We start from the raw sequence: 53,207 nt of genomic DNA, 5'->3' as shown, positions 1-53,207 counted from the left end.
TGCGTACTCATATGAATGTAAAAATGGATGAGTCTAGAATAAGAGATACTGGCCTGTTACATACACAAACTCTGCAGCTGCAGTCCCTGCTTCTTCCACAACCCCGACCTCTAAGAAACCTCTAGCTCTGAATCCTGTCAGCACCTGGGCTGTGCTGCTTGGGACAACATTGTCTTCACAAGTCCTCTCCACATTTTTAGAGGTGGGGGTATTGCCATTGATGGGGGATGCTGCCTGAGTCCCGTCACCAGGGGACAAAGCTACAGTGGAGACCACCATCTGCCAACAAAAAGAGAGATCATCTCCCACCCCTGGTTCTGCTGACCCAATCACTGGAAGCATCGAGGCACCGCTATGTCCTCACCTGCCTCGGATTCAATTTCCTCCTAGCCAGGTCTGTTCTAAGCTTTCCAGAAGTTGAGAAATTAACTGAAAGATAACACTTTCCTCCCTGTGTTAAGGTTCATCACATAATGTATCCAAATACTGGATCAGTCTCTCCTTTGGTCTCATTTCTCTGAGCTAATTTGAAAATGCCTTTTCTGTTTTCCTTAGAATTTTTCTAAATGTTTCTGGGCACTTGTGTTCCTGAGGCTTTCCACAGTGCACCCTCTTGTGCATCTGATGTCTTTGGCACATACAGGCCCTCGACAAGTATTTGTTAAATGAACAGATAACCATGCTGTCCTTTGTGTGAACCAGCACACACAAGTGTACATTGTATCTGTACATGTGTCCAACAGCGTCCATCTGAAGCCACTTTGCTCACTTATTTTCTCAGGATGACTGACAGCTGCATCACGACATTTGCACACAGAATCTTTCCTTCTCCAGTCACTTTTTCTTTTTCCAGATTCCGGCCATAGAATTCCAGGGACAGAGCCAACCGTGCCTGGCACCCCCTCCTGTCTTGGGACAATGATAACTTTCTCCCGTGACTCCCATCTTCCTTCCAACATTCTTCTGCCAGAATTCAGTAAGGAAGACAATGACTTACCACTTTTAATTTTTTTCCCCTTTTTTGCTTTTCTACCAAATACTGCTTTTAACACAGGCTTTTCACTGAGTAGTGGACAATCTATCAACTAGGTGCTATTCAGTGTAAGGGGGCATTTGCAAAGGTCTGCATCAGTGCTGGCTGATGGAACTTTCTAGTGATAGCATCGTTCTGTAGCTGCACTGTCCAGTGCAGAGGCTACTTGCCACTGTCTACTGCTCAGGATGGTGCAGGTCTGAATATCTTAGACACAGCAGCCACCGTGTCTACTGCACGGGACAGCGCGGGTCTGAATATCTTAGACACAGAGGCCACCGTGTCTACTGCATGGGACGGCGCGGGTCTGAATATCTTACACGCAGCGGCCACCGTGTCTACTTCACGGGACGGCGTGGGTCTGAATATCTTACACGCAGCGGCCACCGTGTCTACTGCACGGGATGGCGCAGGTCTGAATATCTTAGATGCAGCGGCCACTGTGTCTACTGCACGGGATGGTGCAGGTCTGACTGTCTTAGACACAGCTCACTTTTGGTGCCTTTGATCCATGTTAGGAATTATCCACATCTTCTCTCTGGGCAATATTCTACTTTCTTTTTATATTGACCCAATTATTTTACTTCTTTGGTGTGTCCTTTCTCTTAACACACATGGGTTCACTTTAAAACCTTGAAACCCACATTTACAAAACATTTTCAATATGAAACATCGTTCCATGACTCATTAGTGGAGTACTATAAACATTTACATTTCCAGACCACCCACTGCCCAGTGGTTTTCTTGGTCTCAGTACTCATGAAAATGGTCTGAAGGTTTGTTTTGGGTTCCTAAGTAGTAGACACACACACAACCCTGTCAGTTATTTCTTGGAAACTAAATCAGCCCTTATGTTGCCATCCTATCATGCTTCAGGGGTGCCTGTGCTAGTTTTTAATTCTTTGTCCTAACACTTAAATGTTTGCTCAAACACCCATATTAATACTTCCTCTTAGTTTACAAAAGAATTTACTTTCTTACTGGTTGGGATGAAGCTGCCTGAGGTTGCCACCTGTTACTTTTCCTTCATTTATTGGACCATGTCATCCCATTACATGTCAGCCATGGAGGTTTTCAAACCGTGGTCCCTGGACATGTTAGAAATGCAAATTCTCAGGCCGAACCAGGACTGAATTGGAAGATCTGGGATAGGGTCCCTCCAAGACTGAACTGGAAGCTCTGGGGTGGGGTCCCCCCAGGACTGAATCAGAAGATCTGGGGTAGGGTCCCTCCAGGACTGAACCGGAAGGTCTGGGGTGGGGTCCCCCCAGGACTCAATCGGAAGATCTGGGGTAGGGTCCCTCCAGGACTGAACCGGAAGGTCTGGGGTGGGGTCCCCCCAGGACTCAATCGGAAGATCTGGGGTAGGGTCCCCCCAGGACTGAATCGGAAGATTTGGGGTAGGGTCCCCCCAGGACTGAATCGGAAGATCTGGGGTAGGGTCCCTCCAGGTGATCCTGTTACACAGGTTAGAGAACCACGGCATTAGGGGTGGCAATTTGACAATTTTTTTTTTTTTTTTTGAGACAGAATCTTGCTCTTGTTGCCCAGGCTGGAATGCAATGGCGCACTCTCGGCTCACTGCTACCTCTGCCTCCCGGGTTCAAGCAACATTCCTGCCTCAGCCTCCCGAGTAACTGGGATTACATGCACCCACCATCATGCCTGGCTAATTTTTTGTATTTTTAGAGATAGGGTTTCACTATGTTGGCTAGGCTGGGACAATTCTTAAACTGTCATTCTTTACTCACTTATTTGCAGGAATTCTTCTGTAAAGAACTTTTCCTAATCAACAAGGTTTCCCTGAATCGCAATTTGTAGAAACAAGGCAGGATAATCGCTGATCTTCCCCCAAGTGTCCACTCCCAGTGTTAGGAGTTAGTGCCCTGGGTACCTCCAAGAGTGACCAATTACATGTGTTTGTTTGGTTGGTTTTGGCTTTGAAGCCATCACTATGAATTCATGGTTTTCATGTATTAGAGACCAAGTCTGGGTGCTTGATGTGTCTACTGCTCCTGGGGCAGAGTTAGGAAATGTGTCTATGTGAAAGGAACAACAGAGTTCATGCTTATATTTCTATTTCAAATTTAGTATATGGTTTTACATCTTTTTCTCAGGAAAATCTTTTTTTAATTTTTGAGATGGAGTTTTGTTCCTGTTGCCCAGGCTGGAGTGCAGTGGCACAGTCTAGGCTCACTGCAACCTCCGCCTCCTGGTTCAAGCGATTCTCCTGCCTCAGCCTCCTGAATAGCTGGGATTACAGGCACCTGCCACCATGCCAGCTAATTTTTGAATTTTAGTAGAGATGGGGTTTCACCATGTTGGCCAGGCTGGTCTTGAACTCCTGGCCTCGGTGATCTGCCCGCCTCGGCCTCCCAAAGTGCTGGGATTACAGGCGTGAGCCACCGCACCTGGCCAGAAAAATCTTAGTTTTAGCATTAACATAATTAGTTATTAGTTTTAACTCCCACCCCAGATAATTTCAAAGACTTAATACCAATAAGACAAGTAACGAGATGACTGATTGAAATTTAGGATTTCAGTGGCTCTATTTGTCTTTAAACTATGGCTCACTAAATCTGCATACTTGAAGTGCTGCGTTCTGGCGATGCTCTGATGACACATGAAGTAATAGGCTGTGTGACTGTCACCAGCCTGATGTGCAGTTGGGCTGCAGAACCCTGTGATGCTGCCTAGCCCAGCCAGCCACAGGTCACTCCTCAGACTCAAACTTGATTCTGACACCACCAGCACCCGGGACGCTGCCTAGGGGCTTTCTCTGGTGGCAGGAGCACGTCCTGGATTAGACCGGGGATGCCCAGAATTGACCATCCTGAGCCTATGGAGCGTGGGCTGGTGAAGGAATGCACCAGCTCTCACAGTGAGCACGGGCCCAGCTGCCCACGTGGGACCTGGCTCCCGGACGCCCCGTGCTGCCGCCTCTTTCCTGTCTCACCTCCCACTTCCCTTCAGCTGCTGCTCAGGGCCACCTTCCAAATTGTGGTCTCAGGATTGGTGCCTGCAGAATGCAATCCAAGGAATTTAGATTCATTCATTTCAGATACTATTCTTTCAATTTTAGGGACTATCTTAAAACTTAGTTTGGTAATATGTAAAACACTTACAATTTCAAAGTCCAGATATTACTTCAGAGTCTATTTCGGTCTCACTTCCACCACTGACCCCTGTCCTCCACAGCAACCACTTTAGATTTTTATCTTTGTACTGTTTTAAGAAAAAGCAAATATATATTTGCATTATATGATATGTACTCTGCCCCTTATCCATAGGCCTTCCTCATTCCTCCTTCTGGTACTGAGTTCCCCACTGCAGGAATTAATGTTCCTAATCCCCTACTGAAGGACATTTTGATTGTTTCCAGTTTTACAAATGCCACAGTGAAGAACTTGGTTGCAAACACATTCAGGCTGTGAAAAGAACTCTGTGCCTAAAGTCCTTTCATTTCTTTGCCAGAGTTTTTTTGAGGCAGGTTCTAGAATTGCTGAGTCAAAGGGCAAATGCCACGTAGTTTTGTTAGATGCTGCCAAATCCTCTTCCATGAGGCTGCAACGTTCTGCATTCCACAGTGACGTATGAGAGTCCCTGTATCCCACAGCTTCACAAACAAAGCATGACGGCAAACCTGCACATTTACCAATCACACAGGTGAGAAATTTTATCCTAGTTTCACCTTTGTTTTTGGTTCACATTTTTATTACCAGCTTTTTTATGGTGTAATGCGCAGAAGGTAATGAACACACTCTACCCACAAGCTTCTTCCTGTGCCTTTGGAATCTGCTCCTGCCAGTCTGCAGGGAACCACGGATCTGCTGTCATGTAGGAGGCATTCTCGACACCCTCTTACACAGCATGCACTTTTTAAATTTGGCTTCTCTTATGCAGTGTAGTGACTTTCAGATTTATACAAGCTGCTGTGTGTGCCAATAGTCCACTCCTTCCTAGTGCTGAGGCCCCCATCACATGAGCACAACTGTTTCCTGTGTGTGATGTGTTGTTCTCTGGCTGTGCACTGCCAAAAAAGACATCATTAAAAAGAAAATCTAAATATAATGTAAAACCTGCCTTGCCTTAGGAAAAGTTTTTCTGGCAGTGGCTCACACCTATAATCCCAATACTCTGGAAGGGTGAGGCACGAGGACTGCTTGAGCCCTGGAGTTTGAGACCAGCATGGGCAAGATGGTGAAACTCCGTCTCTGTAAAAAATATAAAAATTAGCCAGGCATGGTGGCTCACGTCTGTAGTCTCAGCTCCTTGGGAGGCTGAGGTGGGAGGATTGCTGGAGCCTGGGAGGTGGAGGTTGCAGTGAGCTGAGATCACAGCACTGCACTCCAGCCTGGGCAGCACAGCAAGACTCTGTCTCTACCAAGAAAAAAACAAAAAATTAATAGAAGGAAAAACAAAAGGTTTTTCTTACCAAAAATACACTTTAAGGAACAAATTTATCATATTAAGTTGGAGCAAAAGTAATCGTGGCTTTTACCATTGAAAGTAATGGCAAAAGCCGCAATTACTTTTGCACCAACCTAATATTATTTTCTAATGACAAACTTGGAAATAATTGTCATTGTTCTCTAAAAAGAACAGTCTAAAAATAAAGAAGCAGCCCATTTACTTTTATGCCAGTTCTTTTGGTATTTGGTTATTTAAATTGGTGGTCCCTAACCTTGTTGGCACCAGGGACTGGTTTCATGGAAGACACTTTTTCCACGGACAAGTGTGGGGATGGTGGGGATGGTTTGGAGATGAAACGGTTCCACCTCAGATCATCAGCATTAGATTTTCATAAGCGGCGCATAACCGAGATCCTTCGCTTGCGCAGTTCACAACAGGGTTCCACTCCTATGAGAATCTAATGCCACCACTGATCTGACAGGAGGCGGAGCTCACACAGTAATGCTCTGACAGGAGGCGGAGCTCACACTGTACTGCTGTGACAGGAGGCGGAGCTCACACAGTAATGCTCTGACAGGAGGCAGAGCTCACACAGTAATGCTCTGGCAGGGGGCGGAGCTCTCACAGTAATGCTCTGACAGGGGGCGGAGCTCACACAGTAATGCTCTGGCAGGGGGCGGAGCTCACACTGTAATGCTCTGACGGGGCAGAGCTCACACAGTAATGCTCTGGCAGGGGGCGGAGCTCACACTGTAATGCTCTGGCAGGGGGTGGAGCTCACACTGTAATGCTCTGACAGGAGGCGGAGCTCACACTGTAATGCTCTGACAGGAGGCGGAGCTCACACAGTAATGCTCTGACAGGAGGCGGAGCTCACACAGTAATGCTCTGGCAGGGGGCGGAGCTCACACAGTAATGCTCTGACAGGAGGCGGAGCTCACAGTAATGCTCTGACGGGGGCGGAGCACACACAGTAATGCTCTGACAGGAGGCAGAGCTCACAGAGTAATGCTCTGACAGGAGGCGGAGCTCACAGAGTAATGCTCTGACAGGAGGCAGAGCTCATAGAGTAATGCTCTGGCAGGGGGCGGAGCTCACACAGTAATGCTCTGACAGGAGGCGGAGCTCACACAGTAATGCTCTGACAGGAGGCGGAGCTCACACGGTAATGCTCTGGCAGGGGGCAGGGCACACATGGTAATGCTCTGGCAGGGGGCAGAGCTCACACGGTAATGCTGGCAGGGGGCGGAGCTCACACGGTAATGCTGACAGGGGGCGGAGCTCACAGAGTAATGCTCTGACAGGAGGCGGAGCTCACACAGTAATGCTCTGACAGGAGGCGGAGCTCACACAGTAATGCTCTGACAGGAGGCGGAGCTCACACAGTAATGCTCTGACAGGAGGCGGAGCTCACAGAGTAATGCTCTGGCAGGGGGCGGAGCTCACACAGTAATGCTCTGATAGGAGGCGGAGCTCACACAGTAACGCTCTGACAGGAGGCGGAGTTCACACAGTAATGCTCTGGCAGGGGGCGGAGCTCACACGGTAATGCTCTGGCAGGGGGCGGAGTTCACACGGTAATGCTCTGGCAGGGGGCGGAGCTCACACGGTAATGCTCTGGCAGGGGGCGGAGTTCACACGGTAATGCTCTGGCAGGGGGCGGAGTTCACATGGTAATGCTCTGGCAGGGGGCGGAGTTCACATGGTAATGCTCTGGCAGGGGGCGGAGTTCACATGGTAATGCTCTGGCAGGGGGCGGAGCTCACACAGTAATGCTCTGGCAGGAGGCGGAGCTCACACAGTAGCTCACTGGCCCACTGCTCACCTCCTACTGTGCGGCCGGGTTCTTAACAGGCCATGGACTGGTAACAATCTGTGGCCTGGGGATTGGGGACCCCTGATTTGAATAATCGAGGACACACTCACCTAGTAAACCATCTGCCAAGAAAAAAGAGGAACTGTTAGTTTTCTCCATTTGTTCTCAGGCACCAACATTAATTTGAACTTAGAAATAAACTACAAGGCCAGGCATGGTGGTTCACACCTATAATTCCAGCACTTCGGGAGGCCAAGGAGGGAGGATCACTTGAGCCCAGGAGTTTGAGACCAGCCTAGGCAAGACAGTGAGACCCTGTCCCTACAATTACAAAATAAATGAGCTGGGCGTGGTGGTGCACACCTGTAGCCCCAACTACTCAGAAGGCTGAGTCAGGAAGATCACCTGAGCTGCCCAGGAGTTTGAGGCTGCAGTGAGCTGAGATTGTACCACTGCACCGATCCTGTCTCAAAAAAAAAAAAAAGAAAAAGAAAAAAGAAACTGCAACAAAACATCTGGATTTTGATGTAACAGAATACAAAGATTATTACATTTGATTTTTAGGTCAACAAATATGACTAAAGTCACAACAGTAAAATATTTTAAATGGATTTGGAAATAAAAGAAAGTTTGTTCATTTATATTTTATTTAAGAGCTGCGCCCAATTTTATCATCTCACAAGAATGAAGCAAGGGACAAAGGTAAGTGCCACACTCCCTGGCCACTGGGTTCCTGGCAAGCTCCCAGCCTGGGTGCCAATCTCCCTTCAATGTACTCCTCCTTCCCCGGAGTGCAGAAGCGTATGAAGACAGTTATGACACGGACACATGCATGAGCTATTATACATAATTACAAAAGCTGATTCTGTCATCACCGCATCTTGTCTCATCAGTAGGAGCGAATGGCTGGGGGGACGGTGGCACAGTCAGCCTCGTTCAAAGTTTTGTCGATTACGGGTCTATATTCCAGGGTGACCTTGAAAAGAAGTCAGTGGTAAGTTAAGCACAAAAATGTACAAAAAGCCATCTCTTGTGTTCCTTTTGAAAAATTTTAACTATAAAAGTAGATTTACGGCATGGGAACTTAAAGGTATTTGCTGCAGTATTTTCCAATAACAAATTCAAAAATGATCTACATGCGCAACAGGGGACTGTAAATGACGGCAGATCCACAGAGTGGAACAGAGCAAAGAAAATGACACTGTACCAGATTCTCAGTGCTTTATAAAAATTCTCCCGTCATGAGAAGTGGTAGAACCCTTGTCTATACCAAGACACTTAATGTTTAAACTATCTACTTCCAGTTTTTCTACTTCAAAGTAAATATTTATATAGGTTGAACACCCCTAATCCAAAAATCTGAAATTCTCCAAAATCTGAAACTTTCTGAGCACCAGCAAGACATTCAAAAGAAATGTGCTATGGAGTCAGATCTTCTGATTAGGGATGCTCAGACAGTAAGTATAATGCAAATATTCCAAAGTCTGAACAAGCCTGAAATCCAAAACACTTCTGGTCCCAAGGATTTCAGAGAAGGAATACTCAAGCTGTGTATTAAATATGCACACACAGGAAAAGGTAGGCACATATACAAAGAAATTTCAACCATAATGGGTCGTCTCTGGTTAGTGAGCTCTTATTTCAATCTCTTTGTACTTTCTAAAATGAGTATGTATTTCTTGAAAAATCACTAAAACTGGCTGGGGGTATTGGTTCATGCCTGTTGGGGAGGCCAAGACAGGTGGATCACTTGAGCTCAGGAGTTCAAGACTAGCCTGGGCAATGTGGAGAAACCCCATCTCTACAAAACACATAAAAATTAGCCAGGCATGGTGGCATGTGCCCGGGAGGCTGAGGTGGGAGGATCACCTGAGCCCAGGGGAGGTTGAGGCTGCAGTGAGACGAGATCGAGCCACCACATTTCAGCCTGGGCAGCAGAGATGAGACTCTATCTCAGAAAAACAAAAACAAAACAAAAAACCCGAACCCGGAAACATTAAAAACAGACTAGTGCTAAGCAAGTGAAGTGTGATTTCTATACACTCTCAGGAAATGGCCTTCATGATAAATCCTAAAAATGATGTACTGCCTGAATCACAGACACACTAGATGATAGTGAGAGTCCAAAGGTAACTTCCACAGACACAGCTAAGTGATTATACGACTCTTACAAGCTATGAAAAGTTTAAGGGTAAAAGCTTTCTATCTTCATTATTTCTGAATCTTAATGCCCAGCGGAAATGCCACACGGGTGAATTGTGCTTGTGTGGAACAACCTGCAACCCTCCTACCATACCCTCGGCTGGCTGTTCCCAGGATGCTGTGCTTGTGTGGAACAAGGTTGTGACCCCCCTACCACACCCTCGGCTGGCTGTTCCCAGGACGCTGCTCACCATGTGTGGAACACGGCTGCGACCCCCTACCACACCCTCAGCTGGCTGTTCCCAGGACGCTGCTCACCATGTGTGGAACACGGCTGCGACCCCCTACCACACCCTCAGCTGGCTGTTCCCAGGACGCTGTGCTTGTGTGGAACAAGGCTACAACCCCCTACCACACCCTCGGCTAGCTGTTCCCAGGACGCTGTGCTTGTGTGGAACAAGGCTACAACCCCCTACCACACCCTCAGCTGGCTGTTCCCAGGACGCTGTGCTTGTGTGGAACAAGGCTGTGACCCCCTACCACACTCTCGGCTGGCTGTTCCCAGGATGTGGCTCACCCCCAACCCCACCTCCATATCTGCCCTTCTCTGCTTGCTCAGTGCCCAGGGGATGCTAAGGGCTGCACCACATCCCCTCAGCTCCCCTGCAGATGCTTCCAGTTGGCCCAGCCCATGGGAGGAGAGGGGAGGGGTCTCTTCTGGGCTCCCTTGGCTTGGGACTGGTTTCTGGTAATGGCTGTGTGTCCCCACCCCACAGATGCTGACTTTATCGCTAGGTCCACAATCATCTCCTCCCCTGCCACCAGGCCTTGGACACTTGCTCCTGCCCAGTGACTTCCATCTGGCCCACACCATGGAGCAACCCTTCCTTAAGGCTCCTCTGAACCACCTGCAGGCACTGGATTCTGTTTCCAGTCCAAAGCCTGACTGCTGTCAGAGTGCCTTTTTCAGTGGTGCCTCAAATCTGTCAGGAGCTGATTTAAATCTGGCCTGCTCCTCCCGGTTCACCATCAGCAAGGCCAACCCGCAGACCTGGGCGGGGCCGTGTGGGTGCTGGGCTGTGGTGAGAACAAGCTCCACACTGACCTTCCCAGTGCTGACGTCCACATAGGACAGGGTGTGCTTCCTCCAGTGCTCCTCAAAGGGCTTCTTCTGTTGCCCCTGGATGGGCTTGGAGTAATCGTACTCATCAATCCGCACCTGAGGCCGGAAACACCATCACATTTCTTATTACTCAAACAGAGCAATACAGAAAAAACACAGCAAACATTAAAATGATCCAAGAGACAGATGCCCTAGAACTCATTCCATTTCCACTTCAGCCCAGGAGGTTGGCACCATTAACACGTTCAGAACCCACGGAGGCCACATGGCTGGCCAGGGGTGTGCAGCCAGCAGTGAGTCCAGAGTAATCCATGTCCGCATGTTCCCTTAGACATCCTTTATGTACCTAAGAGTTTATCATATACTTTGTCTTTTTGCTCCATGTGCTGGGAGACCACCTCAATCTTTTCTTTCAGCCTGTTTTTATTAAAAAAAAATCTTTTTTTTGAGACAGGGTCTCGCTATGTCACCTGAGCTGGAGTGCAGTGATGTGATCACAGCTCGCCGGAGCCTTGACTTCCCAGGCTCAATCAATCCTCCTGCCTCAGCCTCCTGCGCATACCACCACGCTTGGCTCATTTTTTATGTTTTTGTAGAGACACGTTTCGCCATGTTGCCCAGGCTGGTCTAGAACTCTGGGGCTCAAGTGATCTGCCTGCCTCAGCCTCCCAAATGCTGGGATTACAGGTGTAAGGCACTGCACCTGGCTTCTATTCTAATTAAAACTCACTGTGACCAACTAAATTTATGCACTGGCCAGACACAGTGGCTCATGCCTGTAATCCTAGCACTTTGGGAGGCCGAAGTGGGTGGTTCACTTGAGGTCAGGAGTTCGACACCAGCCTGGCCAACATGGTGAAACCCCGTCTCTACTGAAAATACAAAATTAGGCATGGTGGCATGTGTCTGTAATCCCAGCTGCTTGGGAGGCTGAGGCAGGAGAATCACTTGAACCCGGCAGGCAGAGGTTGCAGTGAGCTGAGATCGCGCCACTGCACTCCAGCCTGGGGGACAGTGAGACTCCATCTCAAAAAAATAAAAATAAAAATAATAAATTTACTATTATTCTGTATTCTGGCAAACGGATTCACATGCTTTGCAGGAAACTCTTAATATGTACAAGGAGACAAGAGCAAGTTCTGAGCAGTGATCACAGCCATCAGCATATTCTAGTGGAGGGTAAATCAGTAAAATTTCATGGTGAATAAAAATGATTTTCCCATTCACCATGTTCAGCTGACTGGAAAGGCTGCCACCAGCCGCCTACACACGGTCCTGAACCAGCCTGTGTGCCTGCCTTGTGAAGCCTTTGTCCTTTTGCTGATGTGGTTTATCTTGAACTTGCATTTGCACCCCAAGCTTCCCTTTCTGTCGTTTTTTGCTATCATATGTGAAAAACTCTTACCTGGCAGAATCCAACACGTGTGCTCTGCACAAAAATCAGTTCATCTGAAGAACAAGTGACCACAGGGCAGGCTCTATAATACCTTTTCCAAACCACAGGACAGGTCTGAAACGGTGGCTTACTCATTATTTAATAAACTCGCATTTCCTCCATAGGGCAGGTCTGAAACGGTGACTTACTCGTTAATAAACTGGCATTTCCTCCACAGGGCAGGTTTGAAACGGTGGCTTACTCGTTATTTAATAAACTGGCATTTATTTCCTGGTCATGCCACTCTGGCTGCACTTCTAACCGTGGCCTTCTAACAGCAAAGCACGTTGGCTTGGAGATGCCACTGCTGGCATCAGTGGACGCTGACCCAAAGCAAGGAAAAGGTCACAGTGATCCAGAAGATGGCGAGAACCCAGGGATCGAAGTTACCAGGGGGAAAAGGGCATTTTTTGGATTTACTTTTGGGGAAACGAAATAAAATGCAGAGAAAATGCATGGGTGTGGTTGAGTCCCACCAGGTGGCAGGAAAAGGCAGGTGCAGGTGGGCGTGGTGAGAAGGCCCACCTTGTAGTCTTCCCTGGCGTGCGCACCCCGTGACTCCTTCCGCGCCTCTGCTCCATAGATGGTCTGCAGTGCACACAGCATCAGGTTCTGCAGCTCCAGGGTCTCCACCAGGTCCGTGTTCCAGACCATTCCTGGGGACACAAAAAGTTCCATCAGGGGCAGGCGGGACCCAGTCACATGGGCCCTCCGAGCTGCCAGCCTGGGCCTGCTAGTCCATGGAATCACTGGTTGTGGCTTAATAGCTGTGGGCCAGGACCCATCCAGACAGCAAGCACGGAACTAAGTCAGCACTGACGGTACAGACACCAGCCCACCCTGCAGAAGGCAGGCGCAACAGTGTGCACAGAGCCCACTGTCTGCTCACCCCGGTCGAACGTCTTCAGGTGCTTTAGGTCTCCATAGAGCTTGCTGATTTTCCCACAACCTTCCTGCAACACGCTTCCCACACGGAACACGGCAGCATGATTTTGCATTGACTGTGGCACAAAATATTATTTGTAAACTTTTAATCCATAGAAGCCGCCATACCAAGAACTGCTTAACTTTTAGACCTGTTGTTTTGCATTTCATTTAAAAGTTACATAAATTAAACAGAAAAATTAGGAAATTCAGACTGTGAGTTTATTACTCCAAACTTAAAAATGAAGTTTTGACTAAAGCTTCTGAATAAATAAATGTTTCTATTACATACACATCTTAGACTCACACACATCCTTTCCAGCAGGATACAGCCTGGGTCCAGGACTCTGAGCAGACTGCCTGTGAGGCACCATGTTCCATACGGCTCCACGGCCAACCAGGCAGCGCTGCCTCCCCACACCCCTGGCGGGACTCCTGACACGGGGTCTGGTGGTGAACGTGACACAAGCCAGCAGCCCTGTGGTGATACACACTAGGAGGAGCTGAGCAGAGCCCTGGTGATGGTGGTGTTGGAGCGGAAGGTCTTCAAGGAGAGGGAGGGGCATGGGTGGCTGCGGCCCTTGGCCCATCTAGCTACTGTCTTCTGCCTATCTTGTAGAAGCTCCTTGTACACTGAGTTCCTTCATAGTTTTACTGTGGTGAGAAACGTGCTATGCAGTGGACCTGAAGTTTACTGTAGGTATGCTGGGAACTGGGCGTCAGCTTTTGCTTCCTGTGGGACAGACAGGCACCACCTCCGTGATCCCTCCTCCTCCTTGCTTCTCCCTCTAACTGTGCCTTGCTCCACTGACCCTAATTGTCTCTTCCTCTACCTATGCACCTTCGTGGTTTAATTTGGACATTTCATCTGATTTTCCTTAGACTCATACATAATCGTAACACTGTAATGCACATCAACCTAATGGTTTCTCAGGAAGAACAAATGAAAAACATTGCATCTCAGAATCTAGTATTACATTCTTTCATGTCCATTAGCAGCCACATGTTTTCATATTCTTTTTTTCGTATTTCTGGTTACATTATTTCAGGGCATTTTCAATTTTTTTTTGAAATGTGAATGAGATATTTACTGATGTCTGAGCAGATTACTGCTGGCACATTGTAAAGCTACTGATTTTTAGATACAAATCTCTTGTCCAGACACCTTACTACATTCTTGTTTTGTTTCTGTTAGTTTTTCAGTTTATTCCCTGGGAATTTTTTGGAAATTCTATCTGTAAGTAACGGCAATTGTATCTATTCCTTTTCAGTATTTACTGCTGAGACCAGCTCAGGTGTGAAGACCCTAAGACAGCAGTGCTAGAGGAATTAAAGACACACACACAGAAATATAGCGTGTGGAGGGGGAAATCAGGGATCTCACGGCCTTCAGAGCTGAGAGCCTCGAACAGAGATTTACCCATGTATTTATTGAGAGCAAGCCAGTCAAAAGATTTACTAAAAGTATTCCTTAGGGGAAACAGGATGGACTCTGGCCAGTTATCTGCAGAAGGAGCATGTCCTTAAGGCACAGATTGCTCACGCTACTGTTTGTGGTTTAAGAACGCCTTAAGCGGTTTTCCGCCCTGGGTGGGCCAGGTGTTCCTTACCCTCATTCCCGTAAACCGACAACCTTCCAGTGCGGGCCTCATGGCCATCACGAGCATGTCACAGTGCTGCAGAGATTCTGTTTATGGCCAGCTTTGGGCCACATTTGGGGGCCTGTTCCCAAAAATTTACCTCATTTCTTTTTTGCTTCTTACTATTAATAGCCAGAGTCAGCAGAAAAATCCCTTCCCCAACGAAACCCATTTCCACGAGCACAGGAAGCTCTGTTTGTTCAGTGCCGACTCCAGCATCTCACGGAGCCCGGGATACGGCAGGCACCACGACGCACCTTGTTTGGTGGTTAATGCTTCTAGTATTCTCACTTCAAGCTATCTCATGGATTTGCCATTTCTGTATCTGAAGGCGCGTTCCCATTCTCTAATGCACTGGTTCCTTCTTTCCCAGCTGCCCTCCAACCCTACAAAAGCACTGCAGGGCATCACTCAGCCTTCCGTGCCTTAGTCACGCTGTTCTTCTCACGGATCCACAAAGCACTGCAGGGCATCACTCAGCCTTCCGTGCCTTAGTCACGCTGTTCTTCTCACCGATCCACAAAGCACCCCAGGGCATCACTCAGCCTTCCGTGCCTTAGTCACGCTGTTCTTCTCACCGTTCCACAAAGCACTGCAGGGCATCACTCAGCCTTCCGTGCCTTAGTCACGCTGTTCTTCTCACCGATCCACAAAGCACTGCAGGGCATCACTCAGCCTTCCGTGCCTTAGTCACGCTGTTCTTCTCACCATTCCACAAAGCACTGCAGGGCATCACTCAGCCTTCCGTGCCTTAGTCACGCTGTTCTTCTCACCGTTCCACAAAGCACTGCAGGGCATCACTCAGCCTTCCGTGCCTTAGTCACGCTGTTCTTCTCACCGTTCCACAAAGCACTGCAGGGCATCACTCAGCCTTCTGTGCCTTAGTCACGCTGTTCTTCTCACCGTTCCACAAAGCCTCCCTCAAGCCCAGCCTCACCTGAAGACTGAAGGGCACAGGCCTCTGAAGATGTCAGCAGGCAACCTGTTCTCCTATGAGTAACACCAAATAGGTGTTAGACACCTATTTCAGAATGGGACTAAAGCAATGGATTTCATTTTAGAAAATACACAGAAATTCTTGCAAATAGTAGGCAAGAGATCTCATTCATGGACAAGAATCCTTGTTATTAGAGGAATTCAGTTTCTTAGACTGACTATGTATCAGGTTCTCCACAGCCCCCTGTGGCTAATGGCTGCCATACTGGACGGCACTCAACATTTCCATCATCACAGACGGTCCTACTGGACCAACTCCCAGCAGCACAGGCCGCACAGATCAGTTTCCACCTGCCACCCACTCTCCCTCTCTTCCGAGTATATTTAGGGCCAGCAACAGGCCCAGCTTAAAGACATTTCCAAGCTGCTGGAAGCCAGGCATGATGACATGATCAGTATCTGGGCCTGAGATGTAAGCACCAGTGTTGTGTTGAACTCCAGGAAACCCGCTAAGAGAAAGCGGCCCTGCTGGGGACTGAGCTTCTCCGGTGGTCCTGCAGCTCCCTCTCCTCCACGCTGTGACTCATCCATGACAGGCAGCGACGGTCAGGGCACGGAGGTCACGCCCAAGCACACACGAGTGAACCACGGAAGGCTGTCCTGGATGCTAAGCAGTCACGAATTCTGCCCTAGCCTGCTGACCTTCTACGTGGAAAATGAGTGCACTTCTGTGTAGTTCAGGCCTCCTGGTCTCTTTCACATTCTTGATATGGTGAGGAGTACGTCCTACCGCTGTTTAGCTCCAGATACTGGTGCAGCCTCGTGTATTTATCGCAGCACTAGTCACAACAGCAAAGTCATGGAATCAACCTAAGAGCCCATCAACGGACGACCAGATGAAGAAAATGTGGTACATATATACCATGAAACACTACTCAGCCATAAAAAAAGAATACAACCATGTCTTCTGCAGCTACACAGATGGAACAGGAGGTCACTATCCTAAGTGAAGTGACTCAGAAGGTCAAGTGTCACACGTTCTCACTTGGAAGTGGGAGCTGAACGGTGAGTACACATGGACACACGGAGCGCACTAACAGAGACTGGGGGCTCCAAAAAGCGGGAGGGGTGGGGATGAGCAATTACCTGCTGGGTACAACATACACGACTTGGGTGATGGGTACATGAAAAGCCGAGACTCCACCACCTCACAGTACATCCACACAAAACTGCACCTGCATCCCCCTAGATCTATTTTTAAAAAAACAAAACCAGTGCAGGACCAGGTATGCAGCCAGCCTGCTCACTCCAGAGCAAGTCCAGGCTCTCACCTTCTGCATGCTGAGTCGCAGTTCCGATGTTCTTATGCTTCCATCAGCAAATCTCAATTTGTCAAGATTCATGACAGATTCTTCCCCAGCGTTTGGTTTAATTGGAGGGACTTTATCTCCTAAAACAAAAAAAAGCTAGAATTTAACTTTTGAAAACCGTCTTAAAAAACCAAATGGATTTAGAATGACACATAAATATGTAGCACAGCCGCTCAAGGAGCTTGGAAACTGGGTAAGTCTCCTGAGCTAACACACTGCCAGCCCACCCTACATCTGAGGCCATCTGTTGAGTTGGGGCCAATTTTAAAGAACATAAAGGCAAAATTGTTGGCACACAGTAGATATCCATTAAGTGATCTTAGAGTGAATAAACTAGAAATCATCTCTAAAATTAAAAAATTAAATGCAGGCCGGGTGCGGTGGCTCACGCCTGTAATCCCAGCACTTTACGAGGCCAAGGTAGGTGGATCACTTGAGGTCAGGAATTCAAGAGCAGCCTGGCCAACGTGGCAAAACCTCGTTTCTACTAAAAACACAAAAATTATCTGGGTATGGTGGCACGCGCCTATAATCCCAGCTACTTGGGAGGCTGAGGCACGAGAACTGCTTGAACCCGAAAGGTGGAGGTTGCAGTGAGCCGAGATTGCACCACTGCACTCCGGCCTGGGCAACAGAGCGAGACCCTGTCTTAAAAAAAAAAAAATTAAATTATACAAATTTATATACATTAAGTGTATATAAATGTCACTCCACTAAGGGAAAAAAGAGACATCTTCCCGATGGTGGTCCCAAGGGGCCGGCCACCCTACTGTCCTTCACATCAGCGGGGGGAAGGTGGCTGCTGTGTGCTTGAAAGTCACCTGTTGATTTGGACTCTTATGTGCTCTCACCTATACTTCAAAATTAGCAATTTTTTTTTTTTGAGATGTAATTTTGCTCTGTAGCCCAGGCTGGAGTGCAGTCAGTGGCACCATCTCAGCTCACTGCAACCTCCACCTCCTGGTTCAAGCAATCCTCCTGCCTCAGCCTCCAGAGTAGCTGGGACTACAGGAATATGCCACCATACCTGGCTAATTTTTGTATTTTCAGTAGAGATGGGTTTCACCATGTTGGCCAGGCTGGTCTCGAACTCCTGACCTCAGGTGAGCCACCTGCCTTGGCTTCCCAAAGTGCTGGGATCACATGTGTGAGCCACTGCACACAGCCAAGATTTGCAACTCTTGTATTTCCAAGATGTCTTGAAAAAAGTTTTTAAGTTTTTTTTTTTATAATATTATATATATTTTCTTCAACAGGTAATACATGCAGGAGGTATGAAATGTAGGAGTCAAACAGGCCCCGCCCCGCCCACCACCTCTCCACGGGACCAGGCTATGGGTCTCTTGAGGGTCTGCTCAAATGCTTCTAGGCTTGCTGGTGTTTCTTTTCCTTTGGATAATAATGCTTTAAAAATTGATCATTCAGTAAAATTGACTTTTTTCTTTCGGTGGACAGTTCTACAATTTATTTTTTCTTTTTTTTGAGACAGTGTCTCCTCCCTCTCTTGCCCAGGCTGGAGTACAGTGGTGTGATCTCGGCTCACTGCAACCTCCGCCTTCCAGGCTCCAACAATCCTCCCACCTTAGCCTCCCAAGTAGCTGGGACTACACAGGTGTGAGCCACCATGCCCAGCTAATTTTTGTATTTTTGGTAGAGACGCGGTTTCACCACGTTGCCCAAGCTGGTCTCGAACTGCTGAGCTCAAGCAATCTGCCTACCTCAGCCTCCCAAAGTGGTGGGATTATAGGCGTGAGCCACCGCACCCAACCTCAGTTCTACCAATTTTAACACATGTATAGGTGCATGTAACCACTTCGGGAGGCTGAGACAGGAGGATCACTTGAGGTCAGGAGTTCAAGCCCATCCTGGGCAACACAGGGAGACCCTGTCCCTACAAAACATTTTTAAAAATTAGCCAGGTGTGGTGGCGTGCACCTGATCATACCACTGCACTCCAGCTTGGGCGACAGAGGGAGACTATCTCTTAAAAAAAAAAAAACATATATATATAGATATATATATATCTATATAAAAATATATATATATATAAATACATATATATATATGTATTTTTTTTGTCGGGGGGGTTGGGGGAGAAGTAGTGATGCTACAAGCATTTTTTCTTTCCTTTTCATTTTTGAAAATTAAAGCATAAAGATACAGTAAAATAAACTCATCATGTTTAGTGTAGGGTTTTTCAAATTTTGACACACACAGAGTTGTGTCTGTAAGTATCACCACATTCAGGAAACAGCCTCTGGCAACCACCAATCCCTTTTCTTCCCTAGATGTGCCTTTTCCAAAATGTCGTATCAACAGAACCACAGGTGTGCAGCCTTTTGAGTCTGACTCCACAGCATTCTGCCTGAGATGCTGCATGCGTGAGCAGTTTCTCAGATGTAAAGTATAGGGTATTCTTACAAAATGTTCTTTTTTGCATTTTCAAAGAAAGAGCAGCTCAAAATTTCTACATTGCTCTGAGAGAAATGGTATCAGTCCTTACTGCTACAAACTGCAGGGCTATGCAGTGAGACAAGCACTACCTGTGGCATCAGGAATGATGGACCTGAACTCCACCTTCGCCGATGATCAGCAATGGCTTGGGCTAAGACGCCAGGTTTGCGTGTGCTGGCCTCCGGAGCTGTGGTCAGATCCACAGAGACAGAGTGTCTGAAGTAAGCTACCCTTTGAATACTATCTGTACCTTTCTAACTACAGATATAAAAGGGCACATGTTTATAAGTTACGGCAGTGCTTGTTTTTATTTCATTTGAGTCCATACAAAAAGCAAAAAGCACCTGTTGTATAAAAACAGCAGAAATGATGCTAAACAGTTAACACCAGAGAAAGGTAATGGGAAGAACACGGGCCTGGGGTCCCACCATCCTTGCCACACAAACACCCACCAGTGCCTCATCCACCTCACACTGTTCTGAGCACACGAGGCTGGATAACCACTGTGAAGATCTCTGGAGGTGGGAGTGATGCTAACTGTCCTGTTCTTAGTGCACATAAGACTCACACTCCCACACACGGCATTTCTTTTCCTGCACATTATTTGATGCTACCATGAAAAGAAAACCAGCAAGTGAAATCCAATCTGTCCGTAGAGGGTGGGAATCCTGTTCATTGTAAGTCATCCCTTCTCCTCTAATAGAGGTTAGTTGTACTTTGTTTCTAGAATGGCCTAAATTATTTTTCTAAGTACCAAGAAGTTACATATTCATTCATGCCAACTATTTAAAATATTTCATTGCAAATAAGTGATTTCTATCAGGCAAGTAATACGTAATGATTCTCCTAAAAATAACAACTTCCTAATAGTGCTTTTTCTAAGCAGAACATAATGACTGCAAAATAATTTTTTAAAAAAACATAACCCCAAAAATGTCACCTTAACTGTTAAGATCCCCAACCAGCCTCTATCTAGTCCCAACATTACCACTATATAATTTCTGGATTTCTCAGTTTAATCACTTCTAGGGGGAAAAACCCAGACTACCTCTATATGATCACTAAGCAGATTTCCAGTAACAAGTCAAGGCTTTGTAACCCAGCTGGGTGCAGTGGCTCATGCCTTTAATCCCAATACTTTGGGAAGCTGAGGCAGAAGGACTGTTTGAGTCTAGGAGTTCAAGACCAGCCTGGGCAATATTGTGAGACCCTGTCTCTACAAAATAAATTTTTTAAAAATTAGCCAGGTGTGGTGGTGCACATCTGTAGTCCCAGCTACTTGGGACTCTGAAGGTTGAGGTGTTGAGGACTGCTTGAGCCTGGGAGGTTGCAGCTGCTATGACTGTGCCACTGCACTCCAGCCTGGGCTGATCCTTTCTCCAAAAAAAAGAAAAAAAACTTTGTAACTTCCTGCGCCTTCTCAAATAGTGTGGCTCCTGAAGAAAACACTTACCAGGTCTGCATGACTCTTCAATGCTCAGGGCACATGCCCGACCAAAGACAACCAGGTCCAAGAGCGAGTTTGCCCCGAGGCGGTTGGCACCATGTACCGAGGCACAGGCGGCCTCCCCACAGGCGTACAGGCCGGGCACAATCTGATCCTGGCCATTCACGTGCCTCAGGACCTGTGGAAAGGAAGATTTCAGGTGAAATGTCAAGGTGCCCATGCCTCCATAAGTCCACCTCCCTCAACAGGGTGTCTGTGCTGCAGGTCAGAGAAAGAGAGGGAAGTAGGCCAGGCGTGGTGGCTCACACCTGTAATCCTAGCACTTTGGGAGGCTGAGGTGGGTGGATCACCTGAGTTCAGGGATTCAAGACCTGTCTGGCTAACACAGTGAAAGCCCATCTCTATTAAAAATACAAAAATTAGCGGGGCATGATAGCGGGTGCCTGTAATCCCAGCTACTAGGGAGGCTGAGGTGGAAAAATCACTTGAACCTGGGAGGCGGAGGTTGCAGTGAGCCGAGATTGTGCCACTGCTCTCCAGCCGAAGCAACACAGTGAGACTGCAACTCCAAGAAAAAAAAGAGAGGGAAGTAAATACCGTATCTAAGAGGGAAGTAAGGACCATAGCTACTCTTCTTCAGAGGGAAGCTTCCGAAGGTATCCCCTAGTTTCCCCTCTGCCCCTGAGCACCTGCTGTTATAAGCAGGTCAGAGGACCTCCAATGTCAGCATCTGCGACTGTCCCCCGTGTCCCATGTTCCCGGGGCCCTCACCACCTGTGCTCTGGCTCAGACCCAGGAGCACGGCAGGTGGAGGAAGATCAGCAGGGGAGACTGATGTTCCAGACTCTTCTACCCCGTTCACCTCTTCGTCTACGCAGGGAAAGCAACAGCTTCCACCCACCTCGCCCAACAAGGAGCCTAAGTGACTGACAAGCTCTGTGTGAACCGCAAACCACTCAAAGGAATGAATTATAAAGATCCCTCGATGTACAAGATCATTAGAAATAACACAGGATCATATAGGAAAGTAACTACAAAATGGAAAAAGCTGCAAATGATGTATCTCTGACAATTTACTAAGGAGGAATAAATTATCAAGCCCCCTCCATCCTCCAGTAATAGAAATTTAAAGTGCGATCTAGAAAACAACACAGTACTTTCTTGAAGGAAACATGTCTTTTCCTGTAAGATCTAAAGAGACAACTGCGAGGTGGGCCCCGTCGTCCCAGCCTTCTTTCCAGCTGTGGGAGAGGAGTCAGCACCATCACCTGCCCCTTGTAGTTGGTGGGAATACCGCCCATGTTATAATGCACGGTGGGGAGGACAGGGATCGGCTCCTTCGTGACATCCACGCCAGCGAAGATCATGGCTGTCTCTGAAATGCCAGGCAGGCGTGTGGCCAGCTGCTCTGGAGGTAGGTGGTGCAGCTGCAGGTAGACATGATCTTTCTCAGGGCCACAGCCTCTGGTAAGACAGAACACCATCACATAAGGCAGAGAACGGCAATGGCAGGAGACCTGAGAATACATCATCTTGGAAGTGTGTGAGTTTCAACATGTTTTGAAACTGAAGAAAATTTCCCCTCATGTATGGTCACCCTCTCATCAAATCTTTTCTAAGCATCTACTGTGTGCCAGGGACAATCCTAGGTGCTGGGACACAGCTGAGAACCAGAACAAAAACTCTACCCTCACTAAACTCACACTTGTCTCAGGGATCACAGCCTGCTGCGGCTGTCCTTGGTAAGTGCATTAGAAAGGCCTCTATGCCAAATACAGTCGTCCCTGCGTATCCGTGGCAGGTTGGGTCCAGGAACCCCACGGATACCAAAATCCGTGGATGCTCAAGTCCCTAATATAAAATGGGAGAGTATTTGCATATAACCTATGCACATCCTCCTCTATACTTTAAATCATCCTCATTTACAGTTTTACATTTAAGTTTTACAGCAACTCCAGGATTACTCATAGTACCTAATACAATGTAAATGTTACGTAAATAGCTGTTACACTGTATTGTTAAGGGAACAATGACAAGGAAAATAAGTCTGCATATTTGTAAGGATGCAATTTTATTTTCAATACATAGTTGGTTGAAACCACACATGTGGAACCGATGGGTACGGAGGGCTACCATATTCCAAAAAACCATTTGACTTCTCTGTTTTTTTTTTTTTTTTTTTTTTTTTTGAGACGAAGTCTTGCTCTGTCGCCCAGGCTGGAGTGCAGTGGTGTGATCTCAGCTCACTGCAAGCTCCGCCTCCCAGGTTCACACTACTCTCCTGCCTCAGCCTCCCGAGTAGCTGGGACTACAGGCGCCCGCCACCATGCCCGGCTAATTTTTTGTATTTTTAGTAGAGACAGGGTTTCACCGTGTTAGCCAGGATGGTCTCAATCTCCTGACCTCCTGATCCGCCTGCTTCAGCCTTCCAAAGTGCTGGGATTACAGGTGTGAGCCACTGCGCCCTGCCTGACTTCTGTTTTTTTAAATATAAAAATGTAAAACCTCTAAAGGCCATACCAGCAGATATTTAGCAAGTGTCATTACATTAAAGAATAGGGTGAGGCAATGAAAGAGCTGTAAATTGTTTTGCTGAAAGCCAAATAACCCACACACTTTGAAAGCTGCTGAAAAACATCTGTGGGTATCAGACACAACACCCAAGGCTCACGTGCCGACTTCAGGTTGGGTGTGTGTCTCTCTCTCCCATACTCCGTCACATACTCACACACACTAAGAGAAACTCTGTTCCACAGATTTGAGAAAGAAACTGGCTAAAATTTTCAAAATGTAGGTCTTTAGAAAAATATCACAGACTAACAGACGCCTGCCCGCAGCTGAGAGAGGTGGCTGTACACGTGTGCCTGCACACGAAGGTGAGGGCGAGCAGTGCTGAAACTCACAGAAGCAATCCCGGCCCGTGTTCCCGCTCAGACAGTGCTGGTGGTAAATCACACGCACCTTCCTTCTCGGATCTCCAGAGTCATCGAACGAGACACCACATCTCTAGACGCCAGGTCCTTCGCGACGGGGGCGTATCGCTCCATAAACCTTTCACCTTGACTGTTAATGAGAATGCCTCCCTCTCCACGACATCCTTCCGTAATGAGACAACCAGCACCATATATGCCTGCAAAAAAACCACACATATTTATCACCTAACAATTGCTAGGTTTCTATTTCAAATGCATTATTTTTTTCAAGATTTTTTGTGGGGGAAAGAGGAAAAAGATATGCAGAAGGCATTATATGCAAAACTGCACAGAAAGACAGTTAACATACAGTAGTAGAAAGTCTGGATAACAAAAAGCACTGACAAGGCTGACAGCTGCAGCAGAGGCTGGGGCAGAGCGGCGTCCCCAGCGAGGAGAAAGGCCAGCCCACAGACCTCTGGCCAATACTCTGATTACAGCCCAGTGTACACTGGATGCCTCAAATTTTGTTTTAATTTTTGAACATTCTTTTGTACTATGATACTGTGGTGACTAGTTAAGAATACTAGCTTGGAGAATTCATATCTAAATTATCCAAACAGTGGCAAGGACAGTAATAATGATTATTTTAGATAACATTTACACTGCACTTGCTATGGGCAGTTCTAGCTGCTTTCCCCATATTAACTCGTTTAAGTCTTACAACAACTCTGGGTAGTACGACCCCCTTTCTCAGTGACAAGCAAATTAACGCTTGGTAACATCCAGTCATGCAGCTGAGGACAGAGCTCAAACCCAAACTTGGGCAGTCCGGCGGTCTGTGCTCCAAACAGCGGCTCTGTGACTCCTCAGTGCGATGAGAAACAGGGCATGCCAAGCTTTCGAATTTTAACAAAGGAGATCAAAAACCCTAAACTAAATGTATTTCAAAAGCTACAATTTTTATTAGTATACAAAAAGGGCAATCTTGCTTTTAAAAAAAGAATGTGATTCTTGCCTGTCTTTTGATTTTCTAAGTTTCAATGCTCTTTTTTCTGTGGTTACTTCTCACATATTGAAGACAAAGCACGAGAAGTGGAGCTCTAAGCAAATTACAGAGGGAATTCAGGGGCTCAGTGACATTTTATTGATTAAAAACAGTAATAAAAAATACAACAGGCCAGGTGCAGTGGCTCATGGCTATAATCCCAGGACCCTGAGGGGCCGAGGCAGGAGGATCGCCTAAGCCCTGGAGTCTGAGACCAGCCTGGGCAAAATGGTGACATCCCGTCTCTACCAAAAACGAAAAAACCTTCAAAAATTATCTGGGCATGGTAACACATGCCCGTAGTCCCAGCTGTTTGGCAGGCTGAGGCGGAAGGATCGTTTGAGCCTGGGAGACAAAAGCTGCAGTGAGTCAAGATTGCTCCACTGCACTCCAGCCTGGGCAACAGAGCAAGACCCTGTCTCCAAACAAATTTAAAAAAAAAAACCTACAACAAATTCATTTCTTATTTTCATCCCTTCCAAGGAGCAGAAAGCTGACACTGACAGAGAAAGAGAAGACACAGGTCTGGTTCTTTGGCACCACTTCAGGGGTCTCCATCATCCACACGTCAGAAAAGCAACCCAGGAAAGTCCAGGACGAGTCACCTCAAACAAGAGGCAGATGTGTGTGTGTCTCTCTCTGACTCATTTTGAAGAACTTCCCCCAAACTCAAGACTTTAACTGTCATTTCTGTGTTAATGTCTCCGAATTGCACATTTGTAACCTCAACCGTCAGACATCCCCAAGACGAGTTCATCTTCCCCACGACAAGCTCCCTCAGTGGTCATGTGGGCTGAGCCCAGTGCCCAATGTCACATGGGGTTCTGTCACGGCTGCGTCCTAACTTTGCATCCCATTATCACGGAAGCTCCATGTTCTCCTACAAAGCTGAAGTCTGCCTGTGCTGCTTCTCGGTTCCATGGCATTCTCCCAGCTCTCAGAATGCTGACTCAGTAAACCCTGATGGAGACCCTACCATGTGCTGGGCATAGAGCACCACAGCTAATGAGAAGACCTGCCTGCCTGAGGAGCTGACGACCTCGTTGCAAAGAGGGACACTGAACAATTCCTGCTTTACTTTTTTTTTTTTTGAGACGGAGTCTTACTCTATTGCCCAGGCTGGAGTGCAGTGGCGCGATCTCAGCTCACTGCAACCTCTGCCTCCCAGGTTCAAGCATTCCTCCCACCTCAGCCTCCCAAGTACCTGGGATTACAGGTACATACTACCACACCCAGATGATTTTTGTATTTTTAGTAGAGATGAGGTGTCACCATGTTGGTCAGGCTGGTCTCGAACTTCTGACCTCAGGTGATCCTCCTGCCTTGGCCTCCTGAAGTGCTGGGATTACAGGCGTGAGCCACCGTGCTCGGCCTCAATCCCTGCTTTACTGCTGGCTTAAGCATCACCAAGGCAGGGTTTAGTGATCTTGAGAAATGCATAAGACGGTGGCCCAAACTGCCTTAGGGAAAGGGGAGTGTGGGAAAAGAAAGTCTCCTTAAGGAAATGACATTGAAGTTAGGACCTGAGAGCTGAGGCAGCTGATCTTCAAAACCATGTTATTACATAAAACTATGGAAGAGCAATGAGTAGGCATCACATGCTTACAAGACACACACGAGCCAAACGCCTGCCGGGCAAGGCGTCCTGCCCTACCTGTGGGGTGGAACTGAACAAACTCTAGGTCCTGGCAAGGGAGGCCTGCCCTGGTGATCATGGCCGTGCCATCGCCAGTGCTGGTGTGGGCAGACGTGCAGCTGAAGTAGGTGCGCCCGTAGCCTCTGGAAACGACAGAGAGCAGTGACTGCACACAGCGGCCCACGTCCGGACCTCCTGTCTGCTGAGATCACAAAATCGACACGGCAGCCCCCAGCACCGTCTTCTCAGTGCTGTATGCACTCAACCCCCTACTCACGCACACCCCACACACATCACTGGGGGCCACGCCAGTGGTGCTGCCACCCTTCGCAGGTAGGATAGAAGCCTGGGATCAGAGAAAGGACTTCCATTTGTATTTTATTTTATTTATTTATTTTGAGATAGGATCTAACTCTGTTGCCCAAGCTGGAGTACAGTGGTGCGATCTCGGCTCAGAGCAACCTCCGGCTCCCCAGGTTTAAGTGATTCTTCCGCCTCAGCCTCCCGAGTAGCTGGGATTACCGTGTGCACCACCATGCCCAGTTAATTTTTGTATTTTTAGTAGAGATGGGGTTTCGCCATGTTGGCCAGGCTGGTCTCGAACTCCTGACCTCAACTGATCCTCCCACTTCGGCCTCCCAAAGTGCTGGGATTACAGGCATGAGCCACTGCGCACCTGGCCCTATTTGTATTTTAGCTTTGTGCTGTTCAAAAGGTTTCCCCAATAAGCATATATTACTTTTATAATGGAAATTTTAAAATTTTTATGGATTTTTTCTCCCCCAGATTTACTGAGGTATGATTGACGAATTAAAACAAAAACAAAACAAAACCGTATATATTTAAGGTGTACAGCGTGATGATTTCATATGTTTTGTGAAATGATGACACAAGTTAATACACATCTATCACCTCATACAATTATCCTTTTTTTGGAGATACAGACACCTAAGGTCTACTATCTTCGCAAATTTCAAGTTATAATATTAACGATAGCCACCGTGCTGTATAATATTAACTCTAGCCACCATGTTGTATATTAGACCTTCAGAACTTCATCTTGTAACGGGAAGTTACACCTTTAATCAGCATCGCCACAGTCTGCATTCCCCCAGCCCCTGGCAACCACTGTCCTACTCTGTTTCAATGAGTTGTGACTGTTTTAGATCCACATATGAGTGACATGCAGTATCTGTCTTTTTGTGCCTGGCTTGTTTCGCTTAACATAATGACTTTGGGTTCATCCACATTGTCACACATGACAGGATTTCCTTTGTTTTCATAGCTGAATAATATTCAGTTGTGTATACACACATTGTCACTAAACACCAACACATATTTAGGCTGTTTCCATATCTCGGGTATTGTGAATAATGCTGCAATGAACGTGGGGTCCAGGTGTCTCTTTGAGCTCTGATTTCATGCCCTTTGGATATACACCCAGAAATGTGGTTGCTGGAGCACATGGTAGTCCTGTGAATTTTGAGGAACCTCCAGAGTTTTCTGTAATAGTTGTACTAATTTACGTTCCCACCAACAGCACACAGGGTTCCCTTTTCTCCACATCCTCACCAACACTTGCTGTCTTTTGTCCTCTTGGTAACAGTCATTCTAACTGGAGTGAGATGAGATGATATTCATTGGGGTTTTAATTTGCATTTCTCTGGTGCTTAGTGACGTTGAGCATTTTTTCATACATCAATTGGCCATTTGTATGTCTTCTCTAGAAAAATATCTATTCAAGTTCTTTGCCCATTTTTAGTAGGGTTGTTTTTTAGTAGGGTTTAGTAGGTTGTTTTTAGTAGGGTTTTTTTTTTTTGCTATTTTAGATAGTAAGATATTATTACACACATGGTTTGGAAAATATTTTTTCCCAACTTGTAGTTGTGCTGATTTTTACTTTGGCTGTACTGACACTTTTTAACTTTTAAAATGGTTAAAGTAACTGACAGTGTATAAAATTAAAGTTACTTATTTTCATTATGTGGAGAAGAAGGACTTATCCACCCCAGGAATCAGTATCAACACAGAACCCACTAAAACAAGAGAGATTTTGCCACAAAAACCCCATGTGACCCTTTGGGCCGCAGTTTCCTCACCTAAAATCGGGACAGGTAAGCTGTGAACCTGATGGCAGCCACTACCGACTACTGAGGGCCATGCTTTCTCACCCCGAAGCAGGTGCTGCTGTCCTCACCCTTTACAGGTGAGGAATCACGGCTGGGAAAGGCCATCACCCTCACACGGTTATATCAAGGCCTGTGACTGAACGGTTATTCTACAATACCTCTATTTTCATTAAAATAAAGAAACTCTAAATGAAATTTATTCATTTTTATAAATGAAATAAAGTAGAAATGAGATTCCTACCCTGTGGCAACAACAGTGTTCTTTGCTCTTATGCGATGGATGGAGCCGTCCTCTATGCACAGTGCGATGACACCACGGCACTCCCCATTCTCCATCAGGAGATCCAAGGCAAAATACTCCACAAAATAGCTGGTATCATATCGCAGAGACTAAAAGAAAGAAAAAAAAGGGCAAGAAATGTTAAGCCAACCTTTAAGGTTTTAACGTGGTATCTGCTCATGTGAACAGGTGAAATAACTTGATCCAAATGGACCAGGTGAATCCAAGGAGATCAGCAACAGTGTCAGTGACACTGTTGGAGCCCAAGAGGCATTCCACGCTGAGCAGTACAAACAAGGCAGGTGTGCTAGAGAACGCAGCAGCAACAGCTCCTATTTTGGTGACCCATTTCCTATTTCTACGCAACCCAAAGAGGCACTCCACACTGTCTGGTGGCCACGTGCAGCTCCGCTCAGTTTGGTGCCAGAGTGAGGTCCACAGACCACGCAGTCACAGCCCAGATGGGAGCTGCTGGCAACATATAACCACTTAATTAATTAATCAAAACGTTCAGCTCTTCAGCTACACCAGCCACACTAGCAACAGCCCCATGTGGCTGGCAGCTACCAAAGCGGACGGTTGCAGACGAGCCGATTCCGGCGCCACAGAAAGGTAGGCACCGGATAGCGCTGCCCACCTGGACCTGCTGTTCCCTCAGCCAGCGCAAGTAGCTCTCTTAAGCCTGGGCCAGCTCCCCACATGACAGCTCCTGCTCCGGACGGAGCCGCTGTCTCCTCCCACCACACACTTGTCGATGCACTCAGCCACAGAGAAGTCACTGGTGTTCTAACAACCTGCAAATTAACAATCCGTCCCCATTCATCAAACAACAAAGTTCAGAATATTGATTACTCTGAATCAATACTGTTCAAAATATTATTTGGCCATGCCAAAGTTGACCCCGATTACCCAGTAACTATTGTCACCTCAAGTCTTTGTTCAGTGTTAACAGTTAATATTAAAACATTATCCATGGCCGGGTGCGGTGGCTCACGCCTGCAATCCCAGCACTTTGGGAGGCCAAGGCGGGTGGACTGCCTGAGCTCAGTTCGGGACCAGCCTGGGCAACATGGGAAACCCTGTCTCTACTAAAATACAAAAAATTAGCCAGGCATGGCAGCGTGTGCCTGTAGTCCCAGCTACTCGGGAGGCTGAGGCAGGAGACTCACTTGAATCCGGGAGGTGGAGGTTGCAGTGAGCCGAGATCGCACTACTGCACTCCAGCCTGGGTGACAAAGTGAGACTCCGTCTCAAAAACAAAACAAAACAAAACAAACAAACAAAACCAATCCATTCAGGAACTCAGAGGTGGTAAAAGAGACTTAAAATACTTGTTCTTTTTCGTTTTTTTTTTTTTTCTTTTTTTTTGAGATGGAGTCTCGTTCTGTCGCCCAGGCTGGAGTGCAGGGGCGCGATCTCGGCTCACTGCAAGCTCCGCCTCCTGGGTTCACGCCATTCTCCTGCCTCAGCAGTTCTCCTGCCTCAGCCTCCCAAGCAGCTGGGACTACAGGTGCCTGCCACCATGCCTGGCTAATTTTTTTGTATTTTTAGTAGAGACGGGGTTTCACAGTGTTAGGCAAGATGGCCTCGAACTCCTGATCTTGTGATCTGCCCACCTCGGCCTCGCAAAGTGCTGGGATTACAGGCGTGAGCCACCACGCCTGGCCTGTTCTTTTTCTTTTTTTGAGACAGGGTCTCCTGTTGCCCAGGCTGGAGTGCAGTGGTACGAACATGGCTCACTGTAGCCTCAACCTCCTGGTCTCAAGTGATCCAGGAGCCTCAGCCTCCTGAGTAACTGGGATTACAGGCATCTACCACCATGCCCAGCTAATTTTTAAACTTTTTGTAGAGACAGGGTCTCGCTATGTTGTCCAGGCTGGTCTCAAACTTCTGGTCTCAAGTGATCCTCCTGCCTTGGCCTCCTAAAATGTTGGGATTACAGACCTGAGCCACTGTGCCTGGCCTGCTTGCTCTGTTCTTGTATGTTGAGTGTCACATATCCCAAGTTAAAACCTAGTATATAAGATTATCAATTCAACTTTCCAAAATAGATACAAGAAGTCACACATTGCCTTAGGGGCAGCTCCTCAAGGCACATGTCTGGTCTTGTCACATCAACAGTCGCTGCATGTGTCCCACACCGCTGTTCTCTGTTGCTTTTTACGCAATCTCTGGCTGACTCACTGGGCACGCTAACCCATTCCCCGCTGTCACCATAAGCCCCAGCACTACGTGTCCTGTCTCAGGTGGACCGGAGGTGGCCTTACCCTTCCATATAAGGTGTGCAATAGTGAGTGGCCAGTCCGATCAGCCACACAGCAGCACCGATGGGCCTGCCCGCCCTTTCCAAACTTGAGGCTCTGTCCACCAAATGCACGCTGATAAATCTTCCCATCTTCAGTTCTGCTAAACGGCATGCCATAATTTTCTAGCTGTGAAAGATAAAAACAAACAAAAACCTTATTACCTTAAAGGAGTCAAGATATTCACAGCTAATCTACACTAAACAACTTTAATACAAATCTGCAAACCCAAAGTAACCTATTTTACGAAAATGTCAACATTTCATCAAATAGAAGTTTTCTTGTTACATATAATGCATAGTTCATGATGGAAAAAGAGTCTTCTTGTGAGCTTTGCTCATCACCATTCTTTCAGCTGCCACATCCGCCTCAATTGCTTACATTTTTTTCTAAGACTCTTTTGTACTAGAAACAGACCACGAGAGCACCCAGAGCCTCCCGCCCATCACCTCGACCACGGCAGCAGGGGCCTGCTCCGTCATGTAGTGGATGGCATCCTGGTCCCCCAGCCAGTCGGAGCCCTTCACGGTGTCGTAGAAATGCCACCTCCAGTTGTCCTCCTCCATGTTCCCCAGAGCAGCATTGATTCCTCCCTGGAAACACCAACCACTCCTTACAAGCCACAAACAGGAGCCCCAACTTTGTCTTCCAGGCCCAAATCCACCCACTGGGGGATTCAGAGAAAGCCAACTACTCACGCGGTGACTCCCAGTGAGGGCGGACCTCAGCAGAGGAGCAGCAAGACCTGACAGATTCCAGATCGCAACCCCTCCCTGACTCGCCCAGTGATTCCATCCCTTAGCCTCAGTCTCCTCATCTGTGTGGTGGAGACACAGGGAACTCCAGGAAGGGCTGACTGGAGCAGTGAGTGAAAGGCTACCTGTAATATGCTTATAACCTAACCTATCTGGCACAGAAAAGGTACTCAACAAATCTTTCCAGATAATTTTATTAACAAATCTTCCCAATGGCATTTACAGGCATGTGTTAAAGACTAGAAGTGCTTCCTGCCAAGTAATAAACTCCATACTCAGAGTCGCACTCCCCTGTACCCCTGCTTCCTTTGGCTGTGTGTGCCCACCGCCGTCTTACCCCTCAGAGAGTCCCAGAAGACAGCAGCACAGGGACAAATGAAACCCTTGCCCTTTTCTTCCCCAACCTAAATTCTGATTCCTCCTCTTTAGGTGATCTCCTTTTCTTAAGGTGTTGGGGCGGCGGGGGTGGGTGGGGAGGGCAGTAGGCGAGATGGTCAGAGAAAACCCAAGTGTGACTGGAGTCTGAATTAGGAGTGACAACAAGGCTCCCACCGTTCAAAGTCTTCAGGGAAGAGGCTCCAGGGAGAGACCCCTGAGAGGGTGAGCTGAGTGAGCAAGGCACAGCAAGAGGCCATATGGCTGGAGCACGGGGAGGAGGAGGAGGCTGCCCAGGTAGAAAGTGTGAGGCTGTGCAGGACCTGCACGGACTCGGAGCACAGTGGGGCACCTTTCTCTTACCTGCGCTGCAACAGTGTGTGACCTGGTAGGAAACAGCTTGGTAACACATGCTGTATTAAACCCTGCCTCGGAAAGGCCAAATGCAGCTCGCAAGCCTGCCCCTCCAGCGCCTACCACCACTGCATCAAATTCATGATCCACTACTGGATACTGAGCAGAAATCTGGAAAAGAAAAATGCACCTGTCAATCACATGTCCCACCATGCCAAACATGAAGACTCCTGTGACAGTGAAAGAGCTTGACAAAGATAAAACGAGCAACTGCTGGGCACACAGGGCCTCCATCCTGTCCTGGGGCTGAGCCCTGAACAGTGCGGGGAGAGGTGGGCACATTCGCACCTGGAGAAGGGACTGACAATCAGATTCTATGAATGGTAGAGGGTCTATTCCATGGGATCAGACTGAGGACCACAACTCTACTTCACGGCCGTGCCTATGCTTATGCCTGAGAAGGTGCCAAGGAGCATTCAGTCGCTATTGTGAGCTTATAAGAAAACAACTTCTCAGCAAGTTTCAGTTTTTCAACAGAGAATAGGCACACTAAATACAAAGCAACCCACACCTGAGGGGCCCCACCGTCCTATTTTCAGTAGGATTTTATCATCTATCACAGCAGATACTGTTCACTGGCCCCACCATCCTATTTTCAGTAGGAATTTTATCATCTATCACAGCAGATACTGTTCATTTTAATTTATTGCTTTACTTGATCTAAATTTAAATCTAGTTTATAGATACATAAGAGATACAAGTAAAAATGTAAACATTTATTTTTATATTCGTACTTGCAATTAAGTATTATTACACTGAAAATAATTTCAGCATGCATTAGATACCTATGAAAAATTTTTCTCTTATATCTATGACTCATATGAAAACAAACTGGTATAGATCCTTACCCCCTAAGCCAAAAAAATCATTTATAATGGAACAAAAAGCATGAACTTACGGAATCTGAAACTTTAGCGGATGCCCTCTTGTTCCCATCAACAGTGAAGTGAAAACCTCGGGCTCCTGTTTGCAACACTGTTGGCCACTGGAGACACAGAAGACATAGATCCAGAGGGTTAGTGTCCTGAAGGAACAAATGCTGTGGGGGATAGTAATTTCCCCTTGCAAACCGTTCACCTTCTTATGTACCCAGGTGCTCCTGTGCATCCAGAGAGCTCAGCTGGGACCCTCTACTTAACCCTGAAGGCAGCCCAAGGGGCAAGGAACAACTGAGCCCCCAGGTCCTCGTTTCCACCCTGACTTGGCACTCTAGAAAACCAGGATGAAGCTTGTTTCCGAAAAGGATACTCACTGACTCAGATAAGAAATGAAAAAGGCACACTTCCTCTGTAAAGTCTAAATTTATGCTACTTAGTGGAGAAGGGGAAAGACATGTATATTGTATTACCGTATGTGGTATTTTGCAAATAATGAAGCATTTTAACTGGCTCCATCACAGCCCTTTCCACATTACAGTTCCAATCGTCCATGAGGGCTTGCAGTCAGTTCAAAAGGCACTGGACACTGAATCAGGAGATCTGTATCCTGGAACAGTAAAAGCTGACAGCCCAGAGGGACGAGGTGTCATCCCTTCATCACACAGGAGGATGTCGGATGCACACTCTCCCCTGCCTGGCTGCTCCTGGCTTTTTTCTGGCCAACATCTACAACTTGACACATCTTGCTGCTTAAATTTTCCATCTTAGAACTTTTGCCCAAGAAAACTGGTTTTGGTGTTTAGTTTTCAGTGGCTCTGTGTGAGAGGTGACACTGTCCATATGCTAAGGTTGGCCAGCCATTTAGGGGATACGTTTTCCATTCTGCTGGCTACATTTTAGAAGACCACTGAATAGTCTCAGAAATATCATAAAGAATAGTTTTAGGGGCTGGGCACGGTGGCTCATGCCTGTAATCCCAGCATTTTGGGAAGCCAAGGTGGGTGGATCACCTGAAGTCAGGAGTTCAAGACCAGTCTGGCCAACATGGCAAAACCCCGTCTCTACTAACAATTAGCTGGGTGTCGTGGCGGGCACCTGTAATCCCAGCTACTTGGGAGGCTGAGGCAGGAGAATCGCTTGAACCCAGGAGGCAGAGGTTGCAGTGAGCCTAGACTGTGCCACTGCACACCGGCCTTGGCAACAGAGCGAGACAATGTCTCCAAAAAAAGAAAAGAAAAAAAAGCTTTAGGAAATAAATACAATCAGAAGAGGGGATGTGAGGGATGTCTTCAAGCATTTAGAAATACTTGCAATTCAGAAATTACTTCTTATGTGGGATAAAAAATTCTTCTTCATTTCTCCAATTTCTAGTCTGTTTTTATTGGCATAAGCTAATTCAGCTTTTTTCTTTTTTCAGAAAATGAATGAGAAAGAACAAATATTCTTCTACCTTAGCATAATTTTTTGCATGGTAAAATCATATTTTAAGAAAGAAGTCTTTGAAATAATTTTAATACAAATGTTCTCGAAAATGTTGTAAAGTGCCCTATTAACATAGGTAATAGCACCAATAAGAACAGTATATTATACCAAATGTAAGTAGAAACAGTGAGATCACTCAATGTTTATTCGTTCTTTCTAGGATGTTGATGTGGAATACCCACTGCCTACCCCCCACCACACACACACAGAGCTGGCTTAAAAGGGGCAGCTACTATAACACAATCTTGAACAAATTATCATGCCATCCCCCTGGGGAAAAGGACACTAACCCTCTGAATCTAAATCTAATCTGGGGCAGATTTTTGAATTTGAAAAGCCCAACTTTAAGCCAATTTCAGTCTTTAGATAAAACTCAAAACTAGTTTTGACACAAAACTAGTCTTTTGTGCCAATTATTAATTTTTTTAGGAGAAACTATCAAACATTTCCTCTAAGAAAACAATTGGGGAACATATAACTAAAAGGAATACTCAGACCTTGCTTAACAATACAGAATTTCAGAAGACTGAATTAGGAGGTGGAGGGGGAAAGTAAAAGTGCAGAGACTTTAATATCCGAAATCTAGCAAAGTAAGGGGTCCTCATCTAATAAAACGCACCTATAAATCATGAGCAAGAAACTAATCTGCATGTACAACCTACACAATTACAAAAGCAGCCAACGAAGAACCTAAAAATGCACGACTGTATCACGAAGAAGCGGAAGCAGGGTAGTTTAAGTGAACTAAATCCCCTCTCCAGGCAAGAAGTCTAAAACTGATAAAAATGCACCTGCATATCCGCTAAAGAAACAGAGGTATTACAAATACCAGGAGTCAGTAACAGAAACAGGAATTGCTTTCAGGGAAAATGAACTGGGTGAGGGAGGGTGTACTCATTGATTCTTTTACAACTGCGTGTAATTATTCTCACTAGAATTTTAGTGTTTATTATTTTAAAAACAGGGATACTTAAAATACAGTTCGGCCGGGTGTGGTGGCTCACGCCTGTAATCCCAGCCCTTTGGGAGACCGAGGCGGGCGGATCACGAGGTCAGGAGATGGAGACCATTCTGGCTAACACAGTGAAATCCCACCTCTACTAAAAATACAAAAAAATTAGCCGCGCATGATGGCGGGTGCCTGTAGTCCCAGCTACTCAGGAGGCTGAGGCAGGACAATGGCGTGAACCCGGGAGGCAGAGCTTGCAGTGAGCCGAGATCGCGCCACTGCACTCCAGCCTGGGTGACAGAGTGAGACTCCGTCTCAAAAAAAAAAAAAAAAAAAAAAAAAAATTCAGTTCACACATGGTTACTGTGCATAGGCTGTGAGCCCTGGTTCACAAGAGCATCACCAAAGGTTTCAAACATTACCCACAGAATCCTTGCTAACCCCACGGAAAGATGGAAGCTCAGAGAGGATTCAAGTCGGCAGGCTGGCACTAGATCCTGGACTTGCCCCTATCTAAAGACCCTTGGGAAAAATCTCTGAGACTCCCAACTAATATTAATATCCAGGTTTCATATCAAAACCAAGTCACAATTTTTCAAATAAATCAGGAAAAACATCATGAAGAATGCAGAATGGAATGCCATTGTTGTTACAATTATCCCAAGAAGCAAAGCAAAAGCTTACTACTATAATGGCCTAAATAATGTATTTCTAGAACACCATTAAACATATTCAGAACAATCCATTCAAAGAAAATAAATCAATTTGTCCTAGAACAATATATTGGATGTTCATGTTAAGGGATTTGAAAAACTTCACCTGAAGTAAGCAGTTAACTCGGTAACTATTGAAGTTTCTTGGTTTTCTTTTTTCTCTGATTAAACTGCTTTTGAACAGCTTGCAAGCTGTGTCAGTGCACTGGGCCATAAAAAGAAACCAAAAGCAAAATAAGTCTGATGAGTTTGTCACTTGAAAGCAGTTGTAAATACAGAATGATCAAAACACCACAGAACTGGCCAAAATGAGATTAAAAAATTCTCTCTGGACTTTACTGAAATTATCCTCAGCATCTGTTTTCCAAACACATTTCTCAGTTGGCTATCACGAATTTCCTTCTTTTTTCTGCTAATTTTTTGATTATGCTGTTCCTTTGTAAACTCCAATTCTTTAGGAAAAAAAGCCTATCTGAAATGCCGATAAATATGCTGCTTGCAGGCAGAATTTCTGTAGGAAAAGCTAACTTCATCAAGATAAAAAGACTTTTACAAAACCCAAGACTAAATTTTGGTTCAATTTTGCTATCTTGCCATGTTGTCTGAGGTGCCTCCGCCGCTGGCAGGGTCTTAGTCTGCAGAAGGAACACCGGGCACCATCTGGGTTGAGGACAAAGGCACTAGCTCTAGCTTTTCTCCAATCACAAGCTACCATTTCCCCTAAAAAGCCCCACTGACCATGGGCTTTCCTTCCTGCTTGTGGACGCCCTCCTAGCAGCTCTTAAAAGCCCAAGATGTGGCAGGGGTCTCTGCTCAGTCAGCACCAACCACAGCAACACACTAGAACGTTTACATGCTTTCTGATGTTGACAGGATGGCTGTATGACTAATCCTCACATTTAATTCAGAGATTTTTAATAATTATTTCAAAAAGGAGAAAATTGCACAATTACAGGCATAATTCAAATCAATATTGCTGAATGCCTTGGTTCCTATTGAAATTTTTACTCTGCAATTTAAAATTACTTTGTAATTAAGGAGGTGGGTGGGTAAGTTCATTTAAAAGAACCAAACAACTAAACCTATCCAATTTAGCTTGATTAAATAAAACCCTAGAAGGCCGATTCTGAAGATGCAATCGTAGAGGGCACATTCAGACAAACTCAGAGAGCAAGGGCTCAGGGAAGTATAACCCTGACCACCATCCTGGACTAAGCCGAGCCCGGCCCTCCAGGCACTCAGCGCACAGGCAAGCAGGTCCTGGAGTCCTCGCCCGGTCAGTGCGCTGAGCTCTCCGCCTGAGTTTTAAAAACCGGCACAGCTGCTTTTAAACACTGGCACATTTTTCGTGGCACAAGGACCACCAAACACGACCTTAACTTACAAGGTCTCGAAGTGGACATACACAGATTTGCGCTTTCTGGAAAGGGGAACTGCAAGCCCAAGCTCGGGCGCGCCACGCTTCCCACCGGACGCCCAACCGGCCGAGCCCGGCCACTCCTCGCACCCACCCAGGCGGTTTCACCCGCCCCGCGGGCCCCACCCACGGGCTGCGGGCTGCCCCTCAGGACAACCCGCACAGAGGGCGGCAGAGGCCCGGCCCAACCAGGGCGGCCACCGGCCACTATCCGCCCGGGTGACCTTGGGCAGACACGACTCCTCCCCGAGTCCACCTGCCAGGCACTGAGGCGAGGGGCTACCTCAGCCCGCGAGGTCGCCGGACCCCAGGCCCGGACCAAGGCGGCGGAGGGGACGCCCAGCAAGCCCGTGGGGTTGTGACCTTCACCGGGACGCGGACTACCTACTAAGGACCGAGCTCCCCGGGCCCCCGAGTCCGCCCCGCGGCTCCCCCTCGCACCGGCCCAGGGCTCTCTCAGCCCCTTCCCGATCCCGGGACAGGGGGCGCGGGGACCCGGGGCCCGCTCCACTCGGACCCGCTGGGAACCGTCCCGCTCCTACCGCCGCCTCGGCCCCCGCCTGCCCCGCCCTGGTCCGCGGCACAGACTCACCGCCTTGGCCAGCGCCAGGCGCCGAGCGCTCAGCAGCCGCGACAGGCCCCTGACCCCCGACATGTCTGTTGTCGCCGCCGCGCAGTCCCGCCAATCTCTGCGCAGACTGCGCCTGCGCATCACACCGGGGTCGAGCGGTGCGGGGGGGGTTGGGGGGGGATACGGCGCCTGCGCACCACGCCGGGGTCGAGCGGGGCTGCAGTGGGGGACATCGCGCCTGCGCACCATGCCACGCCCGGGGCGGGGGCTGAGTGGGGGCGCCGCGCCTGCGCAAAGCGGACCCGCGGACGGTGGCGTTAGGGTGAACACCGAGGTCCCGCGCTCCCCGACCGAGGTAGAGCGGGCCCTGTTCCAGGGAGGTGTTGGGCACCAACATTTTTAAAGCCCCGTGGGTGGTTCTCCGGGATCGCCCAGAGCGAAGGGCCTGAACGTCCAGACCGCGGGGAATGGGGTCGGAGGGGCGGCGCTCGTCCGCGGAGGTGGGCTAGAGCGGCCCGGGGCCTCCGGCCTCTTGTTTATTATACATCCCTTGATTATTTTGTAATCGTGTGTGTTTGTGGAGGTCACAGGTAAACAAACTTAAAGTGACTCTACTTTGTGAAAACGTGCAACCTCGTGTAGGTACTCAATTAGTAAATTCTTACTAACGTTAGCCCCCAGCCTAGCTATGGAGGGTGCATGCTGAGCCCGGAGCAGAGAGCTCTGTAATCTCCGCATTCATCACCACCACGAGGAGGCCTGAGAAGCTTGTAGCACTGTTTGCACCTTCCCCACATCACCCCTCCCTGCCTTCCTCACAGTCTTCCTTCTGATCAGAAGACCCTTTCTTTCTCTGTCTGTCAAAATGCTGCTCAGTCTTCAAACCCTAGCTCATATGAAAGTGTCCGGTGTCAGCCCACTTTTATCGAGTTGATTCTGTATCTTTGATACAACTGTATGAGGGCTCCCCAGAGAAACAACCAATAGAAGGGAGCGATGTGAGGAATTGGTTTAAAGGTTCAAATGCTAATCTCATCCAAAAACACCCTTACAGACACACCCAGAAATAATGCTTAACCATGTATCTGAGCACCTCATGGTACCGTCAAGTTGACATACAAAATTAACCATCGCAGCAGCCATACATTTAAACATATTTGTACCAGAGAACTTACCTGATTCTACCTGCACTTCAGATGCTTAAGACATGTCTGTTTTCTCCACTTTCCCCAACCAGATTGTGAGTCGCTTTCATCTAAGTTCTTGTTGTTTTTTTTTTCCTTTTTCTTTTTCTTTTTTTTTTTTTTGAGACGGAGTTTCGTTCTATCGCCAGGCTGGAGTGCAGTGGCGCGACCTCAGCTCACTGCAACCTCTGCCTCCTGGGTTCAAGCGATTCTTCTGCCTCAGCCTCCCGAGTAGCTGGGACTACAGGTGCGCGACACCACGACCGGCCCTGGTTTTGTTTTTTTCTTTGAATCCCGTAGGGCCTCAGTGCTGTGCAGCACATAGTTAAAACTGAAAAAAAATTTCTTGAATAAAAGTAGTTAACGTTTTTATTCTTTACTTCAAGGTATATCTTCATGAATAACCTAAATGATCCCCCAAATTGGAATATCCGGCCTAATTCCAGGGCGGATGGTGGTGATGGAAGCAGGTGGAATTATGCCCTGTTGGTTCCAATGCTGGGATTGGCTGCTTTTCGTAAGTCATGATTTTCCTAAAATTCGTGTTTTCCAGGCTGAGAGTGTGGAGCCCCGGTGAGGGAGGCAGCATGGTGTGGGAGCCTGAAGGCCGTGACTTTGCGACCTGCCAGGGACAGCCGAGTTTTATCCCCTGCAGTGAACCGTGGGCAAATCACTTAACCTCTGAGCCTCAGTCTTCCTGTTCACAGGAGATGGATAATCATACTTAACCTCAGCACATTGCAAGGATTAAGTCAGCCAAGGCATTTAGAAGCATTTTGTGTGGGGTGGGTTTTAATAACTTAGTTCCCTCTCAAGGCTTTGCTGCTCTCAAGTTGGGGGAGTTGGATCCTTGTTTCAGGTGCCCTCATAAGGACTGCTGGGGGAACAAAATGGGTGTAAAGGAAACCAGTGGGCTGGGCGTGGTGGCTCACACCTGTAATCCCAGCACTCTGCGAGGCCCAGGTGGGCAGATCGCATGACCAGCCTGAGCAACACAGCAAAACCCCATCTCTACAAAAAATAGCCAGTCGTGGCGGTGCACACCTGTAGTCCCAGCTACTCAGGAGGCTGAGGTAGGAAGATCAGTGGAGCCTGGGAGGTCGAGGCTGCAGTGAGTGGAGATGGCACCGCTTGCCCTCCAGCCTGAGCAACAGGGTTTAAAAAAAAAAAAAAAAAGAAAAAGAGAAAAAAGTGATGTTTAATGTTTAGGAAATCAGTCTTTGGGAGACTTCATCCATGAAATCTCTGCTTGGCCTGGCCAGAAATTCTCTCTAGTTTAGATCGACTTGGCACCACTTTGGGGAACTGTCAGTCACATGCAGACTTCACATCCCCACCACACAAGGAATTCACTAATGCAGAGGGGTGGGTTTTGTGTCTCTTCACATTCCATAGTTCTGGGCTGGCACTTAGGAGCATGAGAAACTGAATAATTGAATGGAAGAAAGGCAAAACTGCCCTCTAGTTGTAGCGATACATTTTATATAGTGGCTTTTTATCTGCTTCGATGCCTCAGGTCAGAAGTTTTGCTGTAGAAGAAGAGGAGGCTGGTAAGAGCAGGTGGTTTTTATGATTCAGTGATCTGCACAGTGCTTGCTTCTTGGTGAAAGACAGGGCAGGTCCACATCCAATCCTAAGGGGCTGCCATGTAAAAAGCTCATCCGCCTGCAGGCTTGGGAAAAAAACACTTAACACTTGGAGAGGCTACTGTTGCCTGTGGCTAGGGTGAGTGGATTGGAAGGCTTAAAATTACTCTTACTAATGTAATAATTAATTGGCTTTGAGGCTGGGAGAGGCCCTGAAGTGACTCATTTTCCATTTGTTTTTCAGACTCACCTCCAGCTTTTATAGCCTTTCATGATAACTTTCACTTTTGAAATTCTTACCTTCCCTTCTTGGACTTTTGAAATGATGCTTTCTGTCCCTGAAAAGGGTTGAAGAATATTTTATTTTTTCTTCCTGGTTTTTTGCTGAGGTAGTGTGGTCAGAGATAATTGTTAACTTGGCGTTCTTGTAAGGATTCTCCAAAGGTGTGTTACGAAGTGTTTGAGGTTCTATTGCACATAAGAGCATTAACCAGCCCCTAGTGTAGTCTAGAAGAAGAAACAGACATATGAATACTTGATAAGCGCTATTGATTGATTTATTGATGAGAGGCTAGTTTTGTCCTGATCACTTGCTTCATTTACTAGAATTTTTTTTTTTTTTTGAGATGGAGTCTTGCTCTGCCGCCAGGCTGGAGTGCAAGGGCGCGATCTCGGCTTGCTGCAACCTCCAGCTCCCTGGTTTGAGTGATTCTCCTGCCTCAGCCTCTTGAGTAGCTGGGATTACAGGCACCCACCACCACGCCCAGCTAATTTGTGTATTTTTAGTAGAGATGGGATTTCACCATATTGGCCAGGACAGTCTCGATCTCCTGACCTCGTGATCTGCCCGCCTTGGCCTCCCAAAGTGCTGGGATTACAGGTGTGAGCCACCGTGCCCAGCCCAGTTACTAGATTTTTACTTAACATAACATAGAAATGTATGTAATTGTGCTTGTCTGAAAGAGCAGTCCCTGGAGAAATTCTTACCCTGAGTAGCTCCCCAGGGAGAATATTCAGTATTTCAGCGCTCCAGCGGGCTTCTCTCTCTTCACACCTCCTCTGTCATTCTGCTTTCCCTTTTCTCTCGGTCTTCCTGATTCCCCTTTCCCCATCTCTCTCTCCGTGCTTTTCCTATCTCTCCGTGCTTTCTCCCCTCTAGCGTTCCTGTACTTCCTGTTTCCTCCCCTGACCTAGAAAACATAGTCTTAGAGCTGAAAGGGACTGGTTGAGTTCACTGAGCCCAACTCAGTTTCTTTTAATTAAACATTTTATTTTGGTGTCATGTAAATCACATGCAGTTGTCATCAGTAATGCAGAGAGCCCATGTCCCCTCTACCCAGCTTTCCCCAGTGGAAGCATCTGCAAAACGATACTGCAGTGTCACAGCCAAGACATCTGCCAGGATGCGGTCAAGATACCCCAATCCCCGGGGCCTCACGTGCTGCCCTGTGTACCGCCCCTCCCTCCACAGCCCCCGGCAGCTACTGATCTGTTCTTCATCTCCAGAACTTTGTCATTTCAACAATGTTATGTAAATGGAATCAAACAGTATATAACCTTTCGGGTTGACTTTTTTCATTCAGCATAACCCCCTGAGGTCCATGCAGATTGTTGCTGTATCAGTAGTTCATAGATAGTTTCATTGCTGAGTCGTGTTTTATGACATGGACGTACCACAGTGTGTTTAACCACTGAAAGACATCTGGGTCCTTTCTGGTTTTCAGCTGTTATGAATAAAGCTCTCATAAACATTCTTGTGTAGGTTTTTGTGTCGATGTAAGTTTTCATTTCTCTGGGATAAAGGGCCGGAAGTGAAATTACTGGGTTTTATGGAGGTTGCACGTTTAGTTTTTTAAGAAAGGGCTGAAATGTTTCCCAAGTGGCTGCACCGTTTTAGGTTCTCACCAGCAATGCAGAGTCGATTGGTTTCTCCGCCTGGTCAGTATTTGGTGTTTCACTGCTGTCCCGTCTGCCCATCCTGATGGGTGTGTGGTGCTGTCTCGTTGTGCTTCCAGTGTGCGACGTCGAGCTTCTCCGCGTGCTCACACTGCTGTCCCGTCTGCCCATCCTGATGGGTGTGTGGTGCTGTCTCGTTGTGCTTCCAGTGTGCGACGTCGAGCTTCTCCGCGTGCTCACACTGCTGTCCCGTCTGCCCATCCTGATGGGTGTGCGGTGCTGTCTCGTTGCGGCTCCAGTGTGTGATGTCGAGCTTCTCCGCGTGCTCACACTGCTGTCCCGTCTGCCCATCCTGATGGGTGTGCGGTGCTGTCTCGTTGTGCTTCCAGTGTGCGACGTCGAGCATCTCCGCGTGCTCACACTGCTGTCCCGTCTGCCCATCCTGATGGGTGTGTGATGCTGTCTCGTTGCGGCTCCAGTGTGTGATGTCGAGCATCTCCGCGTGCTCACACTGCTGTCCCGTCTGCCCATCCTGATGGGTGTGCGGTGCTGTCTCGTTGTGCTTCCAGTGTGCAACGTCGAGCATCTCCGCGTGCTCACACTGCTGTCCTGTCTGCCCCATCCTGATGGGTGTGCGGTGCTGTCTCGTTGTGCTTCCAGTGTGCGACGTCGAGCATCTCCGCGTGCTCACACTGCTGTCCCGTCTGCCCCATCCTGATGGGTGTGCAGTGCTGTCTCGTTGCGGCTCCAGTGTGCGACGTCGAGCATCTCCGCGTGCTCACACTGCTGTCCTGTCTGCCCATCCTGATGGGTGTGTGGTGCTGTCTCGTTGTGCTTCCAGTGTGCGACGTCGAGCTTCTCCGCGTGCTCACACTGCTGTCCCGTCTGCCCATCCTGATGGGTGTGCAGTGCTGTCTCGTTGTGCTTCCAGTGTGCGACGTCGAGCATCTCCGCGTGCTCACACTGCTGTCCTGTCTGCCCATCCTGATGGGTGTGCGGTGCTGTCTCGTTGTGGCTCCAGTGTGCGACGTCGAGCATCTCCGCGTGCTCACACTGCTGTCCTGTCTGCCCATCCTGATGGGTGTGCGGTGCTGTCTCGTTGTGGCTCCAGTGTGCGACGTCGAGCATCTCCGCGTGCTCACACTGCTGTCCTGTCTGCCCCATCCTGATGGGTGTGCGGTGCTGTCTCGTTGTGCTTCCAGTGTGCGACGTCGAGCATCTCCGCGTGCTCACACTGCTGTCCCGTCTGCCCCATCCTGATGGGTGTGCAGTGCTGTCTCGTTGCGGCTCCAGTGTGCAGTGTTGAGCATCTTTTCTCATCGTGGCCCGAGGGTGTGATGTCGAGCACCTCTTCACGTGCTCATTGCCATCCGCGTGTCCTCCTGATGAAATTAGTATTCTTGCCTTTAAGCCATTTCCTAATAGGACTGTTTGTTTTTTAATGTTGAGTTTTGAGAATTGTTAATATGTCTTATATTCTAGTCCTTAGTTGCATATGTGGCTTGCAAGTATCCTCTCCCAGTCTGTAGCCTGTCTTTTCATTCTCTTCATAGGGGCATTTGCAGTGTGAAAGTTGTAATTTTGATGAAGGGCAGCTTATCATTGTTTCTTTTTAGGAACCATGCTTTTTGTGGAAAGTCTAAGAATTCTGCCTAGCCCTAGATCCTGAAGGTTTTTTCTCCCTAAAGTTTTAGTTTTACATTTTACATTTAAGCCGTTACCCATTTGAGTTAATTTTGTTAATAAGGAATAAGACTTTAGTTGTATTTCTTCTTTCCAGCCTGTTTGCCTTTGATTTCTTGTCTTGCCTTCCGGCACTAGCTGGAGCTTCTGGGACTCTGTTGGACAGTCCCTGACCTGAGAGAGAACACAGTCAGCCTCTCCCTGTGTTTGCCGCTGGGTGGGAGTGGGAGCCTCAGCTCCATCCAGCCTTTGCTCATGTGGGTGGAGGTGGGGGTGCAGTTTTTTCTGTGTTATTTGGCTGATGTAGAGTGATTACTGTCGGCACATTTTCTCTCTTGCCAGGCCTCTATCGTGGTCCTTTGGGCAGAGACAGCAAGCTTTGTTGGAGTTTCTTTTTTTGTCTGCATCCGTTGAGATTTCCAATTGACTGTGTCTTCAGCTCCAAGTCTGGGATCTATGAGGCAAAATGAAAATCTAGAGGACTTGCCCCCGTGTTGTTCCTGGGGTCCCAAGGACGCAAGCTAGTCTGCCTTCTCTCCACCTTTCAGAGTCATCTTGTTTTACAGATGATGTCCAGGATTTTTAGTTTACTTAGAAGAAGAATAGGGAGGACGTCTACTCCGTCTTCCCAGAAGCAGGAGTCTCACCGGAAACAGGCTTTGAAAAGTTGCATGTGCCCACAGTCTGTCAGGTCAGACTCGGAATTCAGGTTTTCCTGACACCCAGCCTGTCCTGCCACACTTTCCTCTGCAAAGCTGCCTGTAGCCTCCCCTGCCTGGCTCCCCGTCCAGCCAAAAACTTCCCAGTAACCACAGCCTGTATGGTAGGGGTCTGACGTTTAATCGTGTGCGTCATTGTCTGTGTTAGTTTTCCAGTGGTTTGATGTGTCGATGATGTGACTCGACTGAGATCGCCCCCAGATTGTATCAGGGAGCAGCTCCCTGTCTCCTCTTGATTCGGCCCCACCCCTCCCAGACCCATCCCTCCCAGCCCCACCTCCAGCCCTCCACACCTTCAGCCCTCCACACCTCCTGGATGCTCTTAAGTCACATTAATTCCTTTGACTCCTTGTGGCTGCAGAGCATATCCCGTGCTCCTTGTCCGGGTCTCCTGGAGGCCCCTCGCATTTGGCACCTGTGACTTTCCAGAGGCAGCTCTAGCTTGTCATTGACATAAGCCCTGTCCCCAGGTACATCTGGCTCCTGGAAGTTCTCGCTCTCCGATGCTCTCGCCTGCCTTGCTCGTTTAATTTTGGGTGACTTTTCCTTGCAGCTTCTGCTCAGCCTTCAGCCTTCTAGACTTTGTTCATTCACCTTTTTAGGAAGCCGTTCTTGACTTCACCAAAACCAGATGAGCCTTCCCTTCTCTCTCCTCACATACCTTTGCAAACCCCTCAGTGCTTATCAAGTGACGTTGTAACAGCTTCTTTCCTGGTCAGGCCCCTGCCAGTGAGCTCTCGTCAAAGGGAGGAGATAAAGGTGACGTGAGTTTGAGTTGTCATCTGAAGTAGGACTAGCAGCTATTTTTGGTTGAGGAAAGATGAGTTTGGTTTTGTGCTTATGCAGTGAAGTGTCAACAGCATATCCAAGGGAGACTGGCTTTCAGGCTAATGGAAATCTTGCTGTTATGGAATTGCTCCCACAAAGGTCATTCATGACCCGGGAGAAAAACAAAGGTGACCATTAATGACCTGGAAGAAAAAGGTGACCATTAGTGACCCGGAAGAAAAGAATTGAATGTCAGGGACACCACCTGGGTTGGGGGAGGCAGCGGAAGGAGGAAGAGAACCATTAAAGTTGATAGAAACTCCAGTGGTTCTAGAAGGGGCTGCAGACGAGGGAGTCCCACAGTTCGTGGGGGAGGGGTTACAGGATAGAAGCACACAAGGGAACCCAGACTGCTGCTCTCAGTGGCTTTTGGGGCCTTGGGCTTTGAAAATTTGCCAAACAATCCTGTTTTCCAGAAGACTCAACTCTGTGCTGCTTTTAGAATGTACAAGCAGAACACATCGCTGTTTGGAAAAACAAATTCGTAGCATGTAGTTGCTCCAACATGTATGAAATTATTGAGCAATAGCATCAGTTCGGAATGTGGATGGAACTGTTATCACACGGTCTTTTTTTTTATTGTTGAAACACACCCAACTCTTAACTTGTGGGATGGACAAAGAGTTGGTGACTCCATCCGGAGCCAGGTGCCTGCTGGCCAGCAGGCTCTGTGGGTCATCAGGTCTTAGAGGCACTGGATTTCTCTGCAGCGCAGGCCAGCCCTGCTGCTCCTTGGTGTCGGGGGCAGAGCCAGACAGTGCCCTCTCCAGCCTCCCAGCAATCCCCGTCCCGTTTTTGTAAGATTCCAGCAGTCTCCAGTTTGAGGAAAGAGGCCCACTGTGTCTTGAGGCTGAACTTCTTAACCCACTTTGTTTTTATGTGTCCTTATCAGAACATAAGCAGTGTCTCAAACTCAGGCCGTTTACTAGTCGCCACCAGGCAAAGCTAAATACAACTTTTATAAGAACCTGGCCAACGGTAGTTGAAGCCGACCCAAATATTTTAAACTTTGCCAATTGTACTGGAGCCAGAGCAGGCAAATGGTGGTGGGTTTGAGAGGAGAAAAAAAGCAGTGGTAGATCTTCTTAGCAACAATTAGAAGACGGAAAGGGTTAGGGTTAGGGTCTTTTGGTCACCCAGCCCTTACCTGGTTTTAAGATAAGAACTTGGCCTTTTACACATTTTCACATAGAAGTGATCTTCTTGGTACGGCTGAGGTCTTAAGCTTTTACTGAAACACTATCCTTAGCTGCCTCATGATTTAAGTGAGGATTATAGAACTTCAGCCCTAACTTTTTCATTACGTGTATTTTTCTCCATTCATGTCAGGTTGGATTTGGTCTAGGGAGTCCCAGAAAGAAGTAGAAAAAGAGAGAGAAGCCTACCGTCAGAGAACTGCTGCTTTTCAACAGGATCTGGAAGCCAAGTACCACGCCATGATCTCAGAAAATCGGCGTGCTGTCGCTCAGTTGTCCTTGGAACTCGAAAAGGAACGAAACAGAACCGCTAGTTACCGAGAAGCCCTTATTTCTCAGGGACGCAAGTTGGTAGAAGAAAAGAAGCTTCTGGAACAGGAACGGGCCCAGGTGATGCAAGAGAAAAGACAGGTGCAGCCTTTGAGAAGTGCGTATTTGAGCTGCGTGCAAAAGGAAGAAAACTGGCAAAGAAGAGCCAGGCTTTTGCTGAAAGAATTTGAAGCTGTTCTCACAGAAAGACAGAGTATCTACTGCAGTCTGTTTCTTCCTCGCAGCAAGCGGCTGGAGATAGAGAAGAGCTTATTGGTGCGAGCGTCCGTCGACCCCGTCGCTGCTGACCTAGAGATGGCAGCCGGTCTCACCGACATATTTCAGCATGATACATACTGTGGTGATGTCTGGAACACCAACAAACGCCAGAATGGCAGACTCATGTGGCTCTATCTCAAATACTGGGAACTAGTTGTCGAACTGAAGAAGTTTAAGAGAGTAGAGGAAGCCATACTAGAAAAGTAAGACAAGAGTGAAATCAAACTGCTTTTAGTGACTCGAGGCCAGGCAGTCATGCGCCTTCTGGGTGTCCGGCGTCTTCCGTTCCCGTGCTGCCCGTGTCATGGCCACACCATCACCCTTCAGCAGCAACCTCCACTCCTGCCACCCTCTGAGCAGAAGTGCACCGAAGCCTCAGAGATAGAGGGTCTCCTCCTGATGCTCTGCCACTGTTGGGGATATGGTTTCTTGAAGCATTTTTAGGCTGCCAGTATTGTATTAAGCAGAACAGTGTAACCTCGTATTTTAGCTCCAGGGTAAAAATGGTTTTTTAAAAAGTCAAATACAATACTCGTCCTTACCACAAGTAATTTTCTGTCTGTTTCATCACTCCCTAAATACTTTCTCCTCAAATTATTTTTCTCTGTTACCAGATTACGTTAAGAATTTGTCAGATAATGTATAGAACTGCATAACAGATAATAGAAAGTAGTAATATTATATTATCAAGGGTTTATATTTTAAAGATCTCTCTCACTCCATAAAGGGGAAATACCAAGTGTTTCTTGTATCCAGTTGTTACCTAATGTGTGTTTGTTGTATCCAGTTGTTACCTAATGTGTGTTTGTTGTATCCAGTTGTTACCTAATGTGTGTTTGGAATTTGGCTTGTGTCTGTTTCAGCAAGCAGATATTTATTAGCAATAATATATACTCAAAATACTTGCTATTTATAAGTAATAATGCTACTTTTTATTTGTGTAATTCTTCACTCTTTACAAAATATTTTTATATGTATTATTTCATTGTTTACTGCAGCCAACAAGGTAGACAGGCACTTAACACCCCGTGTCACACATAGCTACTGGGAATTGAGCCTGTATACCTATTCACTCATGGAATCCTCAGTCGAATCCTGTGAAGTGAGTATTACTATTATTCTTTGCGGAGGTGCCCCAAGGCCAGCCCCCAGTTGCGTGACCTGCTGAGAGATCTCACAGGACTCAGCACAGGGTTGTACTCAGCACAAAGCAGAATCAGCAAAGGGAGAGGGGGTGTGGGTGGCGCTCAGAGGAGCCACGTGTGGACGCCCCAGGATCCACTCCCTGGAGTCATACAGAACACACCTAACTAAGAATAAGCTCACTGGAAACTCAGCACCCGGGGCTTCTGCTAAGGGCTGGTAATGTGGTACCCTCTGCCTGGCCTGTGTGGGAATTCCCGACTTGTCCAGAAGGAGGGTGGGTTTGGCGTGGTCTGTACCGTGTGCACAAGCACTGTGGTCACAGAGCCACTCATAGGAGTTAATGGTGCTGGGAAGTCTCCCAGAATCCGAGTTCCCAGATGTCAGTCAAGGGCCAGCCTTGCACACAGGCCCTGGTAGGACACAGTCTTGGGCCTGCTGTGTGAATTTGTCCCCACACACCTCACTTTACAGAGATGTGGAAGAGCTAACCTGCCTGAGGTCACGCAGGTAATAGTGTTGGAGCCAGTCTGAGCCCAGATACCTTTTCTCCAGAACCGTGAGTAACCTGTGTGCAGTGATTTGATAGTGGGTGGCGAGGCAGGAGCGGGAGCAGGTTGTCCATCTGCTTTCAAGGGCCGTCTGTGTGCAGTGATTTGATAGTGGGTGGCCAGGCAGGAGCGGGAGCAGGTTGTCCATCTGCTTTCAAGGGCCGTCTGTGTGCAGTGATTTGATAGTGGGTGGCGAGGCAGGAGCGGGAGCAGGTTGTCCATCTGCTTTCAAGGGCCGTCTGTGTGCAGTGATTTGATAGTGGGTGGCCAGGCAGGAGCGGGAGCAGGTTGTCCATCTGCTTTCAAGGGCCGTCTGTGTGCAGTGATTTGATAGTGGGTGGCCAGGCAGGAGCGGGAGCAGGTTGTCCATCTGCTTTCAAGGGCCGTCTGTGTGCAGTGATTTGATAGTGGGTGGCCAGGCAGGAGCGGGAGCAGGTTGTCCATCTGCTTTCATGGGCCGTCTGTGTGCAGTGATTTGATAGTGGGTGGCCAGGCAGGAGCGGGAGCAGGTTGTCCATCTGCTTTCAAGGGCCGTCTGTGTGCAGTGATTTGATAGTGGGTGGCCAGGCAGGAGCGGGAGCAGGTTGTCCATCTGCTTTCAAGGGCCGTGTTCTCCCCTCCTGCTTGTCTGTACAGGAATACGAGAAACTGTTAAAAATCCTAAAGCTTATAGAGCCCACGTGGCAATATGAGAGCCACTATTCATGGAGTGCATGTTACACCCTGAGCTGTACACGCTTTACCCTCATGCGTTGTTTGAAATCCTTGGAACCCCTTGAGCGCGGCAGAGGCGGGCTCAGAGCCAACATGTGATGCCTGCAACAGACACGGGCCTCCTGCCATGCTCTGCTCTCGGCGCTCACCCCTGCTAAGGGTGCTCAGATGCTTCTCTTCTTCAATGGCTGCTAGCATGCCTTTCTGCTCTACCACCATTGCTTTATCTGAGAAAAAGTCATTTTTATTTTCATTTTTTATTTTTTGAGAGGGAATCTCTGTCACCCAGGCAGGAGTGCAATGGCGCGATCTCAGCTCACTACAGCCTCCGCCTCCTGGGTTCAAGCGATTCTCCTGCCTCAGCCTCCTGAGTAGCTGGGATTACAGGCGTGCGCTACCACACCCAGCTAATTTTTGTTTTGTTAGTAGAGACGGGGTTTCACTATGTTGGCCAGGCTGGTCTCGAACTCCTGACCTCAGGTGATCCACCGCCCCCGCCTCGGCCTCCCACAGCGCTGGGATTACAGGCGTGGGCCACTGCACCCGGCCCCTAAAAAGTCATTTTTTCAGTAAATCTGGACGAAACTCTTCCTCTCGTTGTTTATACTTCCTGATGCGTCAGACCCCTGCCTAAAGAGCGGTGCAGGCTCCATTCCTGCGGCAATCCAGTCTGCTGGGTGTCCCTGTGTGAATCACTCCGTGTTTGTCTTTAAATGAAGAAAATACAGTCACCTGCTTTGTAGGTGAATGATTTTTGAGGCAAATTGTTAATCTTCATCCTGTTTCTAATGTCCAGTGTGCTGTCAGCCTGGCTTCCTTCTATAGTGAGATAGATATGTTCAGAGCCTTCAAGCTGGTGTGGACACTGACCCACTGACCCGGTCCTGCAGAGTTAGGAAGACGAGCATTTTTTTTTTTCTGAGACAGAGTCTCGTTCTGTCACCAGGCTGGAGTGCAGTGGCACAATCTCGCCTCACTGCAAGCTCCACCTCCCAGGTTCGAGTAATTCGCCTGCCTCAGCCTCCCGAGTAGCTGGGACTACAGGCGCCTGCCACCATGCCGGGCTAATTTTTGTATGTTTAGTAGAGACAGGGTTTCACCATGTTGGCCAGGATGGCCTCAAACTTCTGATCTCAGGTGATCCACCTGCCTCAGCCTCCCAAAGTGCTGGGATTACGGGCGTGAGCCTCCACACCTGGCCAGAAGATGCTCTTTCCATAGGGTTGATATTAGTTCGTGTTTGTGTGGCCTGGCTGCCTTCCATCAGCAAGTTTGAGTGTTGATGTGACACCACCCTCTTTTGAAATGGATTGTGGTCGATTTGGGATAGTTACACAGTGCTGTGCCATTTGGTAACTCCACACATGTACCGAAAGGTGAGCTCACAGCGGAACGCTCCTCAACTGAAGTGGTTTAAAGTTGCAAAAAAGGGTAATTGTGCTGCTTGGTGTGTGTGCTGAATTTGTAGCGACAGAGTCAAGCATTATTTGTCCTGCTGTTTTCTTGGAGGTCACAGTCACTGTAAAACCGTGAGCCAGCAAGGCAGAGAGGACCCTTTGGGGTAAGGAGTGGAGCTCTGGGAGATCCTAGGTTTTGCAAGCAGTTCCAGTTTCCTTGGGGAGAGGAGGGCTTGCTGCAGGGCGGAGGAGGGGCAGCCACTGTAGTCCTTGTCTGTAGTGAACATTGTATATGAGGTTGCAGTGGCTTAAAAAGGAAGGACTTTTGTGGGGAGGCGTTGAGATTGTACTTTCTAATTTCGCTTGCTTCACACTTGACTTTGGAATGAAGTTCGAAGGCATCACAATTGACCTGGACATTCCAAAAACAAAACTGAAGAGGCAGCGTTTCTCTTCCGTAGTCCGGTCAGCTCATTTGGTAGATGCGCTTTTTCCTCCTTTGTTAACATTCATCCATAAGGATATATAATTCGCATATATATTTCATATGTGTGCATATGTGTGTGTATGTGTGAACTGGCAGGTGTTAATTTCATAAGGACAAAATTGTTCTGCAAACCTTGCACCAATTATGGGGCGTTTCAACGGAAAAACTTCACCAAATGATCTGTGTGTTCGTTCAAAGAGAAGTTATGTCTAATTAAAATGTGTAACAGACTATTTCTATGTTGGATTGTTTAAAAAGTGATTGCTTCATAGTGTACTAAGATCATCTCTTTAAGGAGAAGGGAGAAACGGCTTTCTAGTTACTTTCACATATTAGGTTCGCTACATAAAAGCAGGTCTGAAGACTGCTCCTTTGACATTGCAGAGACCAAACTGCAGTGTGTGCAGCCATGAGTGGCAGCTGCTTCCTCCTCGAGGTGTCTTGTTCCAGCATGAGAACAGCCCGTGCGATGTTGGGAGGAGCCAGGGTGTTTGGGGAGGCAGCTGCCCTAGACACTGGCTGGCTGTGATGGGGGCAGCCTGCTGTGTAGACACTGGCTGGCTGTGATGGGGGCAGCCTGCTGTGTAGAAAGTGCTGGGCTTGCTCCGTCTGCCTTGACCTGTGTGAGTAACTGCGCTGG

At 47.7% G+C, this 53,207-nt stretch overlaps 2 protein-coding genes across 3 annotated transcripts; one reads left to right on the top strand and one right to left on the bottom strand.

Annotated features, from left to right (window-relative positions):
• Window positions 1–7,891: 7,891 nt before the first annotated feature.
• Window positions 7,892–38,844, bottom strand: SDHA (succinate dehydrogenase complex flavoprotein subunit A). 2 transcript variants are annotated; one of them, XM_054487752.2, is made up of 16 exons: window positions 38,617–38,814; window positions 36,714–36,812; window positions 33,484–33,570; window positions 32,535–32,696; window positions 31,491–31,634; window positions 31,006–31,170; window positions 28,700–28,848; window positions 26,348–26,472; window positions 23,695–23,863; window positions 22,002–22,197; window positions 20,740–20,911; window positions 16,794–16,912; window positions 12,852–12,963; window positions 12,488–12,618; window positions 10,510–10,623; window positions 7,892–8,238 (listed from the first exon to the last, which is right to left on the bottom strand). In XM_054487752.2, exons 1-16 carry the CDS (start codon window positions 38,734–38,736, stop codon window positions 8,152–8,154), a joined length of 2,151 nt encoding a protein of 716 aa, XP_054343727.1. In that variant the 5' UTR covers window positions 38,737–38,814; the 3' UTR covers window positions 7,892–8,151. The 2 variants fall into 2 exon arrangements, with proteins under 2 accessions (XP_054343727.1, XP_054343729.1); XM_054487754.2 differs by lacking the exon at window positions 36,714–36,812 and having other exon boundaries at window positions 38,617–38,844.
• On the top strand, window positions 38,829–49,195 carry CCDC127 (coiled-coil domain containing 127). Its single transcript, XM_054487756.2, has 3 exons — window positions 38,829–38,950; window positions 40,166–40,296; window positions 47,821–49,195. Exons 2-3 carry the CDS (start codon window positions 40,176–40,178, stop codon window positions 48,480–48,482), a joined length of 783 nt encoding a protein of 260 aa, XP_054343731.1. The 5' UTR covers window positions 38,829–38,950; window positions 40,166–40,175; the 3' UTR covers window positions 48,483–49,195.
• Window positions 49,196–53,207: the final 4,012 nt, after the last annotated feature.

The sequence above is a fragment of the Pongo pygmaeus genome, chromosome 4 (genome assembly GCF_028885625.2).
Source record: "Pongo pygmaeus isolate AG05252 chromosome 4, NHGRI_mPonPyg2-v2.0_pri, whole genome shotgun sequence".
NCBI lineage: Eukaryota > Metazoa > Chordata > Mammalia > Primates > Hominidae > Pongo > Pongo pygmaeus.
Note: the sequence above shows the minus strand (reverse complement) of the source record. Positions and strands in the feature narration are given on the sequence as shown.

Excerpts from the sequence above, each read along its gene's own strand:
- SDHA (XM_054487754.2), bottom strand. The coding sequence starts at position 38,844 with ATGGTGCGCAGGCGCGATGTCCCCCACTGCAGCCCCGCTCGACCCCGG. Across the intron at positions 28,849-31,005 it reads TGCACACCTTATATGGAAGG|TCTCTGCGATATGATACCAG; the intron begins GTAAGGCCACCT and ends TCTTTCTTTTAG. Across the intron at positions 10,624-12,487 it reads ACGCCAGGGAAGACTACAAG|GTGCGGATTGATGAGTACGA; the intron begins GTGGGCCTTCTC and ends TTCCGGCCTCAG.
- CCDC127 (XM_054487756.2), top strand. The coding sequence starts at position 40,176 with ATGAATAACCTAAATGATCCCCCAAATTGGAATATCCGGCCTAATTCC. Across the intron at positions 40,297-47,820 it reads GCTGGGATTGGCTGCTTTTC|GTTGGATTTGGTCTAGGGAG; the intron begins GTAAGTCATGAT and ends CATTCATGTCAG.